We start from the raw sequence: 72089 nt of genomic DNA, 5'->3' as shown, positions 1-72089 counted from the left end.
GCAAAGTTAATAATGATAGTGCAACTTATTTGTGGCACTGACGTTTAGGTCATATTGGTGTAAAGCGCATGAAGAAACTCCATGCTGATGGGCTTTTGGAATCACTTGATTATGAATCACTTGATGCTTGCGAACCATGCCTCATGGGCAAGATGACTAAGACTCCGTTCTCCGGAACAATGGAGCGACCAACTGACTTATTGGAAATAATACATACTGATGTATGTGGCCCGATGAGTGTTGAGGCTCGCGACGGGTATCGTTATTTTCTAACCTTCACAGATGATTTGAGCAGATATGGTTATATCTACTTAATGAAACATAAGTCTGAAACATTTGAAAAGTTCAAAGAATTTCAGAGTGAAGTGGAAAATCATCATAACAAGAAAATAAAGTTTCTGTGATCTGATCGTGGAGGTGAATATTTGAGTTATGAGTTTGGTCTTCATTTGAAACAATGTGGAATAGTGTCGCAACTCACATCATCTAGAACACCACAGTGTAATGGTGTGTCCGAACGTCGTAACCGTACTTTATTAGATATGGTGCGATCTATAATGTCTCTTACCGATTTACCGCTATCATTTTGGGGTTATGCTTTAGAGAAGGCTGCATTCACGTTAAATAGGGCACCATCTAAATCCATTGAGACGACACCATATGAACTGTGGTTTGGCAAGAAACCTAAGCTGTCGTTTCTTAAAGTTTGGGGCTGCGATGCTTATGTGAAAAAACTTTAACCTGATAAGCTCGAACCCAAATCGGAGAAATGTGTCTTCATAGGATACCCGAAGGAGATTGTTGGGTACACCTTTTATCACAGATCCGAAGGCAAGATATTCGTCGCTAAGAATGGATCCTTTCTAGAGAAGGAGTTTCTCTCGAAAGAAGTGAGTGGGAGGGAAGTAGAACTTGATGAGGTAATTGTACCTTCTCCTGAATTGGAAAGTAGTTCATCACATAAATTAGTTCCAGTGATTCCTACACCAATTAGTGAGGAAGCTAATTATTATGATCATGAAACTTCAGATCAAGTTACTACCGAACCTCGTAGGTCAACCAGAGTACGATCCGCACTAGAGTGGTACGGTAATCCTGTTCTGGAGGTCATGTTATTTGACCATGACAAACCTACGAACTATGAGGAAGCGATGATGAGCCCAGATTCTGCAAAATGGCTTGAGGCCATGAAATCTGAGATGGGATCCATGTATGAGAACAAAGTGTGGACTTTGGTTGACTTGCCCAATGATCGGCAAGCCATGGAGAATAAATGGATCTTCAAGAAGAAGACTGACGCTAGCGGTAATGTTACTGTCTACAAAGCTCAACTTGTTGCGAATGGTTTTTGACAAGTTCAAGGAGTTGAATACGATGAGACCTTCTCACCCGTAGCGATGCTTAAGTCTATCCGAATCATGTTAGCAATTGCCGCATTTTATGATTATGAAATTTGGCAAATGGATGTAAAAACCACATTCCTTAATGAATATCTTAAAGAAGATTTGGATATGATGCAACCAGAAGGTTTTGTCGATCCTAAAGGTGCTAACACAGTGTGCAAGCTCCAGCGATCCATTTATGGATTGGTGCAAGCCTATTTGAGTTCGAATATACGCTTTGATAGTGCGATCAAAGCATATGGTTTTGTATAGACTTTTGGAGAAGCCTGTATCTACAACAAAGTGAGTGGGATCTCTATAGCATTTCTAATATTATATGTGGATGACATATTATTGATTGAAAATAATACAGAATTTCTGGATAGCATAAAAGGATACTTGAATAAGAATTTTTCAATGAAAGACCTCGGTGAAGCTGGTTATATATTGGGCATCAAGATCAATAGAGCTAGATCAAGACACTTAATTGGACTTTCACACAGCACATACCTTGATAAAGTTTTGAAGAAGTTCAAAATGGGTCAGTCAAAGAAAGGGTTCTTGCCTGTGTTACAAGGTGTGAAGTTGAGTCAGACTCAATGCCCGACCACTGCAGAAGATAGAGAGAAAATGAAAGTCATTCCCTATGCCTCAGCTATAGGTTCTATCATGTACGCAATGTTGTGTACCAGACCTGATGTGTGCCTTGCTATAAGTTTAGCAGGGAGGCACCAAAGTAATCCAAGAGTGGATCACTGGACAGCATTCAAGAACATCCTGAAATACCTGAAAAGGACTAAGGATATGTTTCTCGTTTATGGAGGTGACAAAGAGCTTGTCGTAAATGGTTACGTCGATGCAAGCTTTGACACTGATCTGGATGACTCTAAGTCACAAACCGGATACGTATTTATATTGAATGGTGGAGTTGTCAGTTGGTGTTGTTCCAAGCAGGGCGTCGTTGCGGGATCTACGTGTGAAGCGGAGTACATACCTGCTTCGGAAGCAGCAAATGAAGGAGTCTAGATGAAGGAGTTCATATCCGATCTAGGTATAATACCTAGTGCATCGGGTCCAATGAAAATCTTTTGTGTCAATACTGGAGCAATTACCTTGGCGAAGGAATCCAGATTTCACAAGAGAACCAAACACATCAAGAGACGCTTCAATTCCATCCGCGATCAAATCAAGGAGGGAGACATAGAGATTTGCAAAATACATTTGGATCTGAATGTTGCAGACCCGTTGACTAAGCCTCTATCACGAGCAAAACATGATCAGCACCAAGACTCCATGGGTGTTAGAATCATTACTATGTAATCTAGATTGTTGACTCTAGTGCAAGTGGGAGACTAAAGGAAATATGCCCTAGAGGCAATAATAAAGTTGTTATTTATATTTCCTTATATCATGATAAATGTTTATTATTCATGCTAGAATTGTATTAACCGGAAACTTAGTACATGTGTGAATACATAGACAAACAGAGTGTCCCTAGTATGCCTCTACTTGACTAGCTTGTTAATCAAAGATGGTTAATTTTCCTGACCATAGACATTTGTTGTCATTTGATGAACGGGGTCACATCATTAGAGAATGATGTGATGGACAAGACCCATCCGTTAGCTTAGCATTATGATCATTTAGTTTTATTGCTATTGCTTTCTTCAAGACTTATACATATTCCTTTGACAATGAGATTATGCAACTCCCTACCGGAGGAACACCTTGTGTGCTATCATACGTCACAACGTAACTAGGTGATTATAAAGATGCTCTACAGGTGTCTCCGAAGGTGTTTGTTGAGTTGGCATAGATCGAGATTAGGATTTGTCACTTCGTGTATCAGAGAGGTATTGATACATCCATTTTTCATCATGTTTTCTTACTGTTATTTACAATGTTTTTATCGATAATAATGCGTTTTGGAGTAATTCTAATGCCTTTTCTCTCATAATTTGCAAGATACACACCAAGAGGGAGAATTCTGGCAGCTGGAAATCTGGACATGGAAAAGCTATGTCAGGCCACCTATTTTGCACAACTCCAAACAAGCTGAAACTTCACGGAGATTTTTTATGGATTATTTAAGAATTATTGGAGCAAATAACTACTAGAGGGAGCCCACTAGGTGGGCACAACCCACCTGGGCGTGCAAGGGAGCCCAGGCTCACCCTGGTGGGTTGTGCCCTCCTCGGCCCACCTCTGGTGCCCATATTTTGGTATATAAGTCATTTTGACCTAGAAAAAATAAGGGGAGGACTTTCAGGATGAAGTGCCGCCGCCTCGAGGCAGAACTTGGGCAGGAGCACTTTTGCCCTCCGGCGGAGCGATTCCGCCGGGGGAACTTCCCTCCCGGAGGGGGAAATCATCGTCATCATCATCACCAACAACTCTCCCATCTTGGGGAGGGTAATCTCCATCAACATCTTCAACAGCACCATCTCCTCTCAAACCCTAGTTCATCTCTTATGTTCAATCTTGTTACCGGAACTATAGATTGGTACTTGTGGGTGACTAGTAGTGTTGATTACATCTTGTAGTTGATTAATATATGGTTTATTTGGTGGAAGATTATATGTTCAGATCCAATATGCTATTTAATACCCCTCTGATCATGAGCATGTTTATCATTTGTGAGTAGTTATTGATGGTAGCTGGAACTAAGTCGGTATTTCCCTGGAGAGGGAGGGATTTGGCTTGCAGAATAAGCCGGAAACAAACATATGATAGACCCCATATCGTATCATGTGTCTGTTGGAAAGAATTCCTACGTGATACTAGAATTAACACTTATAAACTCCCGAAACTTTCTGGTTATGCAATCAGGTGTTGGGGATACACGGGAAGCATAATATCTCACCCAAACTAACAATCCCTACATCCAGCTGTATCCATCCTTCAACACATAACCGAGAAACCTTCGGAAATCATGTACCTCAACCTTCGAAAAGCATCCGTTATACGAGTTATGGCAATACTCCCGAACTCCCGTCCCAGTACTGGGTTGCGTCGAGGTTATCTCACCAACAACTGCATAAAAGAGATTTTTGATGTCGGCGAACTCAGGTATTCCAGAACTACAACGATAAAATTGTGACGAAAACACCTCGGAGCTCAACTCCCCGGGACACTTCCACAACCCCTAAATGTCAGGAGGCACCAAGAACAATGTTCTCGTCACAAGACTATCGGAATGATTCCAAGATACCCGCGTGATCCTAAAAAAATTGTGAAATTTGAGGAGAGGAGAGTCAAAACTTCTACGTCAGGAGGCCTCACCAGAGCAACAAAGGGACTGGGGAGTAAAAAGAATCCTACTCTCTAATATATATAATCCTAAGACTCAAAACATTTTGTTCTAGACTCAACAACATCAGCGATTCGATCAAGCACGAGGGCTCCTAAGTCGGGGATGGCTCTGATTACCAACTTGTAACACCCACAATGCGGCTATATCTCCCATGTGTCGAGGCACGACTTAGAGGCATAACCGCATGGTGGTTTAGTTGCAAGAGGGGTAATCTTCACACAATCCCATGTACTGAATAAGAAAGGGATAAAGAGTTGGCTTACAATTGCCACTTCACACAATTAACAAGTTAAACATACATCATCCAGAGTACAATCAAGGTCCGACTACGGAACCAAAATAAAGGAAGACAACCCCAAATGCTAGATCCCCGATCGTCCCAACTAGGCTCCACTACTGATCAACCGGAAAAGACACAAAACAACGACCAAGATCTTCATCGAGCTCCCATTTGATCTCGGTTGTGTCACCTGCACTGGTATCATCAGCACCTGCAACTGTCTGGAAGTATCTGTGAGTCACGAGGACTCAGCAATCTCACACCCGCGAGATCAAGACTATTTAAGCTTATGGGTAGGATAAGGTAATGAGGTGGAGCTACAGCAATCACTAAGCATATATGGTGGCTAACATACGCAAATAAGAGCTAGAAGATAAGCAACGCAACAGTCGTGAAACTAGAAGTGGTCCTGAAACTACTTACGTTCAAGCATAACACAAGGATGTGTTCACTTCCCAGACTCCGCCGAAAAGAGACCATCACGGCTACACACACGGTTGATTCCTTTTAATTAAGTCAAGTGTCAAGTTATCTACAACCGAATATTAACAAATTCCCATCTGCCACATAACCACGGGCACAACTCTCGAAAGTTTATACCCTGCAGGGGTGTCCCAACTTAGCCAATCACAATCTCTCACGGTCAACGAAGGATATTCCTTCTCCCGGAAAGACCCGATCAGTCTCGGAATCCCGGTTACAAGACATTTCGACAATGCTAAAACAAGACCAGCAAAGCCGCCCGATGTGCCGACAAATCCCGATAGGAGTCGCACGTATCTCGTTCTCAGGGCACACCGGATGGGCAAGACGTTGGGTTGGCATATACCCTGGTTGCCCAGGGGGCGCCGGACATCGCCCAGTTTGGACCAACACTCAGAGGAGCACTGGCCCGGGGGTTTAAAATAAAGATAACCCTTGAGTCTGCAGAACCCAAGGGAAAAAGGCTTAGGTGGCAAATGTTAAAACCAAGGTTGGGCCTTGCTGGAGGAGTTTTATTCAAAGCAAACTGTCAAGGGGTTCCCATAACACCCAACCGCATAAGGAACGCAAAATCAAGGAACATAACACTGGTATGTCGGAAACTAGGGCGGCAAGAGTGGAACAAAACACCAGGCATAAGGTCGAGCCTTCCACCCTTTACCAAGTATATAGATGCATTAATTAAATATGAGATATTGTGATATCCCAACATATCCATGTTCCAACATGGAACAAACTTCAACTTCACCTGCAACTAGCAACGCAATAAGAGGGGCTGAGCAAAAGCGGTAACATAGCCAAACAACGGTTTGCTAGGAAGGTGGGTTAGGGGCTTGACATGGCAATATGGGAGGCATGATATAACAAGTGGTAGGTAATGCGACATAGCGTTAGAACAGACAACTAGCAAGCAAATATAGAAGTGATTTCGAGGGTATGGTCATCTTGCCTGAGATCCCGCAAGGAAGAAGAACGAGTCCAAGAAGTAGACGACCCAACGTAGTCGAACGAATCCTCACAACTCTGGAATGAAACCGAAGCTAACGAGAGGAGCAACCCGGAAAGAAGCAAGCAACATAGTAAACCAACAAGCATAAACATGGCATGATGCGCAACCAAGTATGATGCATGTCCAGTTTAATGATGCATGACATGGCAAAGTGCACAAACAATACTACAAGTTAAGTGGAGCTCAATATGCAACGAGTTGCATATTGACGAAACACCACATTCGATTATTTAGTTCACTCCTGATTATGTACCCAAAATATTAAATGTTATTAAACATGGCAAGAGGTGAAACGTGAGTAAAATACACAGTTAGGCATTTTAAATGAGGCTGGAAATATCAAACAACAATTTCGGTAAATCCTCATGTGCATTAGCAATTTAATGCAACAACTATTTTAAACATTTAAATGTTGTTAACATGATGCGGATGCCATATGCAAGTTTTATGCAATTTTTGTTAAAAGTTGACATGAGCATATTATGAAGCATTTGTCGCCATGGCAGAACAAAAGGGTGCCACGGCGGCGAAACAGGAATGGTGCCATGGCAACAAACCTGAAAATGATGCCACGGCAACATGTCGGTACCGGTAACTCGATTGAGATACCGATGCAAAAGAGAAGTGTGCGGATGTGTGGAACACGCAAGAGATGGTGGGGTGCTTTCGGTTACCGGGTTCCCACGGGTCGACGACGGTGTCAAACAAGGGAACAACTAACGATCACGGGCGGATGCAACATCCAAACATGCATCTCATACAATACACATGCATTCGGTCCACGGGCGATCGTCTCGATGGTTATACCTTCGAAGCGTGCATTATTGGAACGGATCAAGTTCGTAGAGGGAAGTAGGCATTCTCGCGGCGGCGATAGTGGAAGTAGTTGTTCACGGCGACGGTAGATGTACACAGCGACATAGTGGAAGTAGTGATACATGTATCGTAGTCATACACATTCCGTAGATGTTCGGGGTCACAACGAGGACCTTGACGTCCACGGGGTTTTCGAGGGTCGACGGTAGTCGTTCACGTTGTAGTCAGACTTGAGGAATGCACCGGTAGTAGTACGTTGATCGAAGAGAAACTTGGCACAACTAGGGTCTTCGCTGATCATCGTTGTACTTGACGTCCGGTGTGGTACTTCGTGAAATCCTCGAAGATGGATAGTGGTACTTGGCGTTTCGGTCAGCACTCATTCGGGCATTTAAGGTCTTGACGGCTGTGTACTTGGCGAATCTAGAGGTGGTCATCGGTAGTCGAATTTGGCGAATCTCAGGGACGCTCAGGTCTGCGCGGGACTTGGTCTTGTTGTCCTGGTCGTCTCACCGAAACGCAGTTAGAGCTGGTGGATGCATGGGCAAGGCAGCAGCAACCTTGCATGAACAAGGCCATGGCGGTGATGAAGACCAGTACAGAGAGTTGCGGGTCTTGGCGTCCATGCGACCGACAGCGGGGCCGCGCGAGGAAGAGGCCAGGAGGGCGAACTAAGGCAGCGTTGTGCGGGAGGTAGCGGCGTCAGGGAACGGTCGGCGGACGGAGCAGCTCCGGCGAGCAGGGGACGGTCGGCGGTCGGCGCTGCATTGTAGCTCGGCGGCGGCAAGGCAGCAGCGGGATGCGGGCAGGAGGAGAAGAAGACGGCGCGGCACTCGCCGATGACAAGGAGGAAGCAGGGATGCCAGACTACGGCAACAGCTACCGGAGGCTGGAAGCTCCGCGGCGGCGGTCATGGCAAGCGGCGAGACAGCGAAGGAGGCCGAGGCGCGTAGGAACTGAGCGGACGAGGACTTGGCGAGGGCGAGGTCCGCGTAGGAAGTAGAGGGGGTCGGCGGGCGGCTGGCTTTGTCTGCGGGATCCATGGCAGCTGCGGGCATGCCGGCTCGGGGATGAGCGCAGCTTCTCGGGGAAGGCGAGGGGCGCAGGAGGAGAAGACGAGGGAGAGGAAAGGAGATCGAGCCGCGGCTCTCCCTGGCGGCGCAAGCGAGGGGAATCGTGAGAGGGCAGAGGGATCGCTAGGGTTGCGGGGGCGCGACTGGACCTTGGGCCACTGGAGGCTGGGCCTGGGAGGTCCAAGAGGCCGGACTGGCTGCTGCTGGGCCTGAGGTTAGATGGGCTGGTTATAGCTACGGAGCAAAAGGCCAACCTTCTCGCTATTTCCCATCTACAGAAAAATAGACAAAAGGAAAAGGGAAGGAAAGAAATAGCTAGGGGTTTTGGAAAAAGCTGAAACTTCTCCTACAGAGTCTAAGAATTATACTTAGCCCAAGAAAAGGAGTTTCGCATGATATGGAAGAGTTTAATTCAAACTCATTTGAATTTAATTTAAATGGTTTGAACTAGGACGAGGTTTTAGGAGTGTCCAAAAATGTTGAGAATTTAGGAGGAGCCTCGATAAATGGAGAAAGAATTATGGAGAAAGTTTGGAGAACAAACTTGAAGCAAAAAGGCATGAGCATTAAATTGCAAGTGGGTTAGAATATTTATTATAGCTCCCTAATATATTGGGAGGATATGTTTTAAAGATAATTTCACCATGTGAATTCCCTCGATTTAAATGGATCGAAGATCCATACCGTTTATTTGGTTGAGTTTTTAAAACGGGTTGCATGATGGCATGATGCAATGGGAATGATGACATGATGCAATGCACATGATGCAAAGATGAATGCAACAGATAAAACAAATCACCTGACGAAACTCAGAAAACATGGAAGGCATCTGAAGCGTCGGTCTTGGGGCGTCACACAACATCCCCAAGCTTAACTCCTACTCGTCCTCGAGTAGGTAAGTGATAAAAACAGAATTTTTGATATGGAGTGTTGTTCATCAAGTCATATCATATTCTTTTCTTTATAGCATGGACATTTGGACTTTTATGTGATTCAAAACAATAGTCTAGTTTTGACATAATAATTTAGATACTCAAGCATATCAACAAGGAACCATGTCTTTCAAAATATCAATGCTAAAATAAGTTATCCCTAGCTCATCATGCTCAAACATTGATCCATTCATGAAACACACTCGAATATTAACTACACTCAATAGAGCACGATCGTATTGCCTCCTAGTTGGTGCTTTTATGAGAGAAGATGGAGACTCAAATTTCAAAAAATAAAAATTGTATAAAGTAAAAGAAAGGCCCTTCGCAGAGGGAAGTAGGGATTTGTAGAGGTGCCAGAGCTCAAAGCGAAAAAATAGAGATAAAAACATTTTGAGAGGTGTATCCATCCCACCAATGAAAACGACTTAGAGTTCTCTACACTTTCCATGCTAGATATGCCATGGGCGGTTCCCAAAAAAAAATAAAGTTTATTCCTTTTTCCACCATTACTTTCACTTTCCATGGCTAACCGTATCCACGAGTGCCCTCCATACCAACACTTTCCAAGGAATTTATTATTTGACAACATAAAGTAAATTCTTTTTTTTCGGAACTGGGCATCCCTAATACTATTGCCTTACTCTCGTGCAATGACACGTGAATAAACACTCATCTTGAGAATAACACATCTAGCATGGAAAATATTATCCACCCCTCACCGCTCCGCGAGCGAATCAAACACACAAACGAGAAGTTTATTTTCAAAATTAGAGACGACACGTGCAAATTTGCTTAGAACGGCAAAAGAATACCGCATATAGGTAGATATAGTGGACTCATGTGGCAAAACTGGTTTGAAGGCTTTTGGATGCACAAGTAGAGGTCATACTTAGTGCAAAATGAAGGCTAGCAAAAATATTGAGAAGCGACCAACCAAGAAACGAATAATCTCATAAGCAAGCACTAAGCATAATTAACACCGAATAATGCACCACAAGTAGGATATAATTTTCATTGCATGATTATTGACTTTCGTGCATGCATAGGGAATCACAAACCTTAACACCAATATTCCTACTAGAGCACAAACATATCACATCATCATATCTCAAAACTATTACTAAGAATCAAGTTTATTTTGTCCAATGGTCTTCATGGCATCTTATTTTTCTTTATCCTTCTTGGATATCTATCACTTTGGCACTAATTTTCATGTGTTGCTTTTCATAAGCTCGAACAAATATAAGTGAAGATCATGAGCATAACAAATTTTCTTTCTGTAAAAATAATTTAAGTGAAGCAAGAGAGAATTTCTTGAAATTTTTACTAACTCTCAAACAAATCTAAGTGAAGCAAGAGAGCATTTCTTCAAAAATAACAAAGCACTCCGTGCTCAAAAAGATATAAGTGAAGCACTAGAGCAAGTCCTAGCTCATAAAAGATTTAAGTGAAGCATAGAGAGCAATTCTAACAAGTCATGATATAATTTTGGCTCTCTCAAATAGGTGTGTCCAGCAAGGATTGATGACTTAAAACAAAAAATAAAACAAGCAAAGACACATATCATACAAGACGCTCCAAGCAAAACACATATCATGTGACGAATAAAAACATAGTCCCGAGTAAAATACCGATAGTTGTTGGAAGAAAGCGGGGATGCCACTCGGGGGCATCCCCAAGCTTAGTTGGTTGCTCATTCTTGGATAATATCTTGGGATACCGGGGCATCCCCAAGCTTAGGCTCTTACATCCTTCCTTCATCCATCGTAAGATAACTCAAAACTTGAAAAGTTCAATCACACAAAACTCAACAAAAACCTTCGTGAGATCCGTTAGTATAAGAAAGCAAACCACTACTATAAGTACTGTATCAAACCAATTCATATTTTATTTTTGTATTATATCTATTGTATTCCAACTTTTCTATGGCAAAAACTCATCAAAGAAAACCATAGATCCATCAAAATAAGCACACAACACAAAGAAAACAGAATCTGTCAAAACAGAACAGTCTGTAGAAATCTGACTATTTCGAATACTTATGTAACTCCAAAAATTCTGAAAAATTAGGACGACCTGAGAAATTTGTAAATTGATATACTGCAATTGGAATGGGTATTTTATCGCTCTCTGGTAAAAAATGATAATTATTTTCGTGAGCGTAAAACTTTATGTTTTTTCATCAAGATCAAACAACTATTGCCCAAGAAGATCATAAAGGCTTTACTTGGCACAAACACTAATTAAAACATAAAAACACAATCATAACAGTAGCATAATTGTGCTAACACTCAAAAATAGGAAGCAAAAAACTAAAAATAAATTTTATTCATTGGGTTGCCTCCCAACAAGCGCTATAGTTTTATGCCTCTAGCTAGGCATAAGATTTTATTGATGCTCACATGAAAGATAATAATTGAAACACAAAGAGAGCCTCATGAAACATGTTACAAACACATTTAAGTCTAACATACTTCCTATGCATAGGAATTTTATAGGAAAACAAATTGTCAAGATAAGAAATATCTAGCATACGCAAAGGAGAGGAATAAAACATTGACAATCTCAACATAACGAGAGGTAATTTAGTAACATGAAAATTTCTATAACCATATTTTCCCCTCTAATAATAATTATATGTAGGATCATAATCAAAGTCAACAATATAACTATCACATAAAATATTCTCTTCATGATCCACATGCATGCAAAGTTGACACTCTTCCAAAATAGTGGGATTATCATCAAATAGAGTCATGACCACTCCAAGCCCACTTTTATCAAAAATTTCATAACATTCAACACTCTCCAAATATGTGGGATTATTTTTAGCTAAAGTTGACACTCTTCCAAACCCACTTTCAATATTATTTCAAACATATTCATCATGAGGCTTAAATAAATTTTCAAGATCATAAGAAGAATCACCACAATCATGATCATTGCAAAAAGTAGTAGACATAGCAAAATTAGCATCCCCAAGCTTGGGGTTTTTCATATTATTAGCACAATTGATATGAATAGAATTTATAATAAAATCATTGCAATCATGATTTTCATTCAAGGAGCTATCATAAATCATTTCATAAATTTCTTCAACACAATTTTCAGATTCACGAATCTCAAGCAAAACTTCATAAAGAAAATCTAGTGCATTTAACTCACTAGCAATTGGTTCATCATGATTGGATCTTTTAAAAAGATTAGCAAGTGGATGGGGATCCATATCAATAAATTTTTAGCAAGCGAAGATGCAAGCATATAGAAGGCACATGGCAACACAAGCAAACAAAAGATCTGACGAGAAAAAAAAGGCAAAGGAAAAAGAGGGCGAATAAAACAGCAAATTTTTGTGAAGTGGGGGAGAGGAAAACGAGAGGCAAATGGCAAATAATGTAAATTGCAAGGAGATGAGATTTGTGCTTATGAACCTGATTATGATGAAGATCCTCCCCGACAACGGCACCAGAAATTGTGCGTGGCCGGGAGACTATCTTGACTTGATCCTCCCCAGCAACGGCGTCAGAAATTCTCCTTGATGGTAGCTGGAACTATGCCGGTATTTCCCTAGAGAGGGAGGGATGATGTAGCACAACGAAGGTAGGTATTTTCCTCAGTTATGAAACCAATGCATCGAACTAGTAGGAGAACCAAGCAACACAACGTAAGTAGCACCTGCACACAAATAACAAAACCTCACAACCCGACGTGTTAAAGGGGTTGTCAATCCCTTCCAGGGTACGGCGCCTCAAGATAGGCAAACGAATGTGAGGTAAATTGTAGTAGATTGATAGATCAAACGCCAAATAAAATTAATAAAGATAAAACACAGCAAGGTATTTTTGTATTTTTGGTTTTAATAGATCTAAATAAAAATGCAAAGGAAAAGTAGATCGCAAGGCAAATATATGAGAAAGAAGACCTGGGGGCCGTAGGTTTCACTAGTGGCTTCTCTCGAAAAAAATAGCAAACAATGGGTAAACAAATTACTGTTGGGTAATTGATAGAACTTCAAATAATCATGATGATATCCAGGCAATGATCATTACATAGGCATCACGTCCAAGATTAGTAGACTGACTCCTGCCTGCATCTACTACTATTACTCCACACATCGACCGCTATCCAGCATGCATCTAGTGTATTAAGTTCATGGAAAAACGGAGTAATGCAATAAGAACGATGACATGATGTAGACAAGATATGTTTATCTATATGGCGGTAGATATAGATCTCATCTTTTTACCCTTAGTAGCAATGATACATACGTGTCGGTTCCCTTTCTGTCACTGGGATCAAGCACCGTAAGATCGAACCCACTACCGGGCACCTCTTCCCATTGCAAGATAAATAGATCAAGTTGGCCAAGCAAAACCCAAATATCGGAGAAGAAATACGAGGCTATAAGAGATCATGCATATAAGAGATAAAAGAAACTCAAATAACTTTCATGGATATAAAAAGATATGACTGATCATAAACTTGAAGTTCATCAGATCCCAACAAACACACCGCAAAAGAGTTACATCATATGGATCTCCAAGAGACCATTGTATTGAGAATTCAGCGAGAGAGAGAAAGCCATCTAGCTACTAACTACGGACCCGAAGGTCTACAAAGAACTACTCACGCATCATCGGAGAAGCACCAATGGAGGTGGTGAACCCCATCCCAGATGGTGTCTAGATTGGATCTGGTGGTTCTGGACTCTGCGGTGGCTGGATGAATATTTCATCGATGCCTTTAGGGTTTCTGGAATATTGTCGTGTTTATAGAGCATAGAGGCAGTCAGGGGGCACCCGAGGTGGGCACAACCCACCAGGGAGCGCCTGGGCCTCCTGGCGCACCCTGGTGGGTTGTGCCCCCTCGGGGCACCCCCTAGGTGCAACCAGGTCCCATTGCCTTCCTTCTGGCCATAAAAAATCTCCGTAAAGTTTCGTGGCATTTGGACTCCATTTGATATTGATTTTCTGCGATGTAAAAACATAGAAAAATAGCAATTGACACTTGGCACTATGTCAATAGGTTAGTACCAAAAAATGATATAAAATGATTATAAAACATCCAAGATTGATAATAAAATAGCATGGAACAATCAAAAATTATAGATACGTTGGAGACGTATTAGTTACCTTTGTTCTTGAGGTCATGGGAGAAATCATGTTGCAAGTAATCATGTGAATTTGATATGTGTTCAATATTTTGATAATATGTATGTTGTGATTCCCTTAGTGGTGTCATGTGAATGTTGACTACATGACACTTCACCATATGTGGGCCTAAGGGAATGCATTGTGGAGTAGCAATTAGATGATGGGTTGCGGGAGTGACAGAAACTTAAACCCCAGTTTATGCACTATTCCGTAAGGGACCGATTGGATCCAAATGTTTAATGCTATGGTTAGAATTTACTCTTAATACTTTTCTCATAGTTGCCGATGCTTGCGGGAGGGTTAATCATAAGTAGGAGGCTTGTTCAAGTAAGAACAGCACCTAAGCACCGGTCCAACCACATATCAAATTATCAAAGTACCGAACACGAATTAAACCAACATGATGAAAGTGACTAGATGAAATTCCCGTGTACCCTCAAGAACGATTTGCTTATCATAAGAGACCGTTTTGGCCTGTCCTTTGCCTCAAAAGGATTGGGCTACCTTGCTGCACTTTTTTTATTATTATCGTTACTTGCTCGTTACAAATTTTTATCTTGCTATCAAACTACTCTGCTACTTACAATTTCAGCACTTGTGGACATTACCTTACTAAAAACTACTTGTCATTTCCTTCTGCTCCTCGTTGGGTTCGACACTCTTACTTATCGAAAAGAGATACAATTGATCCCCTATACTTGTGGGTCATCAGGTATCTCTGGGCCCTCTCAGTAATGCACATCACTATAAGCCTTGCAAGCAATGTAACTAATGAGTTAGTTACGAGATGATGCATTACAGAACGAGTAAAGAGACTTGCCGGTAATGAGATTGAACTAGGTATGATGATACCGACGATCGAATCTCGGTCAAATAACATATCGATGACAAAGGGAATAACGTATGTTGTTATGCAGTTTGACCGATAAAGATCTTCGTAGAATATGTGGGAGACAATATGAGCATCCAGGTTCCTCTATTGGTTATTGACCAAAGATGTGTCTCGGTCATGTCTACATAGTTCTCGAACCCGTAGGGTCCGCACGCTTAATGTTCGATGACGATTTGTATTATGAGTTATGTGTTTTGGTGACCGAAGTTTGTTTGGAGTCCCGGATGAGATCACAGACATGACGAGGAGTCTCGAAATGGTCGAGAGGTAAAGATTTATATATTGAACGAAGGTATTCGGACACCGGAAAGGTTTCAGGACGTTTCGGATATTTATCGGGGAACCGAGGGGTTGCCGGAACCCCAAACCCCTCTGGGAAGTTATGGGCCCTAATGGGCCATAAGGGAGTAGGAGAGGGCAGCCCACAGGGTGGTGCCTCCCCCCCCCCAAGGGCAGTCCGAATTGGACTAGTGGGAGGGGGCGCGGCCCCCTCTTTCCTTTCCCTCTCCCTCTCCTTCCCTCCTTTCCCCTCTTGGAATAGGAAAGGGAATCCAACTAGGATTGGGAATCCTAGTTGGACTCCCCCCTTGGCGCGCCCTTCTTGGCCACCGTCCTCCTCCTCCCCCTCCTTTATATACATGGCCAAGGGCCACCCCAAAGGCAGATCAATTGTCCTTTAGCCGTGTGCGGTGCCCCCCTCCACAGTTTACCACCTCGTTCATATTGTCGTAGTGCTTAGGCGAAGCCCTACGCGGATCACATCACCAACACCGTCACCACGCCATCGTGCTGACGGAACTCTCCCTCGACCCTCTACTGGATCAAGAGCTCTAGGGACGTCATCGTGCTGAACGTGTGCTGAACATGGAGGTGCCGTACGTTCGGTACTTGGATCGGTTGGATCAAGAAGACGTTCGACTACATAAACCGTGTTACTAAACGCTTCCGCTTTAGGTCTACGAGGGTACGTGGACACACTCTCCTGTCTCGTTGCTATGCATCTCCTAGATAGATCTTGCGTGATCGTAGGAATTTTTTTGAATTACTACGTTCCCCAATAGGTATCAATTCAGTAGGAGGTACAAGCAAGTCTCCAATCTATGCACTTGCACAAACAATCAAACACTCACACCCAATGCGACAAACGGGTTGTCAGTCCCTTCACGGTCACTTGCAAGGATGAGATCTAATAGAGATGGATATAAAATATTACTAAAACTTAAAACAAAATAAAAGTAAATAAATTGCAGCAAGGTATTTTTGGGTTTTTGGTTTTATAGATCTGAAAATATATGATGAAAAATAGACACGGTGGCCATAGGTTTCACTGGAGGCTTCTCTCTTGAAGAAAGCATATTGTGGGTAAACAAATTACTGTTGAGCAACTGATAGAAAAGCGAATAATTATGATGATATCCAAGGCAATGATCATGAATATAGGCATCACGTCCGTGACAAGTAGACCGACTCCTGCCTGCATCTACTACTATTACTCCACACATCGACCACTATCCAGCATGCATCTAGAGTATTAAGTTCATAAGAACGGAGTAACGCCTTAAGAAAGATGACATGATGTAGAGAGATAAACTCAAGCAATATGATATAAACCCCATATTTTTATCCTTGATGACAACAATACAATACTTGCCCCGCTAACCCTTCTATCACTGGGTGAGGACACCGCAAGATTGAACCCAAAACTAAGCACCTCTCCCATTGCAAGAAAAACCAATCTAGTTGGCCAAACCAAATCGATAATTTGAAGAGAAATACAAAGATATCTTAATCATGCATAAAAGAGTTCAAAGAAGACTCAAATAATATTCATAGATAATCTGATTATAAACTCACAATTCATCGGATCTCAACAAACACACCGCAAAAAGTATACATCAAATAGATCTCCAAAAACATTGAGGAGAACATTGTATTGAAGATCAAAGAGAGATAAGAAGCCATCTAGCTAGTTGCTATGGACCCGTAGGTCTGTGGTAAACTACTCACACATCATCGGTAGGGCAATAGGGTTGATATAGAAGCCCTCTATGATCGAATCCCCCTCTGGCAGATCGCCGGAAAGGGTCCCAAGATGGGATCTCATGAGAACAGAAGCTTGCGGTGGCGGAAAAGTATTTTGGTGGATGCTTCTGACGGTTTGGGAAATTGGGAATTTATAGTGCAAGAATTAGGGTTAGGGGACCTCCGAGGGGCCCACAAGCCCTCAAGGCGCGCCCCCAGGGGCGTGTCTAGGAGTCTTGTGGTCTCCTCGGGGATCTTCTGGCCTCCTCTCCAAGCTCCATGGATGTTTTCTGGTCCAAGAAAAATCATCGCGAAAGTTTTATTCCGTTTGGACACTATTTGATATTCCTTTTCTGTTAAACTCAAAAACAAGGAAATAACAGAAACTGGCACTAGGCTCTAGGTTAATAGGTTAGTCCCAAAAATAATATAAAATAACATATAAATGCATATAAAACATCCAAGAGAGATAATATAATAGCATGGAACAATCAAAAATTATAGATACTTTGGAGACGTATCAAGCATCCCCAAGCTTAATTCATGCTCGTCCTCGAGTAGGTAAATGATAAAAACAGAATTTTGTATGTGAAATGCTACCTAACATATTTTTCAACGTAATCTTCTTTATTGTTGCATGAATGTTTAAATCCATAAGATTCAAAACAAAAGTTTAATATTGACATAAAAACAATAAAACTCAAGCATACAAATAAAGCAATCATGTCTTCTCAAAATAACATGGCCAAAGAAAGTTATCCCTACAAAATCATATGGTCTGGCTATGCTCCATCTTCATATCACAAAATATTTCATCACAACCCCGGTATTAGCCAAGCAATTGTTTCATACTTTAGTGTTCTCAAACTTTTTCAATTTTCACGCAATACATGAGCGTGAGCCATGGATATAGCACTATAGGTGGAATAGAATATGGTGGATTTGGAGAAGGCAAAAAGAAGGAGATAGTCTCACATCAAATAGGAAAATTAATGAGCTATGGAGATGCCCATCAATCGATATCGATGCAAGTGAGTAGGGATTGCCATGCAACGGATGCACTAGAGCTATAAGTGTATGAAAGCTCAAAAAGAAACTAAGTGGATGTGCATACAACTTGCTTGCTCACGAAGACCTAGGGCACTTCGAGGAAGCCCATCATTGGAATATACAAGCCAAGCTCTATAATGAAAAATTCCCACTAGCATATGAAAGTGACAAAATAGGAGACTCTCTATCATGAAGATCATAGTGCCACTTTGAAGCACAAGTGTGGCAAAAGGATAGTATCATTGCTCTTCTCTCTTTTCTCTCATTTTTTTGGTTTGGCTTCTTTGGCCTCTTTTATTTTTTTGTAAAGTCCGGAGACTCATCCCAACTTGTGAGGGAATCATAGCTTCCATCATCCTTTCCTCACTTGGGACAATGCTCTAATAATGAAGATCATCACACTTTTATTTACTTACAACTAAAGAATTACAACTCGATACTTGAACAAGATATGACTCTATATGAATGCCTCTGGAGGTGTACCGGGATGTGCTATGATCAAGAGTGACATGTATAAAACAATATGAATGGTGGCTTTGCCACAAATACTATGCCAACTACATGATCATGCAAAGCAATATGACAATGATGGTGCGTGTTATAATAAACGGAACGGTGAAAGTTGCATCGCAATATATCTCAGAATGGCTATGGAAATGCCATAATAGGTAGGTATGGTGGCTGTTTTGAGGAAGGGTACATGGTGGGTTTAATGCACCGGCGAGGAGGAGCTCGCGCTCACACGACACTGAGCAGGGGTGGGTGGGCGCGAGGCACCATGACAAGCTCCAAGGGAGAAGCGTGGCAGCGAGGAGGAGGATTACGGGGAGGAGCGGGCGCAGCGACGCGGCGCCCTGGATGTGCATGGCGGAGATGGTGGTGGTGGGGTTCCATGGCAGCAGGCGGTTTGGTTGCTATTATGTTCGCTACAGGAGGAGAAGGAAGCGCATGCTGAGCTTTTATAGGTGGTGGTGAGGCAATCCGTTGGTTGGTGTAGGCAGCGAAGGAAGGATGGGCGTCGGTGATGTTGCATTCTTGTTCTTGTTTTCCGCACGCAAGTACAGAGGCAAATGCTGAGTTTTTTTAGGGGTAAAGTCAAGTTTATTCATCGAAAACCTAGAGCCGGTCCAAACAATTTAGGGGCCTGGGGCGATGTAAAATTATTGTTTTTCATACTAAACTTTTATACTTATTTTAAACTAAGTGTACCATATTATAATTTTAATTAATACTATAATTTTCTATTGTTCAATCACATAAGAATGTTTTCAAATACTAGTTACATTATTCATTGTTACACAACTGTAATGTATATTATTGAAAATTTTGATTCTACAAAATTTAAATTATATGATTTACTAAAATAATATCTTTCTTGTTAAAAACTCCTTCAAATAAATTTTCCAGGATTGCATAAACCATACAATGTATACACATAAATTTGCATATATATGTGTGCATTCATATATCCTTTAATATTATTCAGTAACATGGTAGATATTTCTAAATCATACTATATATCAAATATTATAATAGAGGTTTCTAATATATATAAGGCAATTATATTCATAGAAACTTCTCGGATAGAGCAAATGTGACTTGCAAGTTGGGATCAGTAATAGAATCATCAAAAACCAAAAAAAATTGTTGATTGTACTTTGCCACCTGGTTTGATTTGGTGCAAATTAATGAGATCTCCAACCCGTTTCTCAAATGAAAATGTGTGCATTGGTTTAAAGATTAAAATCTTGTTATGACAAATTTTATTATGATACTAATTAAGATGTCCATCATAAAGGGGGACTAACATAATTAAAATCAACTTCGCTAGTCGGATTGGTTTGCATGCGCGTTGTATAAACTACTAGTATGTGGTGTGTATTTGTGCTCCTTCAAATTAAGGCTCTATTTTATGCATTTAATAATATTTCACATATAATGTATATATGTATAGTATTTACTAGTATAATTTGTAGTGTGAGCCCTCCCCTCTTGGGGCCCGAGGCGGTTGCCCCTTTTGCCCGGTCTATGGGCCAGCCCCGCGAAAACCATAGAGAGTGGGATACAAAATGTGTCACGGGGTTGGCGCAACAAGACGTGGCGCTCCGGACCTAGATTCAACGAAAACTTGGCTAGACTATGTGCTTCAGTATTGATAGCACGACCTTCGAAAATAAAATTACAAAAAAACTGAGATGCTTTTACTTTGATCTCGCTAGCTATAACTCCATAGCTATCTGCAACTACTTGATTTGAAGCAATGACAAAGCTCTGTAAATGAAGATCCGCGGCTAGGGCGGATGCCTCCCGACATGCAATAGCCTCGATCCAGGGTCGCTGGATCATCAACACCATCAATAACCAAAGCACAACTTCCTGCCCTATCTCTACACATTGCCGCAATTGAACCACCGCTTCCTACCCTAGCACATGCGTCCACATAAATTTTGGCGTAACCCGTGGCGGGGGGGGCATAGGGCGACTAGGAACAACCGGCTGCACTCAAGACCGAGTGTTGGGCTTCTCATCTCTTTTAATACATCCAGGTTGTCGACAAAGCAATTGGCAATTGAGTGGACCATTTGATGGGTTTGAAAAATGCCTTTATGAATTGCCTTGCATCTAGAGGTCCATATCACCCAAAGAGTAACCGGTAAACGCACAAAATGATCATGCGACAACAAACCCCATAGAGAGACAAACATCCACTGCTTAGCATTGGGCTCCGTCATCACTGTGACCTGCTCAACAAGCTCCTCATCAGCAAGGTCCCAAGGTGCATCTCGAAGCGGTGCAACTAACCAGTGAGTACCTCCATGACTCCGGTGCTCCACACAAACCACATAAAATGTTTTCCGCGATGTGTCTACGGGCTATAACATCTTCAGTAGGCAATGAATGTTTTGAGAGCCTCCATAGGAACAAATGTCAAGTGCTCGTGTCAGCGAGCCATGCTGCATGGAGCCAAGGAGGCCAAGAAGAAAGAAGAGGCCCAACCATAAGTTTACCGTGCCGCAGTGGACATCCTATATGTCTGGGCCTATGATTATTTGTAGTTTTGCCTTATAAGAGAGTGTAGTAGATGCTCAAAAGGACACCATTTGGTTTCCGAGCAGTCATCCTCATGTTAGTGCTTTGTTTCCTCATGGCGGTGAATCTCGTGAGAGGTTCGAGACTACCTCCCGGCGACTATGTTTCATCGAGAAAAAGTGGCAAAGATGAGTGAGGAGGCTTCAGGGTCTGGCTTGGCGACGAGCAATGTTTAGACGATGATGCAGGAACTTGGACTCAAGGAAGAAGATCTCGTGGATGTGGTGGTGGAGGACGAACAACTGCCACCAGAAGCAACCCGCTGGATGGCGATAGCATGGGTGCACATGGAGAAACCTTACAACTAGTTCTTGAGAAACATGAGAGTTGCATGGGATCTTACAAAGGAGGTAAAAATTCGGCCTCTCAATACCAATATGTACACGTTACAATTATCATGCCTATGAGACTTGGAACGGGTTATGGAGGAAGGACCGTGAACGTTTTGTGGCAATGTTTGTCGTTCTTGCACCCTATGATGGTTTCATGAAGCCGTCATTAATCCCCCTAGACCCAGTTGAGATATGGATTCAAATTCATGATTTACCTGATGGTTACTATCCAATGTTCAAATCACTAGAGGGAACTGTGGGCGGATACATCTATTCTAAACAAAATTCTCAGGACTTTGAGGGCAATTTTTTCAGGGTGGGGATCAGGATTAAAGTGCATGGGCCTTTGAAGAATGTTGTCTCTAGCCAAGTAGAAGGAGAGGCAAAATTTTAGGGTGAAGTATGAGATGCTGCCAGATTTGTGTGCTGTGTGCGGAGACTTTGGTCATGTCTACAAGGAATGTGGAGATGGAGTTCATCCCCATGCTGCTCCAGTCTTTATGGGGATGAACTCCCCCTTTTCGGTTTATAGGGCTTATTTAAAAATTTGAGGTTTCTTGTTTTATAAGTCTTAATTTGATTGTTCTTTATCACATTTTCAGATTTCGAGATGCATTAAATCATTGCATGTAAAGATTAAGAGAAAATTGATCATGCATGTACTTTATGCATGCATGCATTGCACTTAATGCATTGGTAAACATAATTTTTAAGAAAAAAGAGCATTGATTGCTTTTGCAAACCACAAGAAATATTTCACCACTAACTATTTATCTTCGTTGGTGAGATTTTTAAATTGAGCTCTATAAACCGAAAAGGAGATAATATACTCTCACTACAGGCAGCCTTATGAAGTATTATTCTGCCTTCCCCCATTTTTTGTTGATAGCATTTTTTAGAAGTAAAGTACGCCGTAGGGTTTAGCGGGCATCTCCTCTAATGACTCTATTCTTCCTCCTCGATGTTGCCATGCTTCTTCTTCTGCAATGCCACTGAAAATGTTGTGCTCTTGTATCTAAACTCTGAAATGGAGTAGCATCAATCAGTGCCTCCATCAGCCGCCAACTGCTCTGCATCAGGCTCCCTGAAGCACCCGGAGTAGATGCCATACACCTTGTTCAAGTCAGCGGCGCTCGCCGTCCATACATGCCCCGGCGCCGCCCCAGGAAGGCCGCCGTCTGCCGCGATCATCTCCTCGCACCTCTCCTCGACCAGCGCCGCCTCCCGGAGTTTCCCCTCCCGCCACAGGCTCTTCACAAGCAGCGCCTTGGTGGGCGCGTCCGGCGCCACCCCGGCGCCGCGCATTTCGTCGAACAGCTTCACCGCGAGCGCCGCGCGCTCCCGCTTGCAGTAGGCCCTGATCAGCACGGCGTACATGTGCCCGTCGGGGCGCAGCTCGCACTGCCGCACCATCCCGAACAGCCTGTGCACGCCCTGGAGGTCGCCGGCGCCGGCCAGGTGCTCCATCAGCCCCGAGAATGTCTGCAGGTCCGGGAGCACGCCGCGCGTCGCCATCATCTCCTCCAGGAGCTCCGTGGCGTCGCGCCCCCGCCGGCACTTGGCCATCGTCCTCAGCAGCGACGAGCAGAGCAGCGCGAGGTTGGGCCGCGACACGGGGCCGCAGATGGAGTCGGCTTCCCGGAACACCCTCACCGCCGCGTCGGCATTCTTGGAGAGCCCGTAGAAGTCGACGATTAGTCGCACGGTGGCGAACGGGAGGAGGATGCCGTCGTCCCGCACCTTGGCCAGCAGGCGCTCCACCAGGTCGTCGCGGCCGGCGCGGGCGAGGATGGCGGCCATCCTCGCCACGGTGTCGCGGTCGTGCGCGAAGCCGCCGGGGCGGCACGCCACCCAGCAGAAGAACTCCCACGCCGTCCCCGGCTTCCTGAACGCGCGCAGGAGCTTGCACACGAGCCGCGGCGTCCAGACGATCCCGGCGGCCTCCAGCTCCACCACCTCCTTGGGGTCCCAGCCTTCCAGCGCCCTGGCGAGCTCCCGCGGATCCAGCCATGGCTTGAGCGGCGTCTCCTTAGCTCTGGGCGTGTCCTTGCCACCATCCTCTTCCTCCTCGCTGTCTCCCTCGCCGTCCGCGTCGTCCACGGCGTACGGAATCCTAGCATCCGGCGAAAGCTCCTCCACGAAGTCCTGGGTGCCCTCCGTGTGGCCGGCTTTCCTCATGGCGGCGATGGCGGCCCGCGTCTGCGGCCCGGGCATGACGCCGTCGACGGCCGCCATCTCGCGGACCAGCCACCGGAGCTGGTCGAACCTGCCGGCCTCCGCGAGCGCCTCGGCGAGCACGTTGTACTGCCGGGTGGTCCGGCGCGTGCGCAGCGACGGCAGGAGCCGGAACACCTCGAGCGCCTGGTCGACGAACCCCGCGGAGGCGAGGTGGGCGACGACGACGGTGTAGGTGCGCGCGTTGGGGAGCGCGCCCTCGCGGACCATGGCGCCGAACGCGTCCACGGCGGCGGCGTGGTCGCCCGCGCCGGCGTGGAGGCTGATGACGAGGGTGTGCGCCTCGGCGGGGCGGTGCGGGGCGGTCGGGATGGAGGCGAAGGCGGCGAGGGCGGCAGGGCGGTCCCCCGCGGCGGCGAGGAGGCGGAGGCGCGCGAGCGGGGGAGGGGGCAGGGGGAAGGAGGCGAGCAGGGAGCGGAGGTCGGGGAGCGACGCGGGGTTGGCGAGGCGGGAGGCGAGCGCGTGGAAGAGCGGGAGCGGGGCCGGCGAGGGGAGGGCGCGGAAGAAGGAGAGCGCCGCCGCCGGGGTGGGCGCGGCGCGGATGCCGTGGAGCGCGACCACGGGGTCGTCGGGTGGGGGCGGCGGCGGGGAGGAGGAAGGGGAGCGGAGGCGGAGGCGCAGCGAGTCGATGAGGCGCGCGCGGCGGAGGTAGGCGGCGACGCGGCTGCCGGGCGGGGGCATCGCGTGGCGGCGGCGGCGAGACGAGGGACGCCCGAGCTCGTCGTCCCCCCAGCTCAAGAGACAGGTTTTAGTAAAACTCAAATCATCTGCACCCAACAGTACAGCCACATCACAGGTTAACAGCATTCCATTTCTTCAGTGTTTCATACACTAGATGATTTAAAGCAGACACCATAATTTCTGATGACTTTTCTTCAATTCAGTTTAGTTCATCGTGACTACGTGATTCAATTCTACCATGTTTTCCCTGTACATGTGAATTCAAGAACAGTAGCACATTACACATCATTTAGCACAATACAATTTCAGTCTAAGATACTAGCAGGAGCAGCCAGTTTGAGCAGCAGATCAGTATTGGTTTTGCAAATTGCAACTATGGCCAAGGAGATGCATAGGTCAGCATGCCCAATTCAGTACACCAAATGGTTCCATGGACCAACATTAAAGCCTCATCCCCTGAAGCAGTCATCGCCGCCAATGATGAAGAAGCCAGAAAAGCGGGGAACATCGGACCAGTCCGGAACCGGTTACAACCTAGGGAGTGCCTAGAACTCATTTAGATGAGATATACTTTGGTCTCATTTACCTTAAAAACAATAACAGATACAATCCACATCAGTACACACGCATCTTATAGCATCACATTCAATGGCTATAAAAGATGAATAAGACCAAATTATATCTCATTTAAATGAGCTCTAGCAAAACTGTACAACCTATCTGTTTTTCCCCGGTCGAAGCAAAGCTGATCATACATCACATTTGCTGGAGAATCAGATGTGGAGGAAACTCCTTGAAGGTGTGCCGAGGAAACCTCATATGTCGTCTGAGACGATTGCTCTGTCAATCTCTGCAACATGCGCTCCCGGGCGCATCAGGGACAGTAAAGCCTGGGAGTAACCACCAGTCGGATAGAATGAGTTCACTTCAAGTTTCAGTCCCACAAATGGGATGAATGAGCAATAGTTCACTATATGGCTGTGCCAACGGAGGAGTTCATTGTAGACCATGGACATATAAACACGGGATCCATGCTACGACTGCCTACAAGAAAAAATAGAAAACGAGAACCATACTCCTCTGACTGCAGATTTGCGATCTCCATCGCTTCTATAGCAGCCAATGTTAAACTTGTCAGAGGCATGAACTTCTGGAGTCGCTAACCATCACACCCTTTCTTCAGACCACGACCTTATATGACTGAAACACACAAGCCCTGTAATTTTCAAACAAAAGCAGTAAGCAGAGAAATAATGGTCCAAGAATCATTTGTGCAATTGTTCAACTACAGCAGAGGCAGACTGAAGAAAACATGATGAAATAGAAGGAACTATGTTACGACTGTCCAACAAGAGTGGCAAAACTGTTTCTGAACCACTCACCAAGTAGGTTTCATCTTGGAGCTGGTCCGCCCCTCCTCCTCTTGCTTGGTGACCTTGAATGGACCCTGCTGTCCACTTGTGTATGATCAACCTGGAATCGAGTCCGCTTCTCACAAACAGGGCCCGACTCATTCTCCTGATCAGGCACCATGGAGTTATTTAACTCATCCTCTGTGTCCCTCTGGCCCTCAGACCCCTGTTCAGCTGCAATAGTTGTTGAATCTGGAACCGCCGCAGCAATGTCGCAAAGTGATGACCCGCCAAGTTCCCCAACAAGTTCTACACACGTTCTAGTGACTCGCTCAATGAAAGCGCTACATTCGCCTCTGGAGCACCCCTTTTGTGAAGCTGCCTCCTTCGCCAGAATAGTGAGTTTGTCAGTCTGGAATGAAACATGGAGGTGTCAGAAATATTCATGTGTATGCAGAAGAAGATGATCTGAATCTCTGCGCTTGATAATAGTGTGTGTCGTCATGAGAAAATTAAATACATCTTACAAGGAGAATATCTTACCACTGAGTGGATCAGATGAGCTCTGGGGGTGTACCGAAGCTTTGAAGCACGCAAAGAATCTTCATCATCAGCTGTTGCAGTTCGCACGGATGCCCCATCCTGGTGGCCATTACTTATTCTCGGTGTGCAGAGGCGGATACGTGTCGACCGTCTGTACCACCGCAAATAATCCATGTAGTTGGCATGATCGTATGGTTGTTCTTCCATGATAACATGCTGCTCCTTTACTTCCCACATATCCACAAAAGACTTATGCTTATCTGCCCAATCACTACGGACCTTTCCACGACAACACCTGCAAAATCATCAGAAAACCTTATGGGTGGCTACTGGTACATAATTTCCAACTTCCTCGAATCGAAAACAATCATGCACAGTCAACAGACATATCTTTGGACATACCAATGGAGTTCCACGCTGGTGTCCCGAAATGGTGGCGGGCATTCCTGATGGAGACCAAATTGACGCATCACTCTCTCCGGTGTGTAAACTTCCACCATGAAGAAAAAAACTAGAGGTGCTTGAGTTAGCCACAAATGAGAATCCTGGGTACATATAGGTGCAAGATGTAGTGTCTTCACGCGGTCCTCCCTATATGGGCTCCAAACAACCTGGTCATCTGTTAATAGGTCGAACTCATTTGTAAAGTGCTCATAGCAACGTGCTGGAGCTGACCGATACGTGCACGCCCCCACAACCCATCTGAGACCAACCGTGGGTCTATCCCTGTCATCCTCTAGCTCATCGACGTTTGGGAATTTCGGCTTTAGCATATCTGGCCTGCCGATTGGGAAGCGCTCCCATGACCAGAACTGAAGGAGCAGAAGGCAACCAGTCAGATTACTTTGATCTGATTGCCTCCTGCAAGCATCACACATTGCCCTGTAGAGATATGCCAGAGTGGCAGAACCCCAACTGTATGAACCAATGTTCTCAAGATCAGCTATCAGCGGAAAGGGATAGACAGTGTACCTATCACCAGAGGCATCAGGAAACAATAGACCACCAACCAGGCTAAGGATGTATGCCCTTGCATGCTGCTTTATGGTCTCCTCGTCGGCATCTTCAGGGCACTTATTAAACTCAGCTCTGACCCATGCAACCCTCAACCCAGGACGGGACTTATCTGAAGGAGGTGCCTTCCCAAGGTAACGCTGGTACAATTCAATGTAGGACTCTGTTTTGTTTACAATGACAGCATGGCCAGAGATAGGTAGCCCAAGAATCATCGCAACATCCTGTAGTGTGATTGTAATCTCACCACAAGGCATGTGAAAAGTGTGTGTCTCAGGTCTCCACCGATCAACTAGTGCAGAGACGAGTGCACGATCAATGGAGGGCAGTCCAGCCCTGCAAATATTCGCCAACCCCATCAACCCAGCTGGCCTAAGGTAACGTTCGTACCGCTTGTCAAACCGAAGAGGCTCACGGTTACGAGGATTGAGCTCACTTAGATGCTGTGCCAAATCAAGGAAACAGAAATCAGTGGACTATCACTATAACACATTTATTTGCATATAAATGATACAGGTTGTCATTGATCTACCTGGCCTGATGCTAAAGCACGGCCACGATGAACCTCGTCATACAGCCCAATTAAAAGAGAGCTAGTTGTATCAACTGTCCCTGAAGCTCCACACTGGTTCTGACCAGACTGAACCTCTTCACCTGCAAACCGCCCACGAATGCCAGCACGGGCCCTGGTGCTCCTTATTCTTCGTAGTCGAGCATGTTGAGAATGAACGGTTGGTGCATTGACGGTCACCATCGAAGGAGCAAAAAGAGAAGCACCCTGTTCTGGATCTCGCGGTGGGGTATTCTGATGCTGCGCATCCAGTGGTTCACTGTCCAGCAATGCAGGCTCCGGGGAAACCGGCTCTGGAGATAGATGCTTCTCTGCCTGAACATAAACCTCCAGGCAATTCCAGTCGGTGCCATTGAAAACTGCTTTGACATAGTTACTCCAGGACATATCGTCGTCGATAGGCACCATGATGAAGTGCCGATGAGCACCGCCGCCAACATTCGTCCTCCCCTGTGCGCGGACATTGTGTGTCGCCGGTTCCAGCCCAAGCTTCTTGTACACGGCGTCAATCAGCTCACTGTATGTGGGTGCTGCCTTGAACCATATACCCTGCTCGGAGAGGTCCCCGAATTCCACCCCATTTGGACCCTTCACCAGCTCCCCACCGCTGTAAATTCGCACAAATTTGTCCATTGTCCCTGCCAAACATGAATGCATCCAATTCAAAGAGTGCCCAAATTTGCAATACAAATATCTAAACCAAAAGTGTGATTCATGAGCATGTCAGTACTCATTCCGGCAAATCATGGAGCACCAAATTGGACAACACCAAAAGGAACTTCGTTCCCCCAATCGAGGCGCCAAGCTCGCTAGAGGAGTCACCATTGCCTAGAACCACTCCAAGGGCGAGAAAGGAAAGAACTAGGATTCGTATTTTAGAATCCAAAGAACTAGGATTCTTGGTCCCAATCACCATAGGCGCCGTTCGTCTCAAGTTCCCCGCTGCTGCAAACCCTAGCTAACCTTTCCCCCAACTTCACTCCCACTGCTAAGCTAAACCAAGGGTGCCCAACGCAACAGCCTAGCTTTGTCCTCGCCGCTCACAGAGGCCGCACCAGCATCCAAAGTGAAATCGGAAGAACTCGTAATTGAAAATCGCCCCCCAAATCTCCGGCGAGTACAGCTCGCGCGAGAGGGCTATGGTGGCTCCGGGGCGAGCGACGGACGAGCGCACCTGTCCGGGAGGGAGGGGCAGAGCTTACCGGAAAGGCGCGGAAGGGTTCCGCGGCGGCGCCGACGTCGCCAGGGACGGTGGCGGCGAGTAGGTGGGAGCTCGCGTCAAGCGTTTGTCGCTGCTGCGGTTTTGGTCTCCGACGCTGGAGTGTTCAGCGTCTACTAAGGAAATGACTAAATGACACATGACTCTCCCGTACATACAAAAAAAATCGAGAACATTCAGAAGTTGTGTCTAGATGAATAAATAAATAGAAATAATAGAGTTAGGGCATCTCCTACGCAATCCCTCAAAATCGACAGCGCAGATGTCCGCGATTGTGTTCACAAACACGAATACGAAAGCTGGTCATCCAACTTTATACCTTAGATGTTCATCTTATCAACTTTAAAATAGCATGTGAGCTGCAATCCTCCAGTCAAATAACCGATCAATTGTGTGTGGTGGCATTTAATTGGTGAAGCGGACATCCAGACTACCGCAAACATTTCCTAACTTTACTTCCGATTTGTGGACGTGTCCACGGACAAATACAACTCCGTGTTGGATACAAACTATGTCCAGACAGTCATATCCGGGCGTATGTAGGTGTGTGAAGATGCCCTTATAAATTAAGCTTATAAACTTGTAAGACATAGTCGGGACAACCAAACACTCAAGACAAGACCACAACCGACTCGGATGCAGCTATGTCAATACAAGTCATTGCTCTAAATCCTCCATAACACTAAGCTCCCTAGTTTTTAAGGCCTCGCAATCAATTGAGGTCTCCGATTGCAATTGGGTCATCTGATTTTGACCGAATCAATAAAAGCTCTCTTATTTAATTATTTTATACTATACACTATGTTTCTTATTTTTTTAAGGTTTCACTATTAATTAAGGTCTTTAATTTAGAACTAGGTCATCCAATTTTGATCGGGTCAACAATTTCTCAAGGAGCTCTCCTATTTAATTATTTTAATTCGCTATGTTCCCTAATTTTAAAGCTCTTTCGTACGTTTGAGGTATTTAATTTTGGATTTGGTGTATGATTTTGATCGGGGCAACGATTTTACAAATCAATCAGCAGCAACCGTCCTATAAAAACATATGAACTCCGTGCATCCTTCTACCACCTAGAAAAAAGAAGGGCCACAATGTGATACTATAGCACCAATATAGTACATGCAGCCACATACACAAAAAATTCGCATATGAAGATGAGTTGATTTGTGGATGACATATAGTCACATCGAAAGGGCCACCAAATGAGTGCATTATAAATAAACATAAAACACATTGCATCAACTCCCCCATACGCCAAACTAAATATTCCATCAGTTTCAATATATAAGGGGTATTAGTTTTTTGAAATGTCAAATTTCTTTAACTTTGACCAAGTTTAGAGCCAAAAATATCGACATCCACGATATTAAACAAAAAAAGGAAATTTATTTCATGAAGAATCTAATGACACCAATTTGATATTATATATGTTCATATATTTCTCTATAAATTTGATCAAACTTAAAAGGTTTGAGTTTTCAAAAAAAGTAATATATCATATTTTTTGAAACAGAGTGAGTAATTTTTTTAAGAATCCTAACAATAACAACGGCGCAGCAAAGCGCGCCCAACCCTTCTAGTTTTATTAGATGCCTGAAGAAGATATATGAACCAAAAACATCGGTGAAGGCCACAAGGGGGGTTTGTCACTGCCAGGCCTAATTTGGTTGCAAGGCGGGAAGTATCCAAGGGCTCTAATCCCCTTTGGGGGTATTTCCATGGCCACAAGGATCCTCTCCCACCATGGGGAGATCACCATGCCAATTTGGATGACAGGGGAGAGGAGACGATATCACGTCCAGAAAAATGATAGGGCAGTGTGAAAATTCTTAGAAAAAATATAATATTCAAAAATAATGAAAATTGACTCTAGTTTCTTTTCAGAAACATCATATCAATTCAGAAGTAATTAAAAATTTGTATATTTCCTTCAAAAATCTAGGAAATTCAGGAAGGTACAAGATACTCAGGAAGGTAGAGAATAACTCTGGAATTTTAAGGGAAAAACAGGAAATACACACAAATCAGCAAAGAAAAACACTTCAACCCAATCACAGACATTAACCATGAGTTACACATGTCAATTCGCACAAATAATATAACACTACTGAGGTGTGCTAATCATAGTTTTAACATCGAAAATGCAAACTACGGCTAGAAATCCAGCAAGAATAGCATTTTGTTCCATCAAGCTCATGTGTGACTGATCCATAGCAAAATGTCTTCTTCTTGAAATAGTTACTCTACTAAAACTTCCACCATCAACTTCTTTGAACATTTTTATCGGCTAACTTTAGCAAACCTGCAAAGCAAAAAACAACATTATTGTTACTACACAATATCAGATTTTTCATTTATATGCATTTTTTTGCAAAGAAACAGATGCAAAGATCATAAAATGCTATTTTCACTGAGAATAATCTGTAGGAAAACTTAAAAACCTTAACAATATATGGATTCGTGTTTTATGTGCTCGTATGGTCGTTAGTATGTGTTCTCTGTGGATACATATGTAATGGAATGACATCTGAAAAATTGTCATAGTTTTTGCCAGAATTTTAGTTTGCCTTGTGATTTTTTTTTTCTGCTGAGATGCCACCTTTTGACGGGCCATGTTGAATTTCAATGTTTGGTTCGGGCCCATTCTTGAGTTGTAAATAAGCTCTCTATCATTTCATTACGGGTATCAATCCAGCGGGCGGTCGAACAGGGATGATATGAATTACCGAAGAAATAGAATTATAGAAATGTAGTATGCAATATCAAAATGTATCCCCTTATGTAAAATGAATTAACTTTTTCATACCATAAAGCTTTCCTTCATGAAACTCTCCATTGTCCGTACCAGCTTGATATTTATATACATACACTATAATATAGAAAAACATCAAACAAGCAAATAACAACCGAGCAATTAGTTAAAAAAATTAGCAGTTAAAATTTTAACATCATCGCATACAGGATTTCCTACAAAATCTCTCAGAAGGCGTGGCTAGTACCTTATTTGTAAAGTTAGTCCAACCGGATGCCGTTGGTGTCACTGGGAGGCACGTCATCCTCTGCAAGCTTGTCGATGAGCATCTCCATCGTCTCAATGTACCTAGGCATGTAATGGTCCCTTATCATCGATCTGTCGAGTCGGATCTTGTTGTACATGTCGCGAGGGGTCTCGTAGAGGGCAACACCCTCACTCTGGCTGCCTTGCTCTTCTGATTTTGGCAATGCAACCATGTGCATGATTCTTCCTGGGGGGTACAACTGGCAATGCCGAGGTGCTTGAGAGGCACTCGACGGTGATCGCAGGGCTTCCAGGAGCTGCTCCATGTGTTCTCCATCTGTTCCTTTCCCAGCTTCATCAAAAGCTTGACTCTTTGTAGCAACATATGGCCAGCAGGATAGGGCAGAATGTTTCTTCACTACTTCATGCACGCCCTCTGAATGCTTCATCTCACCCTGGATTTGTAAGCCAAATTAACTCGGCACATGATAAAATACAAAATGAACCTCTGATGTTGCATCACCAGTTCTTTTTATGTCTGAAAAAGAAATCTAGTACCTCAGCAGTCCAAGATTGCAGCATATCGACATTTGCAACCTTAGAACTTGGACTGGATACAAAAGGAATGTAGGATCGCATGAGGTCTACAGAGTGGTTTATAAAACTCAGGAATCTTTTCTGCTGAATATGCTCCTGGAGACCAGGTGCCCAGGATGATGCCATAACCTGCAGAGATTCCGTAACGAATGCAAACGTATGATCTATGATGCTTCTGCGCTAATAAATTGTGTTTACAGCACACACATTTTTTGCTTTTATTTTAACCACCTACTGTTGTTCACCACAAAATGAAAAAAAAACAACTAGAAGAGAGACAACCAACTCATTGCATTTTAGCTATGGAAGGACGAAGGAACACACAAATTTAGAGATTTCATTCGTATTCGCATCACTATATGAAAATATGTGGCCATATGGGGTACCTTTGTACGAAGTTCAGCGGCTGAGACCTTGCCAAAAGATGGGACCAGATCATTTCTATTGACAACAGTGGTGACGAAGTCTTTGCTGGATTCAGCCAAGTCCCAGCTCATGCAAGCAGCTGGACAGTAGCAGTTCGAAATGTTATGTTAAACTACATCTGTAACGAAATATTGATAAGCTTTTTTTGGAACCAAAAAGAAGGGACTATGACATCGCTGCAGATATTAGCTGCTTCGTTTCAGGCTAGTGATTCTTTAGCACATCAACTGAGTATCAGGTCTGTTGCTTCGGGTGACAATGTCAATGCCGGTGTTCAGCATACTTAAGCTTTTAGTATTCATTTTGTATTTGTGCGAGTAATGATTCCACGCAGACCTTTCTTAAAATGAACGGTTGTTTCTTAACAGTGCAAGTGGTGCATCATTGTTACGTACACCCTCTCTATTCCTAAATGTAAGATGTTTTTGCAGTTAAAAGTGTCTTACATTTAGGAACAGGTAGTACTCCATCCGTCCCAAAATAAGTGTAGCTGATTTAGTACAAACTTGTATTAAATCAATGACACTTATTTTGGGATGGAGGGAATATTAGATTGACATGCAGTGTTTTTTCTCTATATCCATTTGTTTAAAGGTCGATTTTCAATCTGGAATTGACTACAGTACAATACCTGGTCCAAAGGCAATACATGAAGCTGATGATAACTTCTTGTTCTCACGTAGTATGTATGTTAAAATAGCTGCAATAGCAGCACCCATTGAATGTCCAATGATCTAAAATGAAAGAACGATGATATTATTTTAGTTAGCAAAAATCTTGATGCAGCTTATGTCATCTGCCTTACCTTACAGTGCCAAATCTGTTCCACTTTACTGTGAAAGTTGACTCATACTACCAAGAGAAATACTCCGTCCGATCCAAATTACTTGTCGCTCAAATGGATGTGTATCAAAAATAACATTCAGACTAGGCTAACTCAGTAAGGTCTTCTACAGCTCTAGTTTTGTAAAGCATTTGAATGGAAATCACATTTTCGGAGGTTCAGGAAATATATATTTTTGAGCCAAAAATATTTAGTTACTTACCTTAATTTTGTAGTCTGGAAATCGCTCGACTGCTCTGCTGAGGCAGGGAATGGCCTGATCCGCAACCCAGCGAGCTGCTGCAACCATTCCACAATGTGCATGCCCAACAACTATACAGGATCCACGGCCTTCTTGTGACACAGCATGATGAAACGGAACCTCTGCAGCAGTTGCCGCCGTCAGGCGATCCTTAACACTGATAGCTCCCCGGATAAAAAGGAGGAAGCATCTGGTACTTTCGTCACGAACAACCGTGAACGCGGGCTTCATAAGCTGCATAGCCGCACAAGATTTACTCTATAAGACATTTCCAGTTCACAATCTGTGCTAAGATGATCAGAAATTTGGCTCAGTGTGATACATACATACCTTTGCCTTGGACTTCCTTATGAGAATATCATTCTGCTCATATCCACCAAACTCTAGGAACACTTCATAATGCTCCTTTGAGAAGAACATGCAGAGTCTCAGGTACCTGAGAAGTACAATCAGCTCCTGCCTTACTGCATGACCTTCCAAGGGCACACAATTGCCACTTCTATACTCATGCTGCAGATTTCCCTGGAGAAATGAATAGTTAATCAGAGAAAAAGCAATACATTTTCTTCAACCAAATCATGTCAATGAAATTGGTTTGGTAAAGGTCATGGGTTCATCATAAGTAACAAACCAATCAGAACCATGCTGCTGAGCTGAATGCCTCGACTTCCTATCCCCTGACGACTGGTGGTTGTGGCCAGACGGCGTCTGAGGGAAAGAAACCTCGCCGTGGAAGGCTCGAGGGCGTGAAGATCTGCAGATCTAGTATCTACATCCACACTCTCTTGGGCCTACAAGAATCCTATTTTGGAATATGCGTGGTTTCGGTGCTAGGGGGCGATGCAACCACCTGCATGCCTACATTAGAAATGAGAACATTGACATTCTATATCGAAAAAGGCTCGTGTCGCGCTTTATATACAAAGCAACAACCAAACAGGCAACTCCACACCACCACACACACTCAAGGCAAGATATACACAAGGGTAATTAGGAGCAACAACATGACCCCCTACTACCCCAAGCAATATAATCTACATGTAGGTAGATAGGGCACTGCTTGAGAACTCTGGGGTCCTCCATGGTGAACAAGCCACCGCGAAGATACAAAGTTGTGCATGACGAGCTGAGTGCTCTAAGACGGCGCCTTCAGGAAGGATACGACACCGGAGTGCTGCCACTGCCTGATCCAGGGATCAAGGTTTCCCCGGGAGCAACAAAGGGGGTGAAGAGGAACCACGACGACGCCTTCAAGAAGGATACGACACCCACAAGCGCCGCCTCCGTCGACCTAACAAGGCTAAAGAAGGTTTTCACCCCGGCAAGCCCCCTTCATCACCAAGACAGAGTACACCAAGCCACGCTCGCTGCACCACCGCCACTGGCCGTCGCACACATGACACCACGCCTCCCACACAACCATGACAGCCAGCCAATACCCGAGCCATGAGCTCCGCCCACGAGCACCATGACTCCAATCACCAACGCACTGCCCTGGCATCCATGACCCCTACACCACCTCACCGTAGACTTGACGCCACGATGACCAAAGAGACGAGCGGAAAGGCCCCTCCTTCCCCATCCGTGGACAGCCCCAGCTCCAAGACCCTCTTGGGCCGGCCAGATCTAGCCCCCACCGCTCCACCCCGCCCTGCCCGGGCAAAGGGCGAGCTCCCTAGTGGGTTATCCCAAACAAACAATCCCAAACAAGTCTTATTTGATAAGGTCAAAAAGCTTCGAAGTGTGGCTGATTCCTCTGGGTTAGATGCCACCAGCACTAGTAGAAAAGGCCCATTAGTCGGGATTAAAGGGTCGGTACTAAAGCCCCCCCCCCCTAGTCCTGGTTCTGTTACGAACCGGGACTAAAGGCCCTCCACGTGGCCGCTGTCTGGAGCTCCACCTTTAGTCCCGGACCAACCGAGACTAAAGAAAATTTTACGAAATTTTTATTTTTTTGATATTTTTTCGATTTTCAAATTTCTAAATTATTTTACAATTTAATCTCTAATCACCCCTCATCACTGCTCAATTTAACCTCTAATCTCTAATCACCCCTCATCATTCCAAATCATCTAACTTCTCGGTCGGTCACCCATCCTCTCCGGGTTCTATTCCCCCTCGTTTCCAAGTCTGCACTTGTTGTTTTCCTGACAATAGTAAGATGTCAATCCTATTAACCCTCGGGAGTTTAGCTTGAGCATTAAGTCACACGTTTCACTGTTTGAGTTTGAAATTATTATTCTAAAAAACAATAATTATTTAGTAACACTAATATTTCTTGAGTAAGTAGTTTGATCATTGTTTGACGACCACAGTTTGACTAGATTTGACCAAAATTCAAAAAAATAAAATAATTATTTAGTAACACTAATACTTCTTGAATAAGTAGTTTGACCATAGTTTGACCTGATTTAACCAAAATTCAAAAAAACTGAAATTTGAGCATATCTTTTTTTCTTTTAAGAATTTGAGGATTCTAAAAATTTGCAAACAGGTCATAGGCCATCAAAATCGGATGCGTATTTTCGTGCTGAACATTTTGATATATTATACGTTCTTTTCCGACATCGTATGCAAAAGTTATAGCCGTTTTACTTTTTCGTAACACTTTTTCACAAAACATGTCCAAATTTAAGTTTTTTAATTTTCCTAACTAATAGATGTAGTAATATAACTACATCTCAAAGGATTTTATTTTTTGAAGTTTTTATCATTTTCTTTTGTTTTTTTCAAAACTGAAATGGCGATACACCGCGCAGGGGGGGTAGAGTTTGAGAAATGGGCCCTTTAGTCCCGGTTTGAGACACGAACCGAGGCTAAAGGGCCCATTTGAACCGGGATTAATGCCTCTCGAACCGGGATTAATGCCTCTCGAACCGGGACTAATGCTCACATTAATCCCGGTTCGTAATACAACCGGGACTAATGTGTATATTGCGTTGTGACCAAAACCCTGTTTTCTACTAGTGCAGATGGCAACAATGATATGATCTGGAAGCGGACTTGGTGTCCATTCATCATCAAAAGGAGAACTACTGGAAACAAAGGGGCCGCCTCAATTGGATCTTCAAGGGCGACACTAACACGGCTTACTTCCATGGACTTTCCAACGGTTGCAGATGTCGCTGCTACATTGATCTGCTGATCATTAATGATGTCATGGTCACCGACCCCCATGCAGTTACTGCTCACATCTACAATTTTTACTCCTCTTTGCTTAGCTTTCAGCATCCTTCCAACTTCCTGTCTGACCCTCAAGCTTGGGGTCCTGATCGTTGTACTTTTTACGTTGATAACGATGTCTTGATGATTCCTCTCTCTTGTGGATAAGGCTATTTCTTCCTCCAATTCCTCTTGGGCTCCTGCCCTGACGCTTCTTGATTCCGTTCTTTAAGAAGTTTTAGGGTTGCTTAAGACCCTCCTATATAAAATTGTGGAGGGTTTCTGTTTGGGAACGGTGGATATTAAAGGCCTCAATTATGCGATACTTATGCTCATTTCAAAAGTTAAGGGTGTTGATAACATCCACCTTTTCAGACCCATCATTCTCATTAACAACATTACCAAATTCTCTCCCAAGGCGTTTGCTACTAGATTATCTCTGCTTGCTCATAAGCTCATTAGCCAAACTCACTGTGCATTCATTAAGGGGAGAGCTATTCTTGACAGTATCATTTGAACTACATGGAAACTGATCCATGGCATCCACACCCGGGGCACGAGGTGGTCATCCTCAAGCTTGATTTTGAAAAAGCCTATGATTGCGTTCATTGGTCTTTCCTTCGTGATATTCTCTTCACTAGAGGGTTTCAATCCTGGCTATGCTCACCACGTAATGCAACTAATTTGTAATGCATATTGCCATCTTCATCAACGGGGCTATGGACCCCTATTTCAAGAATGGTCGTGGCTTGAGACAAGGTGATCCCATAACATAAGTAGATCTGTTCAGTTCCCAAGTACTCCGAAATGGACACGATTTTTTTCAGGGGTTCTTTCACGAGTTAAGTAAATAAAAGGAGTAAAGTAAGGTTATGTCCTTGGTCACCATGTACCTAGTTCGTAACAAACAAAAGCATGATCTAAGCAAAACTCAAGCGACGCATGTCTTTCCTCACTTCATGACGAGCAAGCAGAAACGGCGACTATTCCAGCAGATGGAAGGAAACATTTGATTTCGGGCCGGGGTGTGGTGATCGCTCACCTGGAGGCGCATGTAGTGGCTGATCCCGAAGGCGATGTCCCCGAACGGCCACTTCCCCAGCGTCTCGCCGTACGCGAACCTACCGTCCTCGCCGCCACGGCCGCGGCCTCCCTCCAGCTCGCCGGCGCGCTCTCCGGCCACCTCGCCTCGCTTTCCCCGTCAACGCCGCTCCGCCCGTGCCGCCTCCTTGGCGCCTCCTCCGCGCCGTCGGGGGACAGCCGTCCGGATAGCACGACGTAGACCAGCGCCGCCGTCCCCGCCGCCGACGATGCCATTGCCACCCCCTTGGCCCCCATTCTGGGCGTGCGGCGGCGGGAGGAATTAAGCAACGTTCATCAAAATACCATTTCCCTCTTCATGTGTATGGGCAGGCTGGGAAATCCGAACACCATGGCAGGAGCATATCCGGGGTGCTGATGCTGATGCTGTGAAGAACAGTTTTTGGATATTCTGCGTGTCGGGCTCCGTTACCAGTTCGGTCACGTTGCTATTGGGACTTGGGAACCAGAATTGAGACCCAAGTGCCAAGGGCACATACAACCAGTAGCCAATCTCGCGTGACAATGGTGAGCAGGCTTAAAACATCAAATTTCTAAGCCCAATTGCAAGTGCATTGGATGTCGCTTGTAAAGCACCTCGGTATAATTGTCAAGGGAAAAAAGTCTAAAACAAACCTTGAACTTGTAGACGAAGGCTAAGTCAAACCTTCCACTTGTAATCCCTGAAATCACTTCATCGAACTCTTCAATCTCGGTCTATTTTAAACCTTGAGCGCTTTGCCAAACAGGCCTAGGATTTGGTTGCCACCGCACGCGACTGGGCCGGCCACAATGCATGAAGCATGGACCTGGCAGGGATTTCGCTGCGACTGGACGCGTACAGTGAGTTGAACTTGCGACCTGGCGGTGCAAAACTCGTGTTGCTTGCCACTTCCCCTGAAAGCTACTTATGATGATAGAGAAGAGCGACTGTACTTAACATATCGGAACGTCGAGATTTGGAAGCATCTTGGAAATTTTACGAAACATTTTCTTGAAAATTGTCAACAATTTTTTGAAATCCGAATGTTTTCGGGATTATGACCCTTTTTTCAAAACACAAAAAAATTTGAAAACATGAACCCTTTTTAAATCAACGAAAAATTTGAAAGTGCAAGAAAAATTTGAAAAACTGAATTTTTTTAAGCCTGAACAAAATTTTAAAAGTGCGGACAAGTTTGAAACATGAACAAATATTTGAAAATCTGTTCCCATTTTTAACAAAATAGAAAGTTCTCGCACTTTATTTTTTTGAGGTTTCAAAATCTGTTCCCATTTTTATATAAAAATGTGTACGTTTCAAAACAATTCTTGTTTGAAAAAAATCATACTTTAATATTTTCCCAGGTTTCAAAAATTCTTGGAGCTTTCAAAAATATGTTGGTTTTTTTTAAAAAGTGTTCACACTTTAGAAATGTTCAGGTTTCAAAATAGTTCTGGTTTTCAAAATTTCTTTGTCTTTTCCAAAAAAAATGTTCATTCCGTTTTCTTTGAAAATTTTCAAGAAAAAGTCTCGAAAGAAAATTAAAAAATATTTTCACTCGATGTCGATGTTGTGGTATGAGATTAAATAATTCCATGCTTCTCATTTGTCACTAAATGGCATTGGTTAGGTTGGCTAGCGGGATAAAAAAATTTAAATCGCCTTTTACGAAAAGGAAAATCACGAGAGCAACTAGTTAACGAGCGCTTCTTCGGGAGCCTCACAACGATCAGCGCCACTTGGCGCGCTCTCAGCCGCCCGTCACGTGTCGCGCTCTGGGCGTTTCCTCCGAACTTTTTTTTCATGCACGCGTTTTTTTGGCTTTTTAAGGGTTTTTCCTGTTTTTTTCGACGTTTCGATTTTTCACCGGTCTTTCTTAACTTTTGGACCCAAAAAAATTCAAAAAAAAATTGCGTGAAAAAATGTGTTTCCTTTTTTTTTTCTTTCGGGCCGTGCCTCTCGGAAACGAAAAAAAATCGTGTTTTCCCTGCAGCGAGAAAAAAAAGAGGAAAAACACGCTTCCTAGTCGTGTGGACTGTAGCCAGACCTGCCGGCAATCCCATTGAAAACAGAGTAAGGCTCAAAATGGACCGAGATCAGAGAGTTCGGTGTGCTGATTTCAGGGATTAGAAGTTCAGGATTTGATTTAGCTTTGGACTACAAATTCAAGGTTTTTCTTAGACCTTTTGTATTGTCAAGCGATGTGTTTTGCTCACTAAATATAATACTCCCTCCGTTTAAACTAAAGTCACGACACTCATTTTGGGTAAAGGGAGTACATTTTTTTAGGGCAGGCTTAAACTTGTGTATGCAGTTGGAACGGATGGTCAGATAGGTTTTTATCCAACATGAGTGGTAGCATAATCTTTGAATCTGTCCACCACCTTCTTCGACATAGACATAGTATCAGTCCAATATGACTCTACTACTGCTGATATGTCGATTTTCTATATTATTATGTTGGCGCAACGGCGGCGGCCCCGTCTTCAAGCGAAGGGCGACCTCCTCCACGTCGTTTGGCTCCATGTCATGCAGTAGCAACTCCCAATCATCGTCGCTGTCGTACGCTGTGTTGCCGTCGTTGCTTGCCATTGATCGAAAGGGGAGGAGACGGTGAAAGGAGAAGACGAAGAGAAGTGGATTGGAGTGAGCTTTGATTGCAGTGTAGAGTTCGTATGGAGTGGGGATGTATGTGGAGGCGAGGTGGGCCAGGGTAGGCCGGTCCGACGTGATGGACGCGGATGCGCGTGTCCGGACCCCCCAATACCTAGATTTAGGCTAGGCTTGAAGGGTACCAGTCCGTACGTCTATGGCTGGTTTGTAGAGGCGGTTGGTTTGTAAAGACTGGGTTACGGTTTTGTGATCGGACACTGACCGAGTCGTCCGTCCGATCATTTTGAGGAATATGGCCATAGAGTCGGTGAATTACGTAAGATGGTTGACGTAGAGGTGGAGGTCTTTTTCCTCTTTTTATATTATATTACAACAAAAATAAAATGTGGGTGGATTAAGGGCTCATTTATTGGGACGGCACGCAAGGGTGATGATCCGGCTTTCGTTCTGGTCGGCAGGGCGCGAAAGCACGTACGCGCGCCGGACTTTCTTGCCCGCCTCCTCCAACAGCGACCGCCCGCGCCGCCGCAGCAGAGCACTCCACCACATTCCGTGCCACGCCTTGTGTTGCACTTGCACCCGACGTGTCCCGGCCGGTCTTGCCCGGTGTCCAAATCCAGCAGCCCAACCAACTTCCCGTTCCATTCGCCCCGGTCGCCATCGTCGGGCCAGCCGCCTCCTCCACCTTTTCGGCAAATTTACATTAGACCCGTCGTCTCCGTCCGGCCCGGCGGCCACCGGATTGCCCAGCCCAAACCCACCCACCACCTACCTAGCCGTAAGTTCCCACCGCAATACGCCCCCCACGCAGCCCACCATGGCAGCGCCCACGCACCGGCTGCGCCCAGGCGTGGCCGCGCTCCTCCTCGCGCTGGCGTGCGCGCTCTGCGGCGCGGCGGCGGGGGACCCGCGCACGGCCGTGGCGGGCCAGTCCTGCGCGCCGGGGGCGGCCGTCTCCGGCTCCGTGCTAGCGGACAACTTCGTGCCGGCCATGGACGACCTCAACAGCAACGTCAGCGCCAACGGCTTCGGCACCGCCTCCGTGGGCGCCAGGGGCCCCAACACGGTGTTCGGCCTGGGCCAGTGCCACCGCGACCTCTCCCCGCTCGACTGCAAGCTCTGCTTCGCCGAGGTCCGGTCGCTGCTCCCCAAGTGCTACCCGCGGGTCGGGGGCCGCCTCTTCCTCGACGGCTGCTTCGGCCGCTACGGCAACTACTCCTTCCTCGGCGAGGCGCTCGGGCCGGCCGACGCCAGGGTCTGCGCCCCCGGGAACGCCAGCAACCCGCGGGGGTTCGCGGACGCGGCCAGGGCCGCGGTGGCCAACGTGACCGAGGCGGCGGCGCGCGGCGACGCCGACGGGTACGCGGTCGCGTCGGCGAGCGCGGGGGGCGCCACGGCCTTCGCCCTCGCGCAGTGCTGGGGGAGCCTCAACGCCACCGCGTGCGGCCAGTGCCTCCGCGCCGCGGCGCGCGCGGCGGCCGGGTGCGCGCCGGCGACGGAGGGCCGGGCGCTCTTCACCGGCTGCTACCTCCGCTACTCCACGCGCCTCTTCTGGAATGTGAACGCCACGGCGGGGTCGGGATCATCAGGTACTGCTGTAACTGTAACTTGAAAATGCATTCTTTTACTAATCATTCATTCGTCTGAGATGCTAATCCATTAGGCCGGGGTAGGGGAATTTGACTATTTTCACCTAACAGCTAGCTCTGTTCTGCCAAATTCAGTGGCAGTGCCACACAATTTTGACTATTTTCAGCTCCTGGTCACGTTTATGACCTCACTTTGTTGACTGAAATGCCCAAACCCAAAGAGTTGTACTTTATCGTTTGGATTGTCAAAAACTGGTTACAAATTCACCAGTTTCGGAATACTTTTGACCCAGCATTGGTGACTTCTTCTCTAGCTATTTCACTTTTTGAAAATGGTGGCTATGAAATAACTTTCACTTAAAACTTTTGTTTAGGCTATGCAGAGCAGGAAATAAACCCTACAAAGTTACCATGTGTGAGTGCATATGCATGACTAATCTACATCTACATCTCACCACCAGTATGGTAGCTTCATTTGACTGACTAAACACACATTATCGCGTTAACAGTTCTCTGAATCCTCCTGATACATCCATTTGTTTATGTTTTTGCACTGATGATCAAATCTCTACAATGCGCAGGAAAGAATGGTGTCGTTTGGATATTGGTGGGTTCCTTTCTAGGTGCTTTTATAGTTGTCCTCATTATTGCTTTTCTGGCTTGGAAGAAGGGAATTCTGAGGAGAAAGAAACAGTCAAAATCATTCATAGGTCAGTGTATAAGAATAAAAACGTTTAATCATTCATCGACCATCTTCTTCTTTTCTTCACATTCTGTTAAATGTGTTTATGTTGAAATACAGATATGTATGGAGATGGAGTCTCTGTCAGAATTGCACAGTCTAGTTTAAATTTCAAATATGAAGAGTTAAAGAAAGCAACAAATTATTTCGATCCAGCAAACAAACTTGGTCAAGGGAGCAACGGAGCTGTTTACAAGGTAAACATGTATAGTTAGTAAATTTATCTAGGAATTCTTTATAGAGGTAGTGTGAGAAAGAAAATATGTTGACCCTGATATGCGATGAGCTCCGTAGGCTGTTATGCCAGATGGAAAAGAAGTTGCTGTCAAGAGGCTTTTCCTAAATACAAGGGAGTGGGTCGAGCAGTTTTTCAATGAAGTCGAACTCATAAGTCAGGTTCGCCATAAGAATCTAGTGAAGTTGCTTGGCTGCAGCGTGAATGGCCCAGAGAGCTTGCTTGTTTATGAATACTACTTCAACAAGAGCCTTGAACTATTCTTGTTTGGTAAGCCTCTTGCTTGATGCCACACGTTAAATGTTCACTTCAACTGTATCTTCGGTTATTTTCCTTGATATTTTTTGGCATTATCAATGGAAAACTCTAGCTTTTGTTGGTACAAGGGTATAGTTGTCTGGTTGAGTCTTGCTGAATTTGCATGACCGTATTATCCTATCCCTTTTTATTCTCTTATATTAAAGCTCTAGAATGGCCCCCCTTCTCCATCTCGCTCTAAAAATGGAATAATTAAGAATGCAGTGTACTTGAACTCTTCTATGAGTGTAACTTTCTGACAGAAATTTAAATTTATATGTTGTAAACCGTATAACTTATTTCCTGTAGTATCCTCCCAGATGCAAGTCGTAGCAGAAAATTAACCTGGGATCTGAGAGTTGGTATCATTCAAGGCATTGCAGAGGGGCTTTCTTATCTCCATGAGGAGTCAGAAACACGGATTATCCACCGAGACATCAAAGCTAGTAATATTTTGTTGGATGATAAGTATAAGCCCAAAATAACAGATTTTGGTCTTGCAAGAGCATTTGCAACAGACGTAACCCATCTTACAACTGGTGTTGCTGGAACATTGTAAGCTCTGTTTTTCATATTCTTTGGTTGGTGCACGGATTGCCACACGATGCTTAACCAGTGGTGTTGCAGTTGCCACATGATTTATTTCACTGCCATGTCAAATGGCCACAGAGGGATTTTCTGATCTTGTGCTCACTGAATAAGTTTGTTGCAGAGGCTACATGGCTCCTGAGTATGTTGTGCATGGCCATCTTACGGAGAAGGCCGATGTCTTCAGCTATGGCGTTCTTGTTCTCGAGATCATAACAGGGAAAAGATGTAGTGGCTCAATTGGCTCACACGGAGGGCAGGCGTTGTTAACAAAGGTACTGCTCAGGTCCTAAAAAAAGGGTTCCTCTGTGAAAGTAAATTCATGGTTATGTTCCATCGGACACCATTCCTGTGTTTGCATGGCTAAAACAGAATAGGTGAAAGCATAGCTTTATTGTTCAAAAGTTTCTTTCTTATTTGACTTGCGTCATAACATTGTGTCTCAAACAGGCACCATGTTGCCGTCTCACAATCTGTTTAATGCAAGTGACTTGTTTGCATTGAAGGTATGGAAGCACTACAAGGACAACACAGTAGAGACGATTATCGATCCGATCATCTACAAAGATACGATCCGGCATAAGGTCTTGCATATAGTGCAGATCGGGCTGCTATGCACCCAAGCGAACCCTGGTGACAGGCCTACGATGACCAAGGTCGTCGAGCTGCTGAGAAGCCACAAGCATGATGTCGAGATTGTCCTGAGTGATCCTCCATTTCTGAATGTTGAGGGGGTTGAGGATATGAAACAAGGGGAGCAGTCGCGGTTGTTGTCCGCACACTCTGGTCCTTCAGTGTCAGGGTCGTCTCGGTCTTACTTGAACGGAAGATAACCCTAAACATCTGTTTTCTATCTCCCCCTTTTTTTATTCGTGCGAAGAATCTGTGTTTTTCCTCCCAATTGTCTTTTATAACCATACTTGATACTTGTACATAGATAGAAACCAACTCAACTCTGTATTTTTCACTTGCAATATTTGTACATATGACATGCTAAATAAATGAAGTCGAGAACTCACCGATGAAGGTGGCAGTGTTTCTGTTCTCTCGATGTTGTAAGTTGTGGTACCGTGTTCATGACATGAATCATGTCAGCATCAGGATTTGGAGCATGGGATGCCTACAAAAATGGTTTAATTCTTGCTAAGATACCGAAAAGGCTCCCGCATTTAAAACGGTCTTACGGCCGAAAACCAACAGTTTGGCAAAGAGGAAGGAAATGACACAGAAAAAAAAAGAGGACAGAGGAGCGGGGTTCCGATAGGAAAGGAATTAGCTGCAACCAGGCAAAATATCCACCAGCACAAGAAACACACACACAGGGTCGACCAAAAGACGCTACACGAAGCCCGACACAAAGGTGAGAAACAGGTTAACGAGATCGAACGGCGGTGAAGCCGCCAGGCAGGCATAGGGCCGCACTGGGAATTGATTGAACAGTGCAGGGACCATTGGAGCCGTGAATGGCCTGAGAAGGCGGGTATTGCAACATCCTTTATAGGAGTATAATAATTACAAAATCATTAGGAAAATACCTTAAACTTGGCCACAATTAGGAAATCCATGACCACCATAGTTCCATTCAAGAGAAATTCTCCTAGTTGAAAGGCATTGGAGCAGCAAAACGAGTAAAATGTTAGCCGGCTGATCATTAACAGAAACATTGGATTTGAATTACATTGCTTTTGACTAGTAGCTTAATTTGGGGAGACACGCTAATTGAATTGATAATATTTCCTGTTGATCATAGCCCTTTTTCTTTCTTTTTGAAATTAGCTAGTTAGTATCTCATAGTTCTTCGAGAAAAGCTTACAGCATGTGGATGCGCTCCTCCATGCAGCATTGTCTTCTTACGATAGTGGTGACGACAATACATGAGGACTACGGTTTGGTGGTGCTCTTCTGAGTACCGGGTCTTTCGGGCGAAAACCTTAGGTTTGGCTTTTGTTGGTTGCACCTAACAATGACTGTGGTTACACATCATGCCCTTGTTGAAGGCCCTCACATGTGCTCTTCGGGGTGAAAACTCAAGATCTGACCTTCAATGGTAGGATTCAACGATGGTGGCGTTTGTGCATCGTTCCCTTTTTGGTGGTGTTGCTTTCGGAGAACCTTTCTCGTGGTCCCCGCATTGTCAAGGACGGTTGATAGTGTTCCCTGTATGTTGCGTGTCTTTGTCGTGTCACGCTCTGACGGTACTGAAAATTGTCAGTGGCCTTGGTAGGATGGATAGCATGACCGGAAGTGCCAGAGGCGATCACACACACGGAGTTTACCCAGGTTCTTGTCCTCATGGTTGAGGTAATACCTCACTCCTGCTTTGATTTTACTGGTGGTGGAGAACACATCGCTTGAGGGGGTTACAAGTATGAGGTGATTGTTTCTACCGAGACGATGAATATGAACTTGATGCCCTGAGCTATCCCCTGGCCCCGTCTATAAAGGGGGGCGAGGCTTAGGGTTACAAGAATCCTAACCGACGTGAAGCCCTGCTCAAAAGAGGAGTCCTTGGCATGCCCTCCAAGTTAGTAGACTTTCTTGGAGAGGGCTCCCTTCATTAGCCAGAGGCATTTAGAATTGTCACAACCCATTGGCCCTGGGTCCGGCCCACCATCTAGCTTGCCATCCGATGGGCCACCCTCGGTGTAGTACGCCGTCAGTAGCCCTTGAGCTTGTTTGGAATGCCCTCATCTCTGCTTCTACAGGCAGCATGTGTGTACGAGGAGGCCGGGGTGATCTTGAATGGCCGCGTCTGCACCACAACTGCAAGGTGTTCAACACTTTGCTCATGAGGTACCATGGATAGTGGGGATGAGTATTTTTTCAACAACTTCATTTGTTCATCAGAATTCGTCATCAGACGATGAGGAGCTTTTGGTTGTTGCATTGGTCGTCAGTGACCACATTGCTAGGCAGCGGCTGAGGTTTAGGGGATCAATCCCATGCCATGCTCCGGCGTTGAACCGCAATAGAGAGGGTGGCCATTGCCTCCTCTTCGCCGATTACTTTGAGAGCAACCACCTCTTCAAACTCCATCTTTTTCGGCGCCGCTTCCGGATGGAGAGGCATGTGTAATCATATTCGGGAGAGAGTGGTAGCATATGATGATTACTTTGAGTGCAAGGAGGATGCCCTTGGTAAGGTTGGCTTCTCTTGTTAGCATATGATGATCTTTGAATTTTCGGCATGGTTGGTTCTCACAATGACATCAATGTGCTTCATCGTTCTCCAATGTTCGCAAGGCTTGCAGAAGGCCACTGTTGAGATGTCAACTTTGAGATCAATGGCCACAAGTACAACAAGGGATACTACCTAGCTGATGATATTTATCTACAGTGGTCAACTCTTGTGAAGACAATATCCAATCCGGAAGAAGAGAGGAGACAGAGATTTGCCCAAGCACAAGAGAATGCTAGGGAGGATCTGGAGCGTGCTTTTGGTGTGCTTCAACCTCGATGTACCATCGTTCGACACCCTACACATACATGGAGCACCAAGAAGTTTTGGAGGTGATGATTGCTTGTGTGATCATGCAGAATATGATCGTTTCAGATGAGAGTGATGACAACATCCACGACCAAGGGTTCCAAGTTTATAGTGAAGATGTTGTGCCTGAGCAACAAGAACCTGCAAAGTTTGAACAGTTCATCCAATTTCATCATGAAATACGTGATTGGCAAACTCATGCAACTCCAAACTGACTTTATTGAGCACATGTGGATTCACCTTGTCAACCAGTAGATGTATTGGTTCATCTTTATTAGTTTGTGAAACTATTTATTATTATGATACTATATGAGTTATTTGGTTGTAGTAAACTATATGCAATGTTTCTTTTTAGTTAAAAAAATTGTTTAAATTTGGTCGTCGGCAGGCTGAGCGGATCAAATGCATCGGCCACGTTAGACGCATTGTCAACACAACCACAAAAGAGGTCGGGCGTCGCCTCTCTACCTGACTCAAACGAACAGAATCGGGACAAAACAGACGTCTTTTGTGTCGTGCGTCCCGCCGGCATGTGGTTGGCTGTTTATTTTTTTTTCTAAGTGAGGGACATTTTTTTGCGGATGACTGAGGGACATTTGGCTGGTCATTTGTTGGACTGACTATTCAAAATGGAAAAAAAATGCGGTGTAAACCGGTGCCTGTGCACACCCGAGACGGATGCACGCCGCGTGGCCGCCCAGGCCATCCGACGCCCATGTCGTCTCCACTTCGTAGTGTGTTGGGAGGGATATTTGTGCAAAACACCACACGCTTCTCTGTAATAACACTGTATTAAACAGGGGCAGTTCTGGAAAAACAACCAAACCCCTCCGAAACCCTCGCCGGCTCGCCGCCTCCACCTCTTCTCCGGGCGATCGGCCACCGGCGTCGGCGCGGCAGCCCCCCTGCCTCCCCGCGACCTCCCCGCGCCTTCATATGGAGTTTGTAAGGAGAGGGTGTCGCAGTCTTCTTAACCTAGGCCGCGCCGGCGCCAATGCCCGCCCGCCGCCCCGATCGGGCGGCGACAGGCGACACCTGGTGTCCCAGCCGCATGGTGAACAGCTCTGGCTCGCCGATCAAACCCATTAACAGTCACACAAAGGGCGTTCTCTGGCCACGTCCACGTAGGCAAGAGGCACTGTGCTGTAGATGATTTTATAGCGAGAGGAAGAAACGCAGCGACTTGTCCATTGAATTTCCTGGCAACTTCATTTCCTTCTCTACGAAGACAAATCCGCATCTCACGACAACGCCCTCTATCTCCACGCCTCCCCTCACATCTCATCAGTAATCACCTCCACCAACACGCACCTCCTCCTCTCCCCTTCTCTCACAGCCTTCTCTTACCCATTTGTTTCTGAATCACAAATCAGGATGATGGAGGTGGCCGGTAGGGGCGTCATCGACCTGAGCGCTGGCGATCATCCCAGAGATAGCCAGCTGGCGTCGCTCGAGAGATACGGGTCTGGATGGCTTTGCGGCATCCTCGCTGTGGCACTCCAACGAGTAGAATAGGACTTTCGGTTCAGAGATTGTTGATCTTTGTAAAATTCAGTACCATGGACCAATACCAACCATGGAACCACAGGTACGGTGCTTTGTTTACTAGGTATTATTCCGCTTTAGGGGAAATTGTCTATTTCAGCCCTGTCTATTTCGTAAATTTTATGTGTTAAATCAACTTTTAGCTTAGAATACACTTGTCTTCTCTAGATGATTAGTTGTAGTTATCTATCCTCTTATTTATCTGTTGGTCTTCTGCACATTACATGTTACGCTAAAAGACATTTTTGGAGGTGGCTCATTTTCCTTTTTTGTATTAATTTTTCAGACTTCTAATATTACTTTATTGCTTACTTCAATGATGTTTCATGTATTGCTTACTCACATACTTTGATATCCTTACTCTCTCTGAATTTATTGGTTGTCCCATCCTATCCCGCTTTGCTCCGTCTCACATCCCATGTGCTGATTATTTTGACTAGGTGCAGATTGACTCATTAGGCACATCTTTATTCTGAATGAAATCTGTTTGTTTGTTTGTTTGTTGCTATTTCAAATCCATCCCAACCTATGATGCTGAAACGAGTGAATTGCAAAAAACCATCACATTAAAGTATAGGTTTGCAGAAAACACTGGTTTACGAATTTGGGCTAGAAACCACTAATTTTTGGCTTAATCTTTTGCACAAAGCACTGATTGATGACTTAGACCATTTTAATGACAATTATGACATATGGGTCCCACATGTGATGACGGGTCTTTTTCCAAAAAAAGCCCCCCTCCCAAAAACAACTCCCCCTCCCCACCCAGATCCAATTAGAGGAGGAGGTGCGCCCTCCACGCCGGCGAGGTCTAGCCGCCGCCGCATGTCCTCGCCCTCGTGGTCGTCGGGATCCAGGGCCTGCATAGGAGCAAGCAGCAGTGGCGGCGCAGCACGTGCGTGAGCAACGGCGCGGCGGCGAGGAGCACCGGAGCAAGCGGCGGCGCGGCGGCCTGCAACACTAGCGTGAGCAACGGCGCGGTGGCGCGGTGGCCCGCAGCACTGGCATGAGCAACGGCGCAGCGGCGCGGCGCACCGGAGCAAGCGGCAGCGCGGCGGCCCGCAGCACTGGCGTGAGCAACGGCGGCGCGGAGCAAGCAGCAACGGCGCGGCGGCGCGGAAGCAGCAGCAACGGCGATGCGTAAGCAGCAGCGGCGGCGCGCAAGCAGGAGCAGCAACGGCGAACAGCGGAGCAAGCAGCAGCGGCGCGCAAGCAGGAGCAGCAACGACGAACAGCGGAGCAAGCAGCAGCGGCGCGCAAGCAGGAGCAGCAACGACGAACAGCGGAGCAAGCTGCAGCGGCGCGCAAGCAGGCGCAGCAACAGTGGAGCAAGCAGCAGCGGCGCGGCACCAGGGAAGCAGCGGCGGCGGCGCGGCAACGGAGCAATAGCAGAGGAGCAAGCAGTAGCAGTGGAGCAAGCAGCAGCCGGTGGCGGCGTGCAAGCAGCAGCAGCCACGGCTTGGCAGGAGCTGATTGCGTTTTGTTTTTCTGCTCAAGGGTGCCTATGCAAAAATACTAGGGACCAATAGTTATGCCACGTCAGCTTTTGCGGGACCCATATGTCATAATCATGGTTAAAATACCTAAAGAGAACGATCAGTGTTTTCTACAAAAGATTAGTCGAAAAATCAGTGGTTTCTGGCTAAATTCGTAAACCAGTGTTTTCTGCAAACTTATGCGTCAATGTGGTGGTTTTTTGCAATTCATTCTGTTGAGAGAGATAAGTCCAGTTCAGACAGTACCACAGGGGATCAAGAGACATACCCGATCCGCCCGACCCCAACGACTCGCCTCCTTCCTGCCACCACTAGGTACTCCTCTCTGCTTGATGCTGCTACTGATGTTCTCGGCATTTCTTGTTATATTGTGCCCTCTTTCTTTTGTTTTTTCATGCTGCCAATCAGGTGAGTGGTCCGGGGATGTTTCTCTGCAGCCTCTATCAAGTGTCTCCTTTAGACCATATATATTTACTGTCGTTGTATCTCTAACAACCGTATTGTCGTACTTACGTCCTGATTTAATCATGTTAACCTGAGAATTATTGATCACCAGCTCATAATTGTGAATAAAATTTTCCTTTTTTTCACTATCTATTGATATGCATACACCCTCTATTGCATTTAACTTGCTCATATAGCAGCACCTAAATTAGAAACTCTTCTTTTGTCTCTTTCGATTCTAGCTTATTTCTAATTATTCAAATTTCATACTTACATGCACAACACCTCGCTCGAACATGAGCCCTGGAACTACATCATTCGTGGTAAGCACACATAGAGTCCTTTCAAAACAATATCTCGCTTCTGTTGGCGGCGCGCCTGACATAAAACACAAAAGAAATGCAGGAACGCCTGGCGGTGTCAAGTACTTTGGCGAGCTAGAGGACCATTGCTTCTGGGGCAATGAAGTGAAGCTCTATGAACATCATGTGGATAAGCTCTTCACAATGTTTTGGCACAAGAAGCCAAAGATCGACTACTACGTCTGCACCATTAACAAGACATTTGCCAAACCAGGGCAGCGCATGGTATCCTCAAACATGCAGCCTGCTATTCATAAAAAAAAAATTTAGTAACTTCCATTGAAATATATTGCCCACCTCTCTCCATCAGTTCGGACCTTTGAAACAACTGGCTGGAGCATGAATTCAATATGGTATCCGAGTCAAGAGGTCTTGAGTTCAAGACCCTGCCAACGTAGTATTATAAAATCAATTCTGCGGCCTACATCGAATCCACGCCTAAGGACTAACATAGCCTAGACGTGAGGGGGAGTGTTGAAATATATTGCCCATCTCTCTTCATCAGTTCAGACTTTTGGAGCAACTGGCTGGAGCATGAATTCAATAACTTCATGATGTAGAAACTTATAACTTCATACGATGGAGTGCTACTTTTTATTGTTTTTTCATATAGAAAACATGTTGCTTAAGTACCACTATATGATTGGGCTTATCACTTTATTATTTCGACATCACTACTCATGCTTTACTACCATGCCTACTCTGTATGTGACAAATACAACTTTGATTTGCTCTGTTTATCTCTAAGGCCAATTTTCTTTCACCAGCAATCTTTCTCACTATGATACTCTATTATACTCAATGACATTAATTCAACTATCTTTTGCATAATAGTTTTTATTGCATTTGTTCTAACTGACCAAATATTACGTAGTTCTTATATCTTCCTGTTAGTACAAGTGTAATGTTTGACAAGCAGTCCTACCATGAACTAACTGTTTTTCTTTCTCTTGACAACACTTTCAGGTGGAGTACACAAAGGACAAGCTACAGGAGTACATTAAGGAAGACAATGACACCCTCCCACTCAAGAATGCAGATGGCACCGTGAGCCGCGACGCCCGATCATGTTCCGAACCAACAAGAGGGCCACCATCACGATGAACTGGTCGTGGTTTCGCCATGACGCCAACATCCAAAAAGGTGACATCTGCGCTTTCCACTTCAAGCGTGAGGACCGGCGCCACCTTTCTCTCACCGTCCACCATCTATAGGCGCAATGCCATCAGCCCCTTCCATTGCCTATGAATATCATCCATCTAGCATTTTTAGCTTATCTCTAAGACATGACATCCCTTTGTTGTGATGATTGGACGAACTATGCCTCTCTTTTGAACATCGACCGTCTTTTGGAGTATCTTAGGCTTCAATTTCAATAGATGACTGTGCCCTGGCATCCACTATGTAAGACCATGATCTACCTGCTAATATAGATCTCCTGCCTTGTGAATGCACATTATAATGATATGTTTCTCTTAAGTGCACTTTTTCCTTCAAAAAACACATCTGTAGCTTATCTATGCTGGTTGTCGAAATATCTGTGTTGGTTGTGCTTATCTAGATCGAATAACCACATTCATAGGTTCGCAAGCTAGACTTGTACGCACAGGTTGGCCCAGGAGGCGCGCCCCATCCTCTAGTTAGAATACTACATCGACGTCCTACTTAGCTTAGCATAATTACCATATGCTCATGTCCATTCAGGGATACACGACAGCAGATACACACGTTGACTGGTTCTCCGGGCTGCCAATTCCCGACATGAGTGTTTGATGAATTTTTGTACCAAATATGGATCATCCCAGCTCCTGTCTATGATGTATTGGTTCCACGACATACAATTTTTTATATGAAATAATGATATTGGGCTCTTTTCATAGAATTTGTCATGCACATCACGATGGTGCAAACGGATTAAAATTTTGATTCACCGTTTGAGAAATATTATCTTCAGAAGTTTTGAATTATATAGGTACAGAGCTAGCAAGTTTCCAGTCGATTGGCTCGCTGTGCTATGCACGTATGCTTGTGTCACACAAATCGGCGTTTCATAGGCGGACAGGCCCTAATCGGCCTCTTACAAGCCGACAGGTAGGGCCTCTTACAAGCCGACAGGGCCTAATCGACTTAGCCGAAACAGAGGCCGTATTATCTATATACTACTACTATTAAACAAGCGAACTTTATCTTTCTTAAGGCCACCCCGTCTAATGCACACAGAACAACAAAGAGTAATTACAGCCTCACGATCAGACCCATATATTTCTCAAGTGGTGACACACACTGCATCCTATTATTTCATCCCTGTACGCATACTGCACATCTCCCTTTAATACTGATTCTCTTTTTTTTTGTTGTGCATCTAGCTTCGGCAGGTTTGTTAGGCTAATATAAAGTAGGGAGCTTTCCTACATAGTAATACAAAAGATGATACTGAAGGATGTTTTGCAACTAGCAAGATACTTTGTTTAGAAGCTGACTGTCAACTTTCTTAAGAAGATACATGGTTGTTGTGTCCTATCACACAATGAGAAATGTCTAACAACTCCCGGGTGCCCCTACACCCTTATGAACAGTAAATTCATAAAAAATTGAAAAACTATCAAAAAAATCTGAAACTTTCAGGGATCAAAGATTATCAAAGGTTTGATGTTCCTGCAAAGTTTCAGCAACAAATAACCTTCGTGGAGCCCTCACAAAAAAAAAACAAAATCACTGCTCAAAAATGTACATAAACTTTGAACAATGATTTTGTTTTTTTATTTGAGTGCTCTTCGAATGTTATTTTTAGCTAAAACTTTGCAAGATCGTCAAAAGTTTCATGATGTTCGATGTCCCAAAGTTTCAGATTTTTTTTGATCTTTTTGAATTTGTTTTGAATTTACTGTTCATAGAGGGTGTAGGGGCACCCGGGTGCTGAAAATCATGTCTCATCACACAATATAAAACTTTTACCATGATATTTCCTTATATGAAGTTTCAAGGTCACATGGATGCTGATAGCTCTCAGGTGTATGGCGTATTTGTTGCTGGCTATTGTTCTATTTCTTCCTGGTATGCCAATGTATATTGCCTCAGTTTTCATATTGACATTGATGAAGAATCTAGGCTACGAAGTGCAGCTTGAGAAGACGTATGATTACTGTTGCCTTTCTTCCTGATACCAGGTTTATACAATGAAGGATTCTGAATTGATGCATATATTGTCTTGAAAAGTAACTAGGCTCCAAAGTGGAGACTGAGAAGAGGTATGCTTACTGTTGTCTATGTTGCTCTATCTACTCAATCACCTTCATATGAACAAGTACATCGGAATTGTTTATCTCAGTGCATTAGAATTTAGAATTGTTCCTTCGGTGCTATTGATGCCACATCCAGATTACTTATCTTCTCTTTTTCTTTTCTTGGGAGTAGAGGTAACAACAAAGGTTTCACTCAAGGATCGAGCAAATGCAGTTCTAATGCTTGTGTCTTCTAATTCTAAGCATGAGGACATCAACTGTCCATGACATATTTCTCCTCTTAAATAAAATAAGCTATATATGGAAGCACGAAAATTAGATTTACTGGATTTATTGTATTCTATTTGGTGCATAATTTATTGCATATTAGACGCAACGATGCCGATCTATTATATTTAGGTGGGTGTACCATGTACCATGTATACTATCTTTCAACTAGGTTAGAAGTTGTCATTTCTGTCATGCGAGCTTCAGAGAAGGATTGATCTGATCGTCCTTTGATGTTCTAGAGTTTAGTTTGTTGATTGCTTCAGTTATGGTGCTGTTATTTGGAATAAGAATGACTCCAGCTGCTTGTAACATTGGTAGAATGGTGGAATTCTAGGAGCAGTCATTAGTTTCAGTTTAGTTTCTGTGTAACAAATACAATCAGTCTATTATTAGTCAGCTTGTATTGTTTTTATTGAATGCATATCAATCATGAGGCATACATTGTACACGCAAGATTACTAAAATTGTGAATTTTATATGAAAGACACGCATTGCAATATTTTTGTGGGCACACCAGTTGATTAACCATGCTTAACCTTTGGTTTAGTATGACACAGAACTACCCTCATGTGGTAACATCCTTTCGTGTCACACAGAATTGAGTTATACTACTTCAGGTTAAGCCAGATGATGGTTTGGTCAGCCAGATCGGCATGTGAAATGCAAGTACATAACTAATTACTTTCTTGGGAGATGTTATATGTAAGTATTTGAAAAGGATCAATTTTTCGTGGTTATCACACCGGCAAAACCAATGAAGTTTGTCATGGTGGCATGATTGCCCCAACTAACTAGATGTTACTGTTGTTTTTAAATTGTGTTCCTCGGATTATCGAGTCATGCCAGTGCTTATGGTATTCGATACCAAGACACCGCTATACAAATTTTAATCCATTTAATCATAGAAAGATGTGTTTTGTGTTACCATGTTCCCTTTTAAAAGTTGTTACATGAGAAAACAATCAGTTGCATTAGTTCACACGTCCATTGTTTGCAAGGTTTCTTCTATGCTTGCCAGGGAGTTAACAAGTGCATTGCGTGTACACTATCACTATTACAATTTAATGGTACACGCGTATGTAGGATGTAATTTGCTGTTGGGGAATCTCCAAATCATATAACCAGCTAAATTGTATCCTTTATAGATTTTTCTAACCCATGGGAACATGGTAAATGATAAGGCCAAAGAAATAGCTTTGATGAAAATGATTCACATCAGTTATGAATTTTTTCAGCACGTGCCTTTCTAAACTCACATCAGTTATGGATTATATGTTGAGATACTGGCTAATTATAGAGTTGTCTTTTATTATATGTTGATGTTTATATACTGTAAATGGTGGTTGTGGGCATCCCAAAGAAGCTTGTTCTGACCATTGGCATTTTCATGGACCACCGCCGCAAGAACATGCCACTAGAGGTTATGCAGTCTAATGTCCAGAAGGCTCAAGATACAAGGCCAAGCTGTAAGCTGCATCTTCCCAAGGTGTGCTTGCAAGTATGCGTCTATTTCTTTTACTCCGTCTTTACACCTCTCTTGCTCCAAGGCTGGTGATTCGATTGTAATAGAGTAGCCTGCTACAGTCATCCAGGGTCCAGGGCGATTACATGCCCATCACCCGCAGCGGCGAGAAGCACATGCATACGACGAGCTCCGTGTCAACATGATGAACCAGCACGAGTTGGGATCCTGGGTGAAGAGGTAGTCGACACGGAGAAAGAGGAGAAGTGATCACATGTTTATGGTAGCTAATGGATGATGTTATCTTAGTTTGTGAATTTTTGTTTTGGTCTGACTCAGAAACCTTGTTTGATGTCCGAAGATCCCTTTTTTCCCACTATTCAAAGCATCTCTTCATGTTTGTGTAATGATCAAACAATACACTTCAAATAATTAAGTTGACATCCCAAGAATATTTTGAAAAAGGATGTACTTATCGCCTCAGATAATCCTTATTCATCACACTAGATAGTATTTTCATTTAATTATTTTTGAGAATAGATTTGATCTTTTTTTACAACTACAGATATTTGATATATTGTATGTTAATTTAGACGTGCATTGCACGTGCAAGCTTACTAGTTTGTGAAAATTCTCAAATCTACGTATAGAATTTATGAAAAAAATGTATTATTTAAAAAATATTGGCCTGAAAACGACCAAGTCTTTTTCTGTAAACTATATCATGTTGCATTTTGTGAGGCTTGTAGCTTTGTGCATGTTTATGGAGATGATTTATATATGTAAAATGATCTAATCTTCGTGCATCCTGATGTTAATTTGGCAATCATCATCTTTTGCCATGAGTAACAACATTTAACCTTGCCATGCATCATACTTGGTTTGGGTTGTGATTAATTTGGTTTGGGTTTACTTGCAAGGGAGCGCGATGAGGCGAACCACGATGTGGGGAGCATTCACAATACCACCCTCAAGCATGCCTCTGTTCAACCTCCTCACTGTGGCAGCCATGATAGTCGTGTTCGATTGGGTCATCTGCCGGCTCCTCGCACGGATCACCGGACGCCCGGACGGACCTACCGACCTGCAGAGAATGGGGGCTGGCCATGTTCTCGGCGCACTGGCCATGACCATCACGGGCACAGTCGAGATCTTCAGGAAGAAGGCCAGCACGACAGAGGCAAACAGCAACGAACTGCACATCTTATGGCAAGTGCCGCAGTACGCGGTAATGGGAATGTCTGAGGTGTTGATGTACGTGCCCCTGATGGACTTCTTCCACGTGGAGATGCCCGACGGATTCAAGAGCTTCGGGTGCGCCTCTGCTTGACGTCCGAGGTGATCGGCAATTACATGAACGATGCCATCATCACCGTCATCAACAAGGACACCTCCATTGATGGTCGTCCGGGCTGGATCCCCCTCCCCCACTGACTTGAACAAGGGGCAGGTGGACAAGTTTTTGTTCATGCTGGGCGTCCTACGCATGGATGTAGCTATGTGTACTGCTGAGGGGGCTATTGCCCCCTCCCCCCGGCGGCTAGGGTTGGAGCCCCTCGGTTGCCCGCGTGGGGGCGACGAAGGGGAGGGGACATACTAAGAAACTTGAGAGTACAGTTCTCTCGAAACCGACGAAATGTATCTACTTTATTATTACACACCCAGAAGTCTAAGAAACACCACAAAAGACTAACACTCCTGCCCCTTCTCGACGACTGTTACCTTGGCCGTTACATGACGTGCATCATTTTCCAAGCAATCTTTGCCTTGGTAAGTCCTATACTACTCGAGATCCATCACCCTCCACCGCCGCCGTGCGAACAGGCCCTCACACTGCAGGGGGTCGAGCTTCTCGCGCTCTTGTCGCGCCTGTACCTGGTCTATCCGGTCGGCTGCGGCACAGCGCATATGCGATGCGCGTCGCACTCCAATATGGTGATGGGTGTGTTCTACTTCGTGATCTACCTGATCGCCTTTGGCTACAGTGGATATGACAAAAACATACCAACTTTCGGCGCCGATCAGTTCGACGACAAGCAGTCTAGGACAATATTTTTTCACTACTTCTACCTGGCACATACTGTGGCCTCCCTCTTCTCCGACACCCTACTAACCTACTTAGAAGAGAATAGCCAATGGGCGGTAGCCTTCATGACCTCCGGCACCGTCACGGCCATGGCGTTACTGTTGTTTACCGCCACACAGAGCGGTGCGACAACCTGATCGGCAGCTTCTGCCAAGTCGTCTTCGCTGCCTGCCGGAACCGGAAGTCCGGCGTGTCGTCGGACTTGTAGATCCTGTGCAAGGGCGACGGTGCAAAGAAGCTAGCACACACTTCAGGCCTCAGGTCAGCCTGCCCTCTAGCGGGCAGGCTAGCGAATCAACCGATACGTAACTAGCAAATCAAGATAGTTTGGGTTAGTTGGAGGGAAACTTTTGGTCTATGGGGACATATACACTCTATATGGAAAAAAATTAGTAATTCAACAAAAAGTCGAAAATTCCTGAAAATATTTTTGAAATAAACTTGGCCTTCTATTGTACTCGTGAGAAAAAAAAATCCACGAAAAAAATATTCCTTTGACTTCTTTTCAAAAAAGAGAAATTTTTGGCTAAAATAGTGTGAATAGTGACCTATAATAGCAAATAATTTTGTCTTTTTTGCTGTGAGGTCAACTTTTGTTTTTTTCGTCAAGATTTATATACTAATGCAAAAGTAAGTCAAGTATTTTGTCAAAATAGTTCTTACCTTTTTTGACTTTTTATTAAAATATTAAAAAATAAATCCCCATATAGGGTGCATATACAACCAGGAACACAAGTGTATTTCCCGGGTTAGTTTGGTTTTACTAACTTGCGACCGGGTTAAAAGGGAGCTCTATTCGGCGCGTGAGGTGCCCTGCCCCCGGGCGGACTCTCTAGCCCTACAGGTGCCCTATTGGGCTGGCCATGTGTGGGGCGGCGCACGCCCTATATTTTTTCGTTTTTGGGTTTTACTTTTTTTCTATTTTTTTATTTTATGGTAAAATAATTTGGCATAAAAAATTAAAATTTAAAATGACTGCAAATTTTTAAAACAGTTCCTCAATTCAAAACAAGTTCACGATTTAAAAAAAATGAATATTTTTTAATTTGAATGAACATTTTTTAATTTGAATGAACATTTCTATGAGCATTTTTAATACTGACGAACAACTTTTTGTATTTGATGAAATTTTTTTGACCTTGATGAACAAAATTTATATTCAGGAACATTTTTAGAAAAATGATGAACACATTTTTTATTGAATGAATAAATGTTGAATTTGATGAACAAAATTTGTATTCCAGAACACTTTTGTGAAAAAAGATGAACATTTTTTATTCAATGAATTTTTTTTAATTTGTTGAACACTTTTTTGAAAACAGTGAACAAAAACAGAATTTGATGAACATATTTTTAGTTCGATGTAAAAATTTTGAATTTTGATGAACATTTCTTAAATCCGATTAACACTGTTGAATTCTTGATCATTTTTTAACACGGCTGAAGATTTTTTTATTTTATGAACAAAAAATTGTTCACAAATTTTCCACTGGAGATGAAGAAGAAAAAACGGAGATGAAGAAACATTAAAGAAAAAAGAAAAAACTGGGGGACCTCATGCCCGACATGGGCTAGCCCAGTAGGCGCACAAGGGAGCAAGGGGGCGCCCTATGCACCATATAGAGTCCCGCGGGTTAGAAGGTGGATCTTATTGACGCGCGTGTGCGTCCTTTTTCAATTTTTCTGTTTGGTTCCTTCTTTCCTTTTACGTTCGTTTTTCAAAAAAAAAAAAATCCTGGTTTCTTCTCTTTATTGCATATTATATAAAAATTTCACCGTTTATTAGAAAAATGTTCAACACATCTGTAGCTTATCTATGCCGGTTGTCAAAAAAATCTGTGCTGGTTATGCTTATCTCGATCGAATAACCACATTCATAGGTTCGCAAGCTAGACTTGCACGCACAGGTTGGCCCAGGAGGCGCGCCCCACCCTCTAGTAGTTTCTACGGCTACGGCTCCAGCACGTCCTCCGGCCGGGCGCTGTAAGCCCAACCCCTACCCCCCTCCCTCCTCGCTCGGCCCCAAATAAATTGGACTGTGTAATTAGTCTCGATCGCTGCAAATCAGATTGGACCGTGGCCCGCGTACGGTGGCGATTGGTTTGATTTGGCCTCGTTTAATACATTATTAGACTCTGCGCGACCCTTGTTTTTCCTCAAAAAAGAGTACTATGGCCCTCGTTGTCCTAAAAAATGAAGTATGGCCCTTGTTGAGTAATGAAATTGGGGGATTTTGGCCTATTGCCTGGTGGGGAAATTTATAATATGCTTGATTTGGATGATTGTTGGCAATAATTGGTACTATGCCAAATATTGGCATCAAATTTGGCATTGCCAATATTTGGCAAGTCTTAAAAATTGCTATTGCCAATATTTGGCAAGTTTTTGATGCCGACGCATGCCAATTAGTGGCAAGTCTAAAAAGTGGTTAGTAATTGATTGGCTACCTATGTCAAATGTTGGCATCAAACCGACTAGCCTTTTTTTTGCTCAACATGACAATGGACTATGACGACACCCTTTCATGTTTGTGGTAATCACTCATTGGGTTTAGTAAATTTCATCATCAGATATAAGGTTTGTGCACTGCACTCAGTAGGAACAACTTTATAGGTGTACAGGAAGTCCAGTTTATGTCACTTTTGCCTGCTGAACCATGTTGTTCAAGATGTAAAATTAATCTTCATGTACAGATTGTCATCTTACCTACTGAACCATGTGCAAACATCTCCATTTTTTACATACTCAACCATGTTTCCACTATTTTGGCACTAGGGCATTTAACATTGTTGATTGAATTGTTACTGTCCAGATACTGCTTTAGTACACCTTCGTTTCAGATGGATAATCATCTTTTACTTACATTGTTGCGAATTGAGTTTAAGGTTAATTATCCTTTTGCCCTCAGTGGTGCGAACCGTGCTCAGTTTTGCCCTAAGATGCGAATCGTGCTCAGTTTTGCCCCTAGTCCGTGCGCACCAACTCATTCCGTGAACTCTGCCGTCTCCGTCAGGTCAACCTTTTGACTCGACCCTTACAGGTGGGACCAGGCGGCAGAGATGCCCTAGACGATCAGACTGTTGCACGCGTGGCTTGTGGGACCCAGCAGAGAGCCGTTGCGGGTGTGCTATATAAGCGGGCGACAGACAACGGCGGTGACCACGGCGACAGAGAGCACGGCGGTGACCACGGCGAGAGGGAGAGCGACAGTGGGAAGCTAGCTGTGGAGGGCGCAGCGGCGTTGAGATCCCCTTCGGCTCCGAGCTCCATGTCTTCCTCAAGCTCCCGCGCCACCTCGCGGATGCAGAGCCGGGCGTGGGTGGACATGCCTGTCTTCGTCTGTCCGCGGTGCGGGGCGGGCGTTGATCGGAGGGTTTCTCACACACCGAGGAACCAGAATCGTCCGTTCTACGTGTGCAGCGAGAATGGGGTAAGAATCGGGGCAATTGGATCATTTTCGTGGGGCGGGATCTTTGAGCAATGGGTTGATCTGTTTGGCATTCATGCAGGTGAAATGCTTCTTTCTTTGGGTCGATGCTCTGGTCAAGACTCTGATGAATGAACTGCAAGAAGAGCATGAAGAATGGTTGTGCATGCTGCCACGAACGGCAGTGGCCGCAGCACGAGCTCCAGAAGAAGAGATGGAGGGCGAAGCACGCACTGACAGAGAGCTAGTTGTTGAGCTTAGGATGTTGAAGAAGAAGGTTAGGAAGCTTGAATATCAAGCACAAATACCAATACCCATTTGCAATTACTTTTGGGCATTTGTAGGTATGGTAATCGCACTGGTTGTAATGTTGAAATTGTATGGAAAAACATGAATTATGGAGGAATTTCTAAGCTTGAAATTGTATGAGAAATTCACCTAGTTTAAATGTTGGTCAAAGTTGTTTAAATGTTGAAAAAAAGAGAAGAAGTGACCTACATTTAAATATGTTGAAAAAAGGGAGAAGAAATGAGGAATTCAGAAACTTTTGATCAATGAAATGCAGCTCTCTGCTTTGCCTTTCTGTCAAAAAAAAAGGGTTCCTCTGTGGGCCAAATTCAGAACGTAGAGCCAAGTGCAGGCTAGACTAATGGGCCAACTGCATCCAATTAGGCCCATTCGGGGGTTCTCTTGCGTGTTTTTCTGTTTTTATTCTGATTTAATTTAGGCAGTAAATCATAATGCCGAAACTTTTTGTGGAAGCTAATTGAATTATTCCAGAGCCAAACAATTAAGTTTATAATTTTTTGGAGCTGTTAAATATTTAATAGCAATTTAATTACTCCAATTCAAATACACCGTGGTTTAAATCAAAGACCAAAATGTCATGGAAAATGGGCCTCAGCTCTGGTAGAGGTTTACACCTGGTGCCAAAATTAATGAACATTTTGAAAGGGCATTAAATTGAGAAAAAATAATTTGTCTAAAAAATGAGGGGTGGAAAATGCACAAAAAATTGATGCGACTGGGGACTCGAACCCAGGACCACGTGGGTTTGTGGCGTTTAGGGCTATGCTGGTAACCTCTGCTTCCCTCTGCAAAGGGCCTATCTTTTATTCTTGTCTTATACCTTATGCAAGAGTCACGGTGAGCTTCACCTTTCCTTTTTACATTTTATCCTTTGGCAAGCACATTGTGTTGGAAAGATCCTGATATATATGGAAAGATCGGGGAACACAATAGATCGGGAGTTCTACTGCCATAAGCCTCCGTAGCCACCGAAAACTAATCTAGACCCATTCCGGCACCCTGCCGGAGGGGGGAATCCCTCTTCAGTGGCCATCTTCATCATCCCAGCGCTCTCCATGACGAGGAGGGAGTAGTTCACCCTCGGGGCTGAGGGTATGTACCAGTAGCTATGTGTTTGATCTCTCTCTCTCTCTCTCTCGTGTTCTTGAGGTGGTACGATCTTGATGTATCGCGGGCTTTGCTATTATAGTTGGATCTTATGATGTTTTTCCCCCTCTACTCTCTTGTAATGGATTGGGTTTTCCCTTTGAAGTTATCTTATCGAATTGAGTCTTTAAGCATTTGAGAACACTTAATGTATGTCTTGCATGTGCTTATCTGTGGTGACAATGGGATATTCACGTGATCCACTTGATGTATGTTTTGGTGATCAACTTGCGAGTTTCGTGACCTCGTGAACTTATGCATAGGGGTTGGCACACGTTTTCGTCTTGACTCTCCAGTAGAAACTTTGGGGCACTCTTTGAAGTTCTTTGTGTTGGTTGAATAGATGAATCTGAGATTGTGTGATGCATATTGTATAATCATACCCACGGATACTTGAGGTGACATTGGAGTATCTAGGTGACATTAGGGTTTTGGTTGATTTGTGTCTTAAGGCGTTATTCTAGTACGAACTCTAGGATAGATTGAATGGAAAGAATAGCTTTGTGTTATTTTACTACGGACTCTTGAATAGATCGATCAGAAAGAATAACTTTGAGGTGGTTTCGTACCCTACAATAATCTCTTTGTTTGTTCTCCGCTATTAGTGACTTTGGAGTGACTCTTTGTTGCATGTTGAGGGATAGTTATATGATCCAATTATGTTATTATTGTTGAGAGAATTTGCACTAGCGAAAGTATGAACCCTAGGCCTTGTTTCAACGCATTGCAATACCGTTTACGCTCACTTTTATCATTAGTTACCTTGCTGTTTTTGTATTTTCAGATTACAAAAACATATATCTACCATCCATATTGCACTTGTATCACCATCTCTTCGCCGAACTAGTGCACCTATACAATTTACCGTTGTATTGGGTGTGTTGGGGACACAAGAGACTATTTGTTATTTGGTTGCAGGGTTGTTTGAGAGAGACCATCTTCATCCTACGCCTCCCACGGATTGATAAAACCTTAGGTCATCCACTTGAGGGAAATTTGCTATTGTCCTACAAACCTCTACACTTGGAGGCCCAACAACGTCTACAAAAATAAGGTTGCGTAGTAGACATCACATCGCTCGCCTCGCTCGCATGCACGTCCTAAAGGAAATATGCCCTAGAGGCAATAATAAAGTTATTATTTATTTCCTTATATCATGATAAATGTTTATTATTCATGCTAGAATTGTATTAACCGGAAACATAATACATGTGTGAATACATAGACAAACATAGTGTCACTAGTATGCCTCTACTTGACTAGCTCGTTGATCAAAGATGGTTATGTTTCCTAACCATAGACATGAGTTGTCATTTGATTAACGGGATCACATCATTAGGAGAATGATGTGATTGACTTGACCCATTCCGTTAGCATAGCACTTGATCGTTTAGTTTGTTGCTATTGCTTTCTTCATGACTTATACATGTTCCTATGACCATGAGATTATGCAACTCCCGTTTACCAGAGGAACACTTTGTGTGCTACCAAACGTCACAATGTAACTAGGTGATTATAAAGGTGCTCCACAGGTGTCTCCGAAGGTACTTGTTGGGTTGGCGTATTTCGAGATTAGGATTTGTCACTCCGATTGTCAGAGAGGTATCTCTGGGCCCTCTCGGTAATGCACATCACTTAAGCCTTGCAAGCATTGCAACTAATGAGTTAGTTGCAGGATGATGTATTACGGAACGAGTAAAGATACTTGCCGGTAACGAGATTGAACTAGGTATTGAGATACCGACGATCGAATCTCGGGCAAGTAACATACCGATGACAAAGGGAACAACGTATGTTGTTATGCGGTCTGACCGATAAAGATCTTCGTAGAATATGTGGGAGCCAATATGAGCATCCAGGTTCCGCTATTGGTTATTGACCGGAGATGTGTCTCGGTCATGTCTACATTGTTCTTGAACCCGTAGGGTCCGCACGCTTAAGGTTTCGATGACGGTTATATTATGAGTTTATGAGTTTTGATGTACCGAGTTCGGAGTCCCGGATGAGATCGGGGACACGACGAGGAGTCTCGAAATGGTCGAGACGTAAAGATCGATATATTGGACGACTATATTCGGACATCGGAAAGGTTCCGAGTGATTCGGGTTTTTTTCGGAGTACCGGAGAGTTACGGGAATTCGCCGGGGAGTATATGGGCCTTATTGGGCCATATGGGAATAGAGGAGAGAGGCCAAAAGGAAGGAGGCGCGCGCCCCCCCTCTGGTCCGAATTGGACAAGGGGTGCAGCCCACTTTTCCTTGTTCCTCTCCCCCCTCTTTCCTTCTCTCCTACTCCAACAAGGGAAGGATGAGTCCTACTCCCGGTGGGAGTCCGCCCTCCTCCTAGGCCGGCCGCCTCCCTCCCTTGCTCCTTTATATACGAGGGCAGGGGGGCACCCCATAGACACAACAGTTGATCATTGATCTCTTAGCCGTGTGCGGTGCCCCCCTCCACCATAGTCCTCGATAATATTGTAGTGGTGCTTAGGCGAAGCCCTGTGACAGTAGAACATCAAGATCGTCACCATGCCGTCGTGCTGACGGAACTCTTCCCCGACATTCTGCTGGATCGGAGTCCGGGGATCGTCATCGAGCTGAACGTGTGCTAGAACTCAGAGGTGCCGTAGTTTTGGTGCTTGATCGGTCGGGTCGTGAAGACGTACGACTACATCAACCGTGTTGTGCTAACGGTTCCGCTTTTGGTCTACGAGGGTATGTGGACAACACTCTCCCCTCTCGTTGCTATGCATCACCATGATCTTGCGTGTGCATATGATTTTTTTTGAAATTACTACGTTCCCCAACACGTCCGCCTCCCTCCCGCCCATGCAAACCCACGTCGCCTCCCTTCCCATGCATGCAGGCCTGGAAAGACTGAGACGGGCTATTAACTGCGGTCTCAGACCCAGACAATGAGACGGCCCAACGGTCCATCCAGCGCGCCCGGTACTTGTTGAGAAAAAAAATCTCCCAGCCAAGTAGATTGCATCTCGCAGATCGCCCCCCTCCCGCCCGCAGTTTCCTTCTAGAAGGGTTAGATCTACGGTCCTTGATCGCCGCTAGGATTAGATGGACGGTCCTTGTTCAACGCTAGGGCTAACGGGCTTTGGGAGGGGTTTGGAGCAGTCAAAGATAGGTTTGACCAGATTTCAAATGAGCATAATAAATTAAATAAAGATCAGAAAAATGAAAAACCTGCACACATATTCTTCTTATGTCATGTACTAATGATTTAAGTTGATAAACAAGGTTTACATACATTTAAACGAAAAGTTCATGTGTCTTGTGTGATATCTCAAGTATCTCAAACTCTCTTATATGAAGTGAAGAGAAGTGTTTTGGGGAAATGAACATGAAAATTTCAAAAAACTCACCACATCTTCATTTTGGAGTGACTAAGAAGGATCCAGGCTTAGTTTTTCATTTTGATGTTTTAGACTTGTTTAAATCTTGGTCAAAGTTAAGTTTGACCAGAACTCAAATGAGCAAAACAAATTAAAAAAAATCAAAAAATGGAAAAACCAGTACACATATTCTGTATATATAGAATATATGTGTAGGAAAGTTATTTGGCTGATTTAGACAAGGTCGAAAAAACCTTGCCTAGAAATGAGGCTGTTTACCCTACCTTTGGACCCCTCTTTTTAGCACTTTTTCATGAAAATTTCAAAAACCTCACCACAGCTTCATTTTGGAGTGACTAAGAAGGATCCAGGCTTAGTTTTTTATTTTGATGTTTTAGACTTGTTTAAATCTTGGTCAAAGTTAGGTTTAACCAGAATTCAAATGAGCAAAACAAAATTCAAAAAATCAAAAAAAAGGAATTCCAACATCCATATAGCATGTCAAATTTGAAGTTCTAACATAGGTCCAACATCATTCAAACATAGTTCTAACATAGGTCCAACATCATTCAATATAAATACAACATTATTCATAATGTTTCATAATTATTCATAAATAGCATTGGGGCTTCTGTTTGTTCCTTGAGCTTCTTGCCATCACTTTGCTCCTCGTGCACCTTGTGCTCATTGCTTCTTCTCTTCTCCTCTTGGTTGTCGGTACCTTGCGCATCTTCTTCAAACCTACCACAGAGCTGTGCAAAATATAAAGGGTAATGAGATCATGTCAAGTGATAAATGTACAGTAGTATTTGCAAGATTTACATACCTAGTAGAACTCACAACAACAGAAGGTTTGTCACCATTTGGAGCCTCACTTGGATCACCATTTGGAGCCTCACTTGGATCACCATGATCACCATTTGGAGCCTCACTTGGATCACCATTTGGAGCCTCACTTGAATCATCATTTGGAGGATATTTTGGATCATCATCAAAATCATGTGGCTGTTGACCATCATCATTTGGAACCTCGTCAAAATCCTCATCTGATGCAACCGACTATTGCCCATAATTTTCATCATCTGTTGAGGCAACCGACTGCTGACCAACATTTTCATCGAAGCCTTCATCGAAACTCTCTCCAAACGCTGGATCTACTGTGTTATCACAATACTTACCGAAATGACCAGACCTCGCACACCTTGTGCACTTACGCTTCCTCGCTCCAAGTCCAGCTCCTTCGCTGCGAGGCCTGATTCGACTCTTCCTTGGTCTACCTGCTGCTCTCTTCAGAACTGGAGCGCAGAGCTTGAATCCAGGGTCCACCATGTCCCATTATTGTTTTCCCTCCATAGCAGGCAAGGCATAGGCATATGTGGCTTTGAACCTTGCAACAGAGTAGTAATCATGCACATATTGTTGTATGTTTCCTGCTAGACCTGGGAGAGAAGTGATGAAAAACAAGGCATGAATGCATGGCAACCCAGTTATCTGCCATTGCCTACAACTGCAAGTTCTAGCTTCTAAATCCACTGGATCTCCATTCCCTCTTCTCTTTATCCAAATATGATATCTCTGCTATGGTACCTGAGGGAGTCCGGAATTAGGGGTCTCCAGACAGCCGGACTATATCCTTTGGCCGGACTGTTGGACTATGAAGATACAAGATTGAAGACTTCATCTCGTGTCCGGATGGGACTCTACTTGGCGTGGAAGGCAAGCTAGGCAGTACGGATATGGATATCTCCTCCTTTGTAACCGACCTTGTGTAACCCTAACCCTCTCCGGTGTCTATATAAACCGGGGGGTTTTAGTCCATAGGACAACATACAATCATACCATAGGCTAGCTTCTAGGGTTTAGCCTCTCCGATCTCATGGTAGATCAACTCTTGTAATACTCATATCATCAAGAATAAATCAAGTAGGACGTAGGGTTTTACCTCCATCAAGAGGGCCCGAACCTGGGTAAAACATCGTGTCCCCTGGCTCCCGTTACCATCCGCCTTAGACGCACAGTTCGGGACCCCCTACCCGAGATCCGTTGGTTTTGACACCGATATTTGTGCTTTCATTGAGAGTTCCTCTGTGTCGTCGCTGTTAGGCTTGATGGCTCCTACGATCATCGATAGCGATGCAGTCCAGGGTGAGACTTTTCTCCCCGGACAGATCTTTGTGTTCGGCGGCTTCGCACTGCGGGCCAACTCGCTTGGCCATCTGGAGCAGATTGAAAGTTACGCCCCTGGCCACCAGGTCAGGTTTGGAAGCTTAAACTACACGGCCGATATCCGCGGAGACTTGATCTTCGACAGATTTGAGCCCCTGCCTTGTGCGTCACACGGTCACACATGAGTACGATTTAGCTCTACCATCGGACAATGTTCAGGAGATCGCACCGGCAGCCGCTCCGACCCTCAATTTGGAGCCAGTTGCACCGTCCATGAACGGGTGGATGGACCCCGCCACGGAGGCCTTATCCTCAGCGGCGATCGAGCCGAACATCGACCTTACCCTGCACGAGAGCCGTGTTGTCAAACTGCCGGATCCTTCTCCGACCACGGATTCCAAACCGCCTGCGCCCGTTCCTAGCGAATCCGATTGGGTGCCGATCATGGAGTTTACCTCCACGGATATTTTTCAGCACTCACCCTTTGGTGACATACTGAACTCATTAAGGTCTCTCTCCTTGTCAGGAGGATCCTGGCCGAACTATGTCCGGCAGGATTGGGATGCAGATGACGAAGAAATTCGCTGCTCACCCACCACCCACTTAGTAGCCACTGTCGACGACTTAACCGACATGCTCGACTTCGACTCTGAAGACATCGACGGTATGGATGACGATGCGGGAGACGAAGAGGAACCACTGCCCACAGGGCACTGGACAGCCACCTCATCATATGATATATACATGGTGGACACACCCAAAGAAGGCAATGGCGACGAGACAGCGGAGGATGACCCCTCCAAGAAGCAACCCAAGCGCCGACGTCAGCGGGGCTACTCTAAGTCTCGCCAAAGCAAAAGTAGTGATACCGGCACAAGAGATAATAACACTCCGGATAGTGCCGAAGATGGCAACAATCCCCTCCAGCACGATCTAGGACAGGAGGATGGAGAGGCCAGCCCTCCAGAGAGAGCGGCAGATGGAGAGGCGGAGGATGATAATTACATGCCCCCCTCCGAAGACGAGGCAAGCCTCGACGATGACGAATTCGTCGTGCCAGAGGATCCCGTCGAACAAGAGCGCTTCAAGCGTCGGCTTATAGCCATGGAAAATAGCCTTAAGAAAAAGCAGTAGCAGCTTCAAGCTGATCAAGATCTGCGAGCTGACAGATGGACTGAAGTCCTCGTGGCTGAGGAATATAAACTCGAACGCCCCTCCAAGAGTTACCCAAAATGTAGGTTGCTATCCCGACTAGAGGAAAAAGCGTATGACGCGGCTGATGGGCCACCTCGTGGCCGCGATAGAGAGGCATTCCAGCCAAAAGCTCAGCCTGCACCCCGACTCCATTCAAATAAAAAGGCATGGGGAAATACGCCAAACCTGCGAGATGTATTGGAGGACAAAGCAAAACATGCAAGATCGATCTATGGATCACGAGGGCGCGCCACTATGCGAGACGATAAACGTCACGCCGGATACAATAAAAGTAAATCCGGCTGGGCCGAACATAGCGGGCAAGACTCATTGGAGCTGCATCGCGATATAGCCCAGTACAGAGGTGCCGCACACCCCTTATGCTTCACAGACGAAGTAATGGATCATCAAATCTCAGAGGGTTTCAAACCTGTAAATATAGAATCATACGACGGCACAACAGATCCTGCGGTATGGATCGAGGATTTCCTCCTGCATATCCACATGGCACGTGGTGATGATCTACATGCCATCAAATACCTCCCACTCAAACTTAAAGGACCATCTCGGCATTGGCTCAACAGCTTGCCAGCAGAGTCCATTGGCTGTTGGGAAGATCCGGAAGCCGCATTCCTCGACAACTTTCAGGGCACTTATGTGCGACCACCAGATGCCGATGACTTGAGCCACATAATTCAGAAGCCAGAGGAATCGGCCAGGCAATTCTGGACATGGTTCCTAAAAAAGAAAAATCAAATCGTCGACTGCCCGGATGCAGAGGCCCTAACAGCTTTTAAACACAACATCCGCGGCGAGTGGCTAGCCCGACACCTTGGTCAGGAAAAGCCAAAATCTATGGCAGCCCTCACGACACTCATGACCCGCTTTTGTGCGGGAGAAGACAGCTGGCTGGCTCGCAGTAATAACATATCAAAGAACCATGGTACTTCGGATACCAAGGACGACAATAGCAGGTCACGTCGCAACAAACATAAGCGCCACATTAACAACGATAATATCGAGGATACGACAGTCAATGCCGGATTCAAAGGCTCTAAACCCGGTCAGCGGAAAAGGCCATTCAAACGAAGCACTCCAGGCCCGTCCAGTTTGGACCATATACTCGATCGCTCGTGTCAAATACACGGCACCCCAGACAAGCCAGCCAACCACACCAACATGGATTGTTGGGTGTTCAAGCAGGCCGGCAAGTTAATTGCCGAAAAAAAAGATAAGGGGCCACATAGCGATGACGAGGAAGAGCCCCG

General features: G+C 44.6%; 4 protein-coding genes and 2 pseudogenes across 6 annotated transcripts; 2 read left to right on the top strand and 4 right to left on the bottom strand.

Moving 5' to 3' along the window:
• Positions 1 to 22563: 22563 nt before the first annotated feature.
• LOC125542824 (pentatricopeptide repeat-containing protein At5g66631) lies at positions 22564 to 24950 on the bottom strand. Its single transcript, XM_048706032.1, has one exon. It carries the CDS (start codon positions 24870 to 24872, stop codon positions 22869 to 22871), a length of 2004 nt encoding a protein of 667 aa, XP_048561989.1. The 5' UTR covers positions 24873 to 24950; the 3' UTR covers positions 22564 to 22868.
• A 131-nt stretch (positions 24951 to 25081) lies between these two features.
• On the bottom strand, positions 25082 to 29581 carry LOC125542823 (serine/threonine-protein phosphatase 7 long form homolog). 2 transcript variants are annotated; one of them, XM_048706031.1, is made up of 6 exons: positions 29429 to 29581; positions 28188 to 28864; positions 27044 to 28098; positions 26642 to 26936; positions 26129 to 26510; positions 25082 to 25962 (listed from the first exon to the last, which is right to left on the bottom strand). In XM_048706031.1, exons 2-5 carry the CDS (start codon positions 28857 to 28859, stop codon positions 26139 to 26141), a joined length of 2394 nt encoding a protein of 797 aa, XP_048561988.1. In that variant the 5' UTR covers positions 28860 to 28864; positions 29429 to 29581; the 3' UTR covers positions 25082 to 25962; positions 26129 to 26138. The 2 variants fall into 2 exon arrangements, with proteins under 2 accessions (XP_048561988.1, XP_048561987.1); XM_048706030.1 differs by lacking the exon at positions 29429 to 29581 and adding an exon at positions 28957 to 29411.
• A 2574-nt stretch (positions 29582 to 32155) lies between these two features.
• On the bottom strand, positions 32156 to 33943 carry LOC125547937. The gene has a single exon (XM_048711667.1). It carries the CDS (start codon positions 32893 to 32895, stop codon positions 32461 to 32463), a length of 435 nt encoding a protein of 144 aa, XP_048567624.1. The 5' UTR covers positions 32896 to 33943; the 3' UTR covers positions 32156 to 32460.
• A 4-nt stretch (positions 33944 to 33947) lies between these two features.
• Positions 33948 to 39097, bottom strand: LOC125547936 (annotated as a pseudogene).
• A 2881-nt stretch (positions 39098 to 41978) lies between these two features.
• On the top strand, positions 41979 to 45888 carry LOC125542822 (cysteine-rich receptor-like protein kinase 2). Of its 2 annotated transcripts, XM_048706028.1 has the most exons (7): positions 42014 to 42981; positions 43563 to 43691; positions 43784 to 43920; positions 44018 to 44228; positions 44576 to 44810; positions 44968 to 45118; positions 45350 to 45888. In XM_048706028.1, exons 1-7 carry the CDS (start codon positions 42210 to 42212, stop codon positions 45674 to 45676), a joined length of 1962 nt encoding a protein of 653 aa, XP_048561985.1. In that variant the 5' UTR covers positions 42014 to 42209; the 3' UTR covers positions 45677 to 45888. The 2 variants fall into 2 exon arrangements, 1 of the variants encoding a protein (XP_048561985.1); XR_007298134.1 differs by lacking the exon at positions 45350 to 45888 and having other exon boundaries at positions 41979 to 42981; positions 44565 to 44810.
• Positions 45889 to 57024: 11136 nt separating this feature from the next.
• LOC125546650 lies at positions 57025 to 58750 on the top strand (annotated as a pseudogene).
• The last annotated feature ends 13339 nt before the right edge of the window (positions 58751 to 72089 follow it).

This window comes from Triticum urartu, chromosome 3, assembly GCF_003073215.2.
Source record: "Triticum urartu cultivar G1812 chromosome 3, Tu2.1, whole genome shotgun sequence".
Taxonomy (NCBI): Eukaryota; Viridiplantae; Streptophyta; class Magnoliopsida; order Poales; family Poaceae; genus Triticum; species Triticum urartu.
Note: the sequence above shows the minus strand (reverse complement) of the source record. Positions and strands in the feature narration are given on the sequence as shown.

Bases quoted from the DNA above. Each gene is read 5' to 3' on its own strand.
- LOC125542824 (XM_048706032.1), bottom strand. From the start codon at position 24,872: ATGCTGTTAACCTGTGATGTGGCTGTACTGTTGGGTGCAGATGATTTG.
- LOC125542823 (XM_048706030.1), bottom strand. The intron at 28,099-28,187 runs GTAGATCAATGA...GATTTGGCACAG, and splicing joins GTGCTTTAGCATCAGGCCAG to CATCTAAGTGAGCTCAATCC. The intron at 26,511-26,641 runs GTAAGATATTCT...GTTTCATTCCAG, and splicing joins CTCATCTGATCCACTCAGTG to ACTGACAAACTCACTATTCT.
- LOC125547937 (XM_048711667.1), bottom strand. From the start codon at position 32,895: ATGAAGCATTCAGAGGGCGTGCATGAAGTAGTGAAGAAACATTCTGCC.
- LOC125542822 (XM_048706028.1), top strand. From the start codon at position 42,210: ATGGCAGCGCCCACGCACCGGCTGCGCCCAGGCGTGGCCGCGCTCCTC. The intron at 43,921-44,017 runs GTAAACATGTAT...TGAGCTCCGTAG, and splicing joins GCAACGGAGCTGTTTACAAG to GCTGTTATGCCAGATGGAAA. The intron at 44,229-44,575 runs GTAAGCCTCTTG...GTATCCTCCCAG, and splicing joins CCTTGAACTATTCTTGTTTG to ATGCAAGTCGTAGCAGAAAA.